General features: G+C 37.8%; 3 protein-coding genes, 4 long non-coding RNA genes and 1 pseudogene across 7 annotated transcripts; 4 read left to right on the forward strand and 4 right to left on the reverse strand.

The window, feature by feature from the left end:
- Positions 1–12,941: 12,941 nt before the first annotated feature.
- On the forward strand, positions 12,942–14,274 carry LOC141688894 (NAC domain-containing protein 6-like). The gene is made up of 3 exons (XM_074493038.1): positions 12,942–13,233; positions 13,344–13,612; positions 13,729–14,274. Exons 1-3 carry the CDS (start codon positions 13,065–13,067, stop codon positions 14,167–14,169), a joined length of 879 nt encoding a protein of 292 aa, XP_074349139.1. The 5' UTR covers positions 12,942–13,064; the 3' UTR covers positions 14,170–14,274.
- An 878-nt stretch (positions 14,275–15,152) lies between these two features.
- On the reverse strand, positions 15,153–17,434 carry LOC141688917 (uncharacterized). Its single transcript, XM_074493062.1, has one exon. The coding sequence runs from the start codon at positions 17,127–17,129 to the stop codon at positions 15,879–15,881; it is 1,251 nt and encodes a 416-aa protein (XP_074349163.1). The 5' UTR covers positions 17,130–17,434; the 3' UTR covers positions 15,153–15,878.
- Positions 17,435–18,029: 595 nt separating this feature from the next.
- LOC141688918 (uncharacterized) lies at positions 18,030–27,526 on the reverse strand. Its single transcript, XR_012562187.1, has 4 exons — positions 26,943–27,526; positions 26,744–26,821; positions 25,839–25,882; positions 18,030–24,042 (listed from the first exon to the last, which is right to left on the reverse strand). It is a non-coding gene; the product is annotated as an uncharacterized LOC141688918 (long non-coding RNA).
- Positions 27,527–29,668: 2,142 nt separating this feature from the next.
- LOC141689537 (uncharacterized) lies at positions 29,669–36,971 on the reverse strand. The gene is made up of 4 exons (XR_012562416.1): positions 36,507–36,971; positions 36,308–36,385; positions 35,403–35,446; positions 29,669–33,604 (listed from the first exon to the last, which is right to left on the reverse strand). It is a non-coding gene; the product is annotated as an uncharacterized LOC141689537 (long non-coding RNA).
- A 1,396-nt stretch (positions 36,972–38,367) lies between these two features.
- Positions 38,368–43,513, reverse strand: LOC141690185 (serine/threonine-protein kinase BSK1-like). Its single transcript, XM_074494861.1, has 9 exons — positions 42,908–43,513; positions 42,687–42,822; positions 41,575–41,708; positions 41,343–41,448; positions 40,955–41,040; positions 40,317–40,505; positions 39,527–39,691; positions 39,334–39,447; positions 38,368–38,962 (listed from the first exon to the last, which is right to left on the reverse strand). The coding sequence occupies exons 1-9, from the start codon at positions 43,226–43,228 to the stop codon at positions 38,708–38,710; spliced, it is 1,506 nt and encodes a 501-aa protein (XP_074350962.1). The 5' UTR covers positions 43,229–43,513; the 3' UTR covers positions 38,368–38,707.
- Positions 43,514–66,613: 23,100 nt separating this feature from the next.
- Positions 66,614–72,089, forward strand: part of LOC141690783 (26S proteasome regulatory subunit 7-like) — a 6,903-nt pseudogene continuing 1,427 nt past the window's right edge.
- LOC141693720 (uncharacterized) lies at positions 67,644–70,343 on the forward strand. Its single transcript, XR_012563223.1, has 5 exons — positions 67,644–67,829; positions 68,011–68,090; positions 69,804–69,879; positions 69,965–69,994; positions 70,167–70,343. It is a non-coding gene; the product is annotated as an uncharacterized LOC141693720 (long non-coding RNA).
- Positions 70,479–70,929, forward strand: LOC141693721 (uncharacterized). Its single transcript, XR_012563224.1, has 2 exons — positions 70,479–70,509; positions 70,589–70,929. It is a non-coding gene; the product is annotated as an uncharacterized LOC141693721 (long non-coding RNA).

Consider the following 72,089-nt stretch of genomic DNA (forward strand, 5'->3'; position numbering starts at 1 on the left):
GGTACCGAAAAGTTGTTTGAGATTGCAATACAGCCCGAATTATTGGAAAAGATCATATTGTGCCAAGAAAAAGTGATGAATGAAGGCAGAGAGCCAATAAATAGAGAAGAGATTAATACCGAGAAAGATGATAAGGGAATAATGAGGTATTCCTAAAGAATTTGGGTTCCAAATGTTCTAGAGCCTAAAGATGAAATCTTAGATGAAAGCTAGTTTGAGGAATAAGATTTAGAGCAAACCCTGAACGTGATAGTCAGGGAGGTCGCCATCAAGATAGAAGGAACCCATAATATAATGGGAACCCATAATATAATGAAGTGGAAAATGAGGATTGTAAATTAAAAGATGACCCCAATTATGGGGAGTCGGATGAAATATTTCATACTAAGGAAACAGAAAGTCGAGTAAGGAAAGGAGACCCGAGACGGTACTCCTATACGGCAATTCATGGACCTGTCTAGACATAACTTAGACTATTATCCCCAACCACCACCCTGAGGAAATAATGCGGTGAGAAATTCTTTCAGGACCTTTAAGTCTCTAAGCTCCCAGAGTTCCAAGGAACAGGTTGACCTAGTCGAGGCAAGAGCCTGGCTAAAGGAAATAGAGGAATCAATTGAGATTCTAAATGATTGACGAATCACAAAAGACTGTTTTTATCACTTACCCTCCTAAGAAAGAGACCACCCGCTGGTGAAAGACCAAGGAAGGCACGGAGCAAGAGATTATAATAAACTGATTTAAGTTCAGTCAATTGTTTTCGGGAAAGTAATTCCCAAAGATAAGGAGATAGTGTAAAAGCTTTAGAGCCAGAACAGAGGCAGACAAGTATGATAAATTATGAATCTAAGTTGTAAAAGTTGTCAAGATTCGTTCTGAGGACACGAATCCAGAATGACGGGATGTTTGAAATCAATGCTTATGTTGTGTTGGTTCATGAAATAATGATAAGAGAAAGGAAAATAAAAAGAAACTGAAGTGGAAGGGAATATAACGGCAATAGAGTTTGAGGAATGATAAGGGAGTTGGGTATGAGGAAACCCTAAAGACTCGTAGAAATAGAAATAGAAGAGTATGTAATCGTCAGGATGAGGGTGATTCACCATGAGTTAAAATTGATGGTTAAGGGCATAAGAGATACATATACTTTATCCCCTTTAAGTTGGGAGGATTCAAGGAAACCTTTAGATAGTTCGAAGGATAAATAATAAGGCGCGGATAGACTAAGGAGACAAGAAAGTAAGAAAGTAGGAAAATTGGATGAAGGAAGTGACCTTCAATAATGTGAAATGTAAGACCGGTGGCTCGATACTCAGAAAGGGAGACGCCAGGTATGAGAGGTATCCCAACATTGAGGTGACTGTTGAGATAAACAACAAAAGTAAATAAGGAATTATTAAGAAGAAGTTCACGTTGAACACGACCAATATCACCCAGAACATCCCTGTTGTCATTACCAAATTAGGCAAGCAAAGCGAAAAAAAACCGTTGTTATCTTTTGGAGGCCATATGGATTGACCTCAGTTTGAATAAGGATGTTATTGTGAAATTAAGTATAGACTATCGAAGTGAGAATGATTGAATAAGGTAATCTATCAAGTATATATGACTTGATTTATCCATGGAAGAGTGTAAGTATCTTTTAAAGGTGGAATTAAGGATAAAACCCCGATAACTTGAAATGAATCCTAGGGGAATGCATAAAGGTTGGCATTTCACCCTTAATAGGGACAACATGAGTTTTGACAGTATGAATTGGAAAGGATTAAGGTAACAAGAACCTTTAAGAATCAGTGGAGAAATTCTTCAGAAGTATATAGACAATGATTCTGGTATTAATAAATGGTATCTTGATATGCCCTGTATCCAGGGAATACAGGAGGAACGATTCAAGGATGACCCTAGAGGTTTTACAAGGAGAAAGGTAATATTCAAAATTTTCAAGAATAGAAATGTTGATAAAGGAAATATGACGTAATTATATTGATGCCAAGTGAGGCACGTGTTAAACCACGAGGAGGTATGGATCGAACCAGTAATGGTCGAAATTGTTCAGGGCAATTAGGACTTAAGATAAGATGTTCTAAGTATAAATTGAGAGTCAGTCGTGACAGTGATTAACCTCTAAAGACTGAGGCAATAACTTATGGAAAAATGGTGATATTTTTTTTATTTACTCATCAGATATTAAAGAAAAGCATTTTCACATAAGCTGTGATTGAAATAAGGTAGAAAATTTATTTGGAGGTGGTTAAAATGACATTGACTGTAAGGAAATTGTACTATCAGGAAAGGCCAAAGAGGTGGCCGACACTTTAAAGGTAAGAGGATAATTATAGGCGCTTGTGCCAAAAGAATACAGTGATGATGGTTAAAGCTATGAAGGTTGTATTATGGTTTGGAAGATTGACATTCCTTCTGATGACTGTGCAATACCCAACCGTAATAGTAGTTGGTAAAGGTTTAATTCGTGTAATCGCCATGAACGGGCTATCTATCTTAGAAGGTCCTATCTTGAGATAAGCCAGGACTATGTTTCAAAAAGGACTAAACAAACCTTTGAGATAAGTCTTCTATTGAAGGCATATGATTACGAATGGTATTAACCTGCTATCGTTGCTTTGAGCGAAACTCTTCTGCAATTTTATCTGCTTCATGTCATGTATGTATGTCAGAATCAGGAGTGTACTCCATGAATCATGAATGGTGATTATGTTACCTCCTTAGAAGGATTTGATACGACATGTATGGACTCCGTATGGTTAGATATTAAGACTTCATGGAAAATGAACGACTACAGTAGGTCAGTGGTGGACCATAGTAAGGCAGCAATGATTCTGCGAGTATTGAGCTGAATACAACCGTGAGAGTTGTATTGGAATGGGTGTTGAGATTGAGTACCACTAATCGGGTCGTGGTAGTGTATAAGTTATCATTGATAAACTAATTAAGTAGAGTATCTACCTAGTGAAATATTTATTCTTTCTTATCAATAGAGAGCCATATTATTATACGAGGAAGGTTGCGATGCAAGCATAGAATTCTAGTAACGATGATTACTAGAATGAGATCCCAGGTTCGATTTTCGATATCGAGGGAGTTTCAAAGGTAATTATGTATAAGCTAGAGGAAGTGCATGGGTCCATAGAATGATGGACGGAATAGCAAATATTTAAGCATGTGAAATGCGATGTGATAATACTCGATGTTGATATAAATACATATATGTTTTGTTCTCCTATGACAAACCTCTATAGTTCAGAGGTAGGTTCTAAGCCAGATATTTTGTGGCAGTATATTTTTTTTCATATATACAATTCTCTTCAATTCGTTCTTTTCTCTTCTTTTCATTTCATGTAAGCTGAGAAGAACAACCCTTCCAGAAAGGGGAGGTATTGCCGAATGACTATCTATCTGTGTGATAGAAGCCTAGTAGGATACCATCTATTGTTTAATTGCTTGTCAAGTACTAAAGGCTGGCCACCTTCTGTACTAACTATGCGATATAACAAGTGTTCATGATCATAGTGATCTCTCAATAAATTCTTTTACTTCTATATGAAGGATTAAGCTTTCGAAAATAGAAGCAACTGAAAAAGGATAATAAAGTTGTGGTAGTATTCGGAATGGAAACACATTCGTGATACTAAGGTTGACGTGGTTATTAAAAGGTTATAGAACGCTAACGAGCAAAAGTATAACCAGTATAATATTAGGAACGGAAGGTGATAGCGATTACGAACTGGAAAAGAATGGGTATTGAGAAGCAAAAGCTATAATGATTAGAAGCTATGATGAGAGTCTGTGTAATAGACTTGAAAGAATTTGGAATGATCACTTAACGCGGATTAAGTTATCTTACGACAATAGATCATATGTCAGTATTGAGTTATCGCCTTATGAGATCCTTGAGGGAAGACAATGTCGATTTCCCTTATGTTAGGATGAAGTTGTAGAGCGCAAGATGCTCGGACCCGCAGTAGTCCAAAGGACCAGGGATATAATAGATCTAATCAGAGGACGACTGGTAGTAGCCAGGAAGGACATAAGAAGTATGTCGATTTGACACGAAAGGACAAAGAATAGGAAGGAGGCAACCTTGTATTGTTAAAAGTATTCCCTTGAAAAGAATTAATGAGATTCGGAAAGAAAGGAAAGCTAAGTCCACCAATTGTTGGACCCTTGAATATATTAAGAAGTATTGGAAAGTTAGCATATGAGCTAGCCTTACCCCAGAACATGTAGCAGGTCGTAACGTGTCTCACGTATCAGTGTTAAGGAAGTGTAATTCAGATGTCAGATAAATAGGGGCATATGAGCGCATAGATATGCAACCCGACGTAACCTATATGGAGCAACCAGGAAGGGTTGTAGAGTGAAAAGGGAACAAGTGCTTAGGAGAAGGGTTATCAAACTATTCAGAGTTTGATGGAAGAACCACAATGTGGGAAAATTTATTTGAGAGTTAGAAAGTGTAATGCTAAGAAAGTATCCCAATTCATTTTCTATCTGATTCCGGGACGGAATCCTTTTAAGGAGGGGAGACTGTAATAACCCCAATTTTTGGGAAATTTTGAAACCCTTATGAATAGTGTTTTTGCTGAATGAGAAAACTTTTCATGCCACACTATGTAAGGGTTCTGATATGGATATTCTGGGATATTATTAGTACTCTATGTAGTATATAAGTGTATGTAAAGATCGTCAGAATCCAATTCCGAACACTTTGGTTTTTCCCGGAAATACCCTAGATGCGGAAAGAATTGAGTATAAGGTAACAGGATAAAAATGATTTAAATTAAAGGATTATAATAGAGGATCATAAAAAGGAATATAATGTACTGAGAAAGGTTAAGGGAACCTAAGTAATAAGATCCCGGGTATGATCCTTCAAACGATAAACGAGAACGAAAGTTAAGCGAACCGTATAACAGATCAGCGGTCATTAGGCAAACAATTAGGAAGTTAATCAAAGGGATTAGAGAGGATGATGTCACCCAACCAATGAGAAGAGGACAAGGAGGGGAGGATGACATCATGAGGATGACACAAGCATGACATGGGAAGGAAGGAGATGTGGTGGCTTTTTAACCACACAAAATCAAGGGCAACTAGGTAATTTACTAAAACAAACACAAAAATCAAACCAACCAAGCCAAGCAAATCATTTTTCATCAAAATCAAAAAGAAACCAAGGCATTGTTCTTCATGCTCTCGGCCAAAACAGAACCAGCACACTAAAACTGCTGTATCTCCTTCATGTTTCACTCAAATATTGTGTTCTATAGCTCATTGGAAAGGTATTGAGATGACCTACAACTCTTGTTCACAAGTCTCGTCCAAATAATCATGGTAAGACCCTCATTTTTACAGTTCTTTAAATCGGACTTTTAGAAACTTCAAAGCCTAACTTTGTGTTCTTGATTTCTTTGGAAAGATCAAGCTTGTAGGAGGCTCCCTAAGGCTTCCTAGCAACTTAACACCTCCCAAGGAAGGTATAAACTTCAAACCCTAGCCTTTACTTTATTTGTTAGTAAGTTTAATGGTTGGTTTTGTGAAATGAGAAGCATGGATTGTGATTATTAGTAGTTTAGTTTGATTTGGAAGTGTTTTAGTAATTGAAGCTTGATTATAGTTCATAGGTCTTGATTGTGGTTGTTTGAGTTGAAAACCTTGGAGATTATGGACTGATGTGGTATGGTTTCGGTGAAGTTTTGTTGTATTGATGGTTATGAGTTGGTTGGTGGTTAATTGGAGTAGTTTAAACATTGGTAATCGCGTAAACATAGCCGTCGTAACGTCCGATTTTCTTTAGACTGTTTTTGTGCATAACATTAGGACCCGAGGACCCCCTGCTAGATTATTACCACTGCCATGTTTAGATAGCTCATGTTACGAGCTTCGTTTTGATATGTAGTTCGTTCGATTCCGATGCACAGTTTAGGAGAAACGACCGTTTTAAGTAACGGCATTTCGCGAACGAAACATTTCCCCTCGCCTTACTTTGAAACCTTGGTTAAGGACCTTAAATGACTAATTGGGGTAAGAAACATTTATGGTAAGTGTGTTAGGCAGTTGGTAAGACACTCGCAAAGGAATCGCTTTAAAACTCGTAAAGGTTAAATTATTAAAAATGGTGGAGCCGAGGCTACTCGAGTGACTTAAGCGAGTCAGTAAGCGCAAAACAAGCGTTAGAGTCTAAGTTAGTTAAAGTATAGATTTACAAGTGACTTTGGTTTAATTCCAACTTACTTGTTGTTTATAGATTACCAGACTCGTCCCGAGCCATTCGTAACCCCCAGTCGCTCAGGCAAGTTTTCTACCCGTTATACTGTTGTTGTGATGTATATATGTATATGCATTATCTTGTGATAGATGCATGTTGGTTAATTAGCAAATTTTGCGATATATTGAAGCATGCTGATATGGTATATATATGCATGCCTGTTTCGTGTTCTTGTCATATATATCTGTTGGTTCAGTTGATAATACCTATGCTAGAGAATAGCGGTAATTTGCATATACCCTTAGTATAGGGACCCAAAGGTGAAAACATTTTCTAAAACCGGGAGTCGAGGATCCCGAGTAGATTTTATATATATATATTTATATATATATGGTTATAGTTTTCAAAACTATTAATCGAATAAGGTTTATTCGATAACTTTATTTTATTAATGAATATTATCTTGAATATTCATTCGAGGACTTATGACTCCTTTATATTATTTATTAAATATTACTTGGATATTCATTTGAGGATGTATGACTCCTTTATTTTATTTAATTAATATTACTTATAATATTCATTCGAGGTATTATGACTCAGCTTATTATTTAATGAATATTATTTCGAATATTCATTCGAGGGCTTATGACTCAGCTTATTTTATTTATTGAATATTGTTTGAATATTCATTTGAGGATCTATGACTCCGATTATTTGCTGAGATATATTCTTTATTTTATTAAAGAATAAGGTGTCGATAATCAAACTCACTTTTGATTATTCAAATAAAGATAGTACTTTCGTATAGGTATATCTTTGGATATTTAATATTCATTTCAAGTATAAGTTTCAAAACTTCTACTTCAATTATTTTTATAAAGATTATTCTTTATGGAAATATTATTTAAATAATAATATTCAGATATTTTCTAATATATTGGGACTGATTTATTTTGTTAAATCAGCATTACTCCAAACATTCTTAAAAATGTTTTGCGAGTCTTCAAAATAATTTTTAAAAGTTAGAGCGGATCCCAAAACTCATTTTTATATTTAAGATCCTCCTTTCGAAGGGGATTTAAATACTCGCTCAAAACCTGAGGGATCCGGCTCTGTGGTGTGTTTTATATTCGCAACAAGGTTGTTGTTTTGATAAATGAATTGATTACTTACCCAACACTCGGGAAGTAAAATTCTTGGAACAAGTTAATCCATTAACAGGCATCGCCTGGGAAATATCGGTGAGTTCTTCTTTCCAAATAGATACGACTTCTTGGTGGAGCCGTATCAACAAGTTTCTACTTGGGGAAAGTGGGGACGAGCTTTACGTTTCAGAGTCATGGATTTCATCTGAACTAGGAGTGGCGTAAGTGGCCGAGTAGCGCCGGCCCAGCCTTATTATATTGGCCCAAATGGCCTGGAAGTTCCGCTAAGGCGGTCCATTCCTTAGGAGTTCAGTGTTCGGTTGACAAGTAAATCCGACAGGTTCTCCTCTACATGTAGAAAATGGTGGGGTTGCACTACTACGACTGATCATCGTAAGTGGTCTTCCTGGCGCGGCAAACTCCCGTAATGAGTTCATCATCCAATTGGATATTTCTGCAACACTACCCAGAGCACTTCGATAGAAAGGCTACGGTTGGGCGATTGTTGAGTGTTGGCAGGGTCAAGTTTTCAAAATGATGTTTGCATCAAATGAAGTATCTCATAACTTCATTTTATTTTGATGATATTTTAAAGGTTGAATCTATTCAAGTATTATCTTGTAGTCTCATCTATGTGATGAACTTTTGAACTAATTATAACTTGAACGGTGGTAGTTCAAGTAGTATTTGGAAAGGATATAAGTATATTGGAGTATCTTATAACTTCATCTTTTAAACTTATATCTAGTAAATGATTATCTTATGCATGGCAAAGATTTTCAGAAAAACGTTGAGACAAGGTTAGATATATGAGATCACCTTGCAACGATATTTTTTTATACAGTTATACACTGGGACTTTGTGTATATTATGCATGGAAGAGGACTTCCAATATTTTGAAAAGTATATATGTATATATACTGAATATTTTGTGACTTCATCGCATTAAGATATCAAACTTGGTTCATTTCTTTTGACCAAGACTTTCATGAGTATTATGAGTAGGCTCATATATTGTTAATCATTATACATATTATTTTGGTGGGCTTGATGTTCACCCTTGCTTTCTTCTTTCATCACACAACATCAGATAGATAAGATGAACAGGACCAAGCTCCCAATTCGCAAGCGGATAGGAAACGTTCCGCAGCTTTCTGGAAGCATTCAGGCCGCTGTAGCTGAGGTAGAAATTACCAATAGGCTAAGTTTTCAACTAGTAATGTACCAGACTTATGTATATTATGAATTGTAATAATGGCAAAGAAATGTAAATTTATTCAGAAACCTTTTTAAGGTGTATTGACTTAATTGTGGAATAAAACGACTTGTGATTATTTTTGGATATTCATCTCTGAGACTATAACTTGTGGTGTGTGTGTGTATATTGTGGGGTCACAGTAAAGAGTAGTTGATTGTTTAATAAGATTGGGTGTTGTAAGGGAAGTGGAACTCGTGACAACCCGGATCCCCGACCCCGGATTTGGGGGTGTTACACTTTCCATGGGGTGAAAGGGCCATTCTTGAGAATCTGAACATATAATGGATTGTCCATCTTTATAAACAGCATTTTTTCCATAATGTGTAGTTAGATATGTCAAAGGCAGGAATCTTGATATTGCTAATTTTCTGTGTATTCATTATTCCAAGATCTTTAATCTGTTTGCTTTCAGATTTTGCTCTGATATCATCTGTTAGGTAATGAATACAATACAGGGGGTGAATGTGTTTTAGACAATTTTAAAGGCTTTTTGATATTTTTTTAACTTGGTGATCAACAATACTTTAAAACTCACTTGATTTTGTATTAAAATCAAGCTAGTATTTTGCAACAAATTCTGGGTTCTTTTGAAGTAAAGAACTCAGCTTCTTCCATGAGAGAGTTACAAAAAATTCTAGATATGTTTGATTACTGTTAAAAGTAAAGGACCAATGTTTACTTTATAGATTAGTAAACACAGGTTTACACAACATGCAATAGAATGTACTAAACCCTACTTTAAGTTATCTCTAAAACTTTCCATTTCTGGCTTAGTGTATCTTTGCGAATTCTGTGAATCTGTGACTTCCCTTTGTCAGTTAATATTGACCTTTGATCTTTCACTCTTCAAACTGCTTTTGTAGACTTTTCAATCTAAGTGATTAGATCATTTGTTGATTGATAATCTTGAATATTTAACTTGTCCGCATTCTGTACTTGAGCTTCATATCGAGATCTCCAGTGTGAACCTTAGAGAACTGACATCTCGATAAGTATAATGGCTTATCGAGATATCATAGTTCTCTATAAGTGTTTTAACTTGTCGAGGTCTCTGAGTTTTCTATAAGTGAACTTGGCTTGTCGAGGTCTCCCAATTTCTGCATGTAGAAATGACTTGTCGATATCTCTGAGATCTCTATAAGCATTTTGACTTGTCGATATCTCTGAGATCTCTAATGAGAATTTGACTTATTGATATCTCCAATCTTCGTGTTTTCATTTGGCTTTTCGATATCTCTGAGTTCTCTAATGCAGAAATGACATGTCGATATCTCAGAGATCTCTATATACATTTTGACTTGTAGATATATCTAAGATCTCTAATGATAATTTGACTTGTCGATATCTCCAATCTTCATGTCTTCATTTGACTTGTAGATATCTCTGAGACTTCTCTATGAGCTATTCTGGACTTCTCGATAAGTCATTCTGGAGTTCTCGAATGACTTCTCTATATGACTTGATATGCGACTTATAGATATCTTGACTTAGAATATTTTTTCCAATACAGATTTATTCAACTCCAAGCTTCTTCACAATTTCTCTGAGGCATGATCTTCTTGATCTTCTTACAGAGTTTATTCTTAGGCTTGAGACTGTTTATAGAAAAATACTCCAGTCTAATCTTTGACATTTTATGGACTCAAGTAAGACAGTACAAAACACAAATTTAGATTATCATACAACTAATTCTTAGGGCTGTCAATTTGACTTGGTCTTGTTATAGTACAAACATGTCTTGCACAACACAAAGACGCCTTCGATTGAAAAAAAAACAAATTCCTGAAAATTCATCAAGGGATGAGCTGGATGACTCCAATTCGAAATTACCCGGGGAACGGGATTTTGCCCCTCGACCGAAAGGACGCTTAGAAAATTAAGTACCCAGTGGTGAGCTACATTATTATCGGTGAAAAACTATACTGCTGATCTGCTACTCAACCATTGTTAAGATATCTAGATTCAGAAGAACAACTAATGGCTCTAGAAGCAGTGCATGAAGAGATATGTGGAGAACATCTTTCCAGTAGATTTCCCGCCTTCGCCTAGATGGAAATCAATGGCCTAGTGGAGACAGTTGAACTCCAATCATGGGTATCCGCGATGGGATAGTTGTCCGCTTTAATGGGTCCTAGTTCCCCATGACGCTGCCACGTATCCAGCCGATTCAAGGCCAAGACAGAAGGAACGTCCTAGGGTTTTCACCCCAAAATGGGCCATGATTTATTTCTATCGACCGACCGATGGGCCGACCGAAAAATAGGGACATGTTAGCAATAGGCCCAATAAGGCCCAACGAACGAATACCCAATGATCAAAAAGACCATTGGGCCGAAGGCCCATCAAGCTGCAGGCTCGAAGGTCCAACGAGCCAACCAACCGTTGGAAGGTGATGTAAAACCATAACGTCTTCACCTTTTCCTCCTCAATCATTATTCCGTATCTTTATCATAACGGACAAACATTAATTATACAGGTTTGATGGGTATAAATAGAGGATTGAAGTAAAAAACTATGTACACTCTTTACACACTCAAATACTCTACCACTTTCTTGTATTCTCAAACCTAATTTACACTCAGATAACTATTCTCACAATAGATATGAATTAGGGGACAATCCCTCGAATTTTCTTCCTTTTCAGGTTTAAACTGAAGGGAATTCTAAGACGAACGAAGGATATTCTTGCATCCGCAAAAATCAGAAATCTAGGCGTAACAGTATTTTTACAAAAATAAAACATAGAAAAAATATAACTCACAAATTAACATGAATGTAACAATAAAAAAAATAAACCATACATTTACACAAATTAAAAATAAGTTGTGACCTTTTTAAGGACAGCCTTAAAATTAGTATATTTTGTGGAGCATTTTTCTAAAATGGTATTTTCTAAGTTTTTTTTGAATAACTAAGTTTATACGCCTTTAAAATAAGTATATGTTCTCAGAAAGGGAGCAATAATGGAAGGCAAAATCCGGAAAAAAGGAATTCTTATCCCTTGATTATCTCGTAATGCTGTCATAAGATTACTATTTAATAAACAAATTTTCTATTAGGTGCTCATGAATATATAATAAAAACTTAAATATCAAATTTTTATCTATTAATGACAATGTGCCCTACATAAAAATCATCATCAATAATAAATAAATACCAAATCAAAATTTATATGAAAGTAAATGTATTTGTTTATGACCACACACTAGATAAAATAAAAGTTGGTTGGAGTATTTTTTTTAAAATATTGGAGTAAGTCTAATCATGTGGTGTTGATATATATATATATCTGTATATTATAGAGCATGATGTATAAAATAATATATTTTATAATATTTTTATGTAATATTTTACTTGTAAAACATGAGTGCTCTCAAACTTTTAAAAAATGGTGTTATAGTACACAACTCATATTTGATTAATTCACTTTGTAATGGTATCGACATATTAATAGAAGATAATTATAAAATGTACGATTAAGAATAATACTATGACCATTTCAACGGAATAACAATGAGATTGATGAAGAACAAAGACATTTGAATGGAAAATATGTGAGTGGGCAATTGATTGATAGATAGGATAGGAATTTCCAGGTAAAAGTCCAAAAACAAGTATAGTAAATCAAAGAGTCAAGACAAATCAAGACCAGACTCACAGATGCTTGGGTGCCTCCTCAGTCATCAACACAAAACTTCTAGTCCTTAAACCGCGTGGTTCCACTGCTAATGACTCCTCTTTCACATCACTAGAAGATGACCAATTTGGCCTTCTTCTCTTTTTACGACCGTTAGATCAAATATATCCAATTATATCGGAGGAATTCGAGAGCATAATAGCCTGAATTCCCGACTAATTCATTATACCTAACGTTAAATTTCTTACTAATAGCGCCAACTGTGTTAGAAAATCGAGTGTATTTCTCTAACTATATATTTTACACCCGTATTAAATATATCCGATCACATTAGAGGAATTCGAGAGTAAGTTAACCTGAAATCCTAACTGATTTATTATAGCAAACGGTAGATTTTTACTAATAGCCTCGCATGTGTTAGAAAATCGAGTGTATTTTTAAATTATGTATTTACACCCGGTCCTTAAAAATTCGGGTTTGTCATCAAGACCGATTAAACTAACCAGGATTCCAGAATCCAAATGCACATATTTACACAGTAACTTCAGGCAAAGACTTCATTTTTCCAGGTCTTCTCTGATCTCTGGAGTCTGGAGCCATAACTCATGAGTGTGGGGACATGAGTCAATGTCACCAACAATTTTCTTCATATAAAATCTTGGTATTTGCTGCCAACTATTAGAATTTATAACACATAGGCATAGCAGAAACAGGAGTAACATACAACAAGTAGCAAAAAAAAAAATTAAGTAAACAGATAATACTAACACACCTAGACTTGGCTCCTTTGTGCATATGGGTGAATCACCACCAACAAAGCTTGAATTACCCGGCTTTCGGTTCCATCCTACCGAGGAAGAGCTTATCGAATTCTACCTCAAAAACACCATTTACGGGAAGAAACTGCACTACGATGTCATTGGTGTACTCAATATCTACGGTTATGATCCTTGGCATTTGCCAGGTGTGTAAATGTCGATAATTTCTTCGTTCTGTAAAAAGTTAGTTAATTTTGGTTATGGTGGTTGAGGTATCTGTGACTGACTAAATTTGTAACTGAAATGCATATTACAGGGTTGGCAAAGATTGGGGAGAGGGAGTGGTATTTCTTTGTGCCAAGGGACACAAAGCATGGGAGTGGAGGGAGGCCTAACAGAACTACGGCAAATGGGTTCTGGAAGGCCACTGGTTCTGATCGCAAGATTGTTACTTTATCCGAACCTAAGAGGGTCATTGGACTAAAGAAGACTTTAGTTTTCTACAAAGGAAGAGCACCAAGGGGAACCAAAACTGATTGGGTCATGAATGAGTATCGGTTGCCTGCTTCATGCCCTCTGCACAAGGTAATCTTGGACAAATTTCGCATATCCTAGATAAAAGTTAAATGTCGATGAGGACTGATGTTATAACTTTTTCTTACTTTTTACTTATGTAATGATGCATGGATTTACAAATACAGGACATTGTGTTGTGCAAGATATATAGGAAGGCTACATCACTAAAGGTGTTGGAGCAAAGGGCAGCAATGGAAGAAGAAATAATGAAAACAAATGCCAATACCTGTTCTGATTCTCCATCTCCAGAAACAACATCACCGTTGATGGACACCACCGCCTCATTTTCAAGCAAAGACGAAGAATTGGCAGTAACGGGAGTAAGGGAATCGTTTATGAAGGAGGAAATCGTCGAAGAAGAAGAAACAATGCTATCTTTCATAGGTAATGAAGCTGGGGAGAATATTAAATGCTCAAGTCTACATTTGCCAACTGGTATGATGAACTTGGATCTCCAATTGCCAACATTTAGTACCCCAGACCCCTTTGTCACGCCATTATGTAGCCCTTGGCTTGACAACTGGTTCATCACATATGTAACCTCTCAAGAATTGTATAATGCTTGAAGTGATGAGTTCAGCACCGATTTCTTCTTTTTCGTTATCATCTATTTCATTTTTATTACTTTATAAATTGCTCAAGGTGCATGCATCATATTTTTAACTACATAACGCTTCTGCGTGCTTTAGGTTCTCAAGGACAATCTTCATTACCTAATTAACAACCGCAAAATATATAATCGTGAAATCTTGAAAAATTCGATGAACATCCATAAGAAGAGTTTGGCACATATCACTACATGCAAGAACAAGCACAAAAAATGAGTGGATAAAGATAAATATAACGCGAAATGTGGCTCATTACTAACACATGTCTAACACACAATTACATTTTATCTTATTACCCTCTATCTAAGAAACATCCAAACTGAAAATTGTAAGGATTTAATCTGCTAATCAAATTGCTCTGAAGATTTTCGGATCCTCTATTAACAATTAGTTACCTCTAATATATTGCATACATAGTTTACATACTGAACAAAGGAACATAGAATCATACATACTAATCATTCGTTCTGTGCAGTTGTATATCATAACTTTTGCAAGGCATACAAACGTTAAAACAAATATTGATCAATCACAATTTAGTCTTGTGATTGTTAGGTGCACGACCCATCTATACCCTACTCAAGTGATAATGTCTCTTACATGACTAAGTGGACTCTACCATTTGGATTAGTGATATGTTTCAATGTACTTGTCTTGTTTATTGTCTAGACAGCACATAATACTATAAGGGCTTACGGATTTCTCTGTAACAAGTCTGCATATAATAGATATAGAATAAACAAGACAAATACATGCTAAATCACTAATATTCTGACGAATAATATATATTGTAATATAAATGGTGAATTATTTATGACCATTTTAATATTATTTAGATGATTAACCATGACAAACTCTCAGCGTTATGAACTGTCTTACCAGTGAAACAGATGATGTCGCAAGAGATGTAACAATTGCTTTTTCGAATATCTTATAAAATTAATAATAAAACTGTTGTCTGTGATAATTGGTTATCCTATACCCACAGTTGGATACTTGGATTGTATAACTAGAAACCAATACTTTCAAGACTATAAAGATGAAGTTGATTGCCTAAGGCTGGGACTTGAAAGACTACCTGTCCACAGAAATATGCTCTTTCAGCAAACGCAGTGGTACACCACCGAATGTAAAAGACTAGAAATATGCTCATCCACCCGACTTCTACAGAAACACGGATACTGCAATTGTTATAAGTTGAGCAATTAGTTGTCTTCATGTTATATACAGCAAATAGTGTGGGATGACTGTCAACATATAGCTTAACTATTGATGTTTGATCATATACGCCTAGCTATTCCCAGTAATTTGACAGTAAAGTACAAATTCGGAGTATGAGGCTCAACTAATTGATTCTAAGACCTGCTGCAAGACGAAAAGAAAAGCCACAAACCAGAAATTCCAATCCGTCACGTCTCTAATATATTTGTAAACAACACCCCTTATTCTGCTCCTAAAAAGCCATGGAGCTATTCAAATTACGAATATAATTAATGTATAATGCAATTTTAGCAAATTAGCAAAGTATACATCACTAACATCAAAATATTTGTAATAATATAACCTTGAATTAAACTAGACTGAGAGTGTTTGTCTTAAGAATTCATTCTCTTCACCTCCCTTACAATGATATCGTTGATCAAATCTTCTCCTACCTGATCGGCTGATCATCTTTGCAAGCCTAATCTTCGTACCCACGGTCGTTTTGGTTGACCAAATCGTCTCCTTGCTGAATTGCTTTTATTCCCTAAAACTTCTTCTCTCTGGTCATCTTTGTTAGCCGAATCTTCTACTACTCCCTGAGCATCACAACTGTTAGCCAATTCATTCCCCCAATTTTCTTCTCTAGCTTGTCCTTGCTCCATGGCATTACTAGTGTCAATGGACTCCTTACACTTTGTATGTGTACTCTGATCTACATCATCTCCAAACATTTGACGCAATACATCAAAATTGATACTTGAACTCAGCTTCTTCTTACCACCGCATAAAACCTGGACATCGTCTTCTCTTGGAACAACAATACTGCATTTTTTCGCACTAGTGGAAGCATCCGATCCACTACTAAAGTAATCAGAAAGCTTCACAAACTTGTCATAACAAACATGACAAAGACAAAACTTTTCAGTGTTATGTGGACAAAGAAAATCCACATTCCCCATCATATATTGGCCATTTAGATCTTTATACTCCTCCACGACGCTTCTAAACTCATGAGCCAAGTAGGAAAACCCTAGTTTCCTACACTTAACCAAATTTTCACCCAAAATATCCTCAAAAGCAGGAACAAAATTATCAACATCCAACACGTCCAGCCGATTAAAATCAGCAGCCATATATACAGCCGCAGCACACAAGCCACCAAGTCTCTTCTGATTTCCTGCATAATTCGACTTAATAGCAGCTAAAATCCGCAACGCAGTCAAGGAAACATTGAAATTATTGTCCTTGAACAACGCAACCGTAAATCGATGAATAAAGAAAACAGGATCAACAATGCTAGGTGGCCTAAAGCCACGAATTTCATCGATCAAAAAGTCGTAGACATCTAAAAACAAAAGGGCAACATAATGCACACTGACATGCATATGCATTGACAAGTCGAAGAGCATAATTGGAACATCGTTGGCACGACAACCAATGAATAAGCAAATAGCTGCAACTGCAACTATATCACGACATTCAAAATAAGCAGAAGCTTTTTGGTAACATAGCATAGCATCCTGAATAGCGTAGTCGTCGTAAATACCTAGATTCGGCGCACAAGTGTGCACCGGGTGTTGTTCCCGCGGGGATTCGGGAGCCAAGTCATCTATACGTAAGATCAGACCGCACACTTTACAGCCTAAGTAGTACCTTGACAAGTACGAAAGTTTGCGATTTGTTTCACATATACGGCACCAAAACACCTCCTCCATTGATTTTGATGCTGCTATTTGCGCTCTTGCACAATCCTATTATAAAACCTACACTTTGTTCACATATATAAAATACGGGCCTGTAATGTAAGTTATAACCCACGGGCTTCCTTTAGGATTTTTTATATTTTCTAATATATTTATACAGCTCTATATATAATAATGTTAATCATCAAATACTTTCTTTCAAAAAAGAAAAGTCCATCATATATACTCAAATTATTTAGTTTTAATTTGTTATTAGCAGGGATAACTAAAAAAATAACCAAAATTACAAATTATATAATAATACGGTTATAATAATGTAGTATAGATCTATATTGTACAACTTTTATGGGACATAAACGGGATATAATTCATAATTTGGTAAACTATAAACTAAATCAATATATAATTAAATTGTTTACTTTTAATATATCATTATGTATAAATTAAGTTGTTATATCACTAAATTATTTCATTTTAATGGGAATCTCCCTGTTGGTTATGGTTGCGGTTATTCGATGAAGATTTATGGCCGCTTTAATTACATGATAAATGATGTTTAGAGTTAGTACTTTTATCTGTTTAATTTGTGTGCTTAATTTTTTTATTTTTATGAACAAAGTAGCATTTCTCGCAACTTTTATACGTGGTTTGAACTTCTTATATGTCGAAGAGCGGGAAGGGGGAAACTTAGGTTTTTGTTGCCGGACCGAAAAGAAAACTAAGTTGAAATATCTTTGTTCTGTTATAATGTTTGTTAGGGGTATACGCAGTTAGGGTTTTACGCAGTTAGGTTTAGTGCAGTTGTGGTTAATCACAATTTTTTCAACCGCGGATTTGTGGTTGGTGCGTGTGAATCTGCGGTTCAACCTCCAATTAAATTTTTATAAAAATTATATCAAAAAAACTTAAAACTTGAAGTAAAATAAAAAATTAATAATACATAAATAAATTTGAACAAACATTTTTGCAACAAAAGTAAAAAAGTTCAACTAAATAATACTAAGAATGCAACAGTTGACCAATTCCTCTGCCAGAGGGCCGAGCTTCGACCAATGCTCAATAAAAACTTGCAGAAAGCACAAGAAATGATGTGCCTTTATGTCAATAAAACATCGTTCCGGAGAGGAATTTTGCCGAAGGAGATGCAGTCTTTCTTAAAGGACAGGCCTTTCGTCAAATTTCTCTTAAACACAACAAAGACCACAAATTTTCAGTTCGTTACTTTGGTCCCTTCAAGATTCTTAAAAATATAGGAACTGTTGCTTATCAACTGGAACTTCCCCCAACTGCAAAGATCCATAGCACCTTCTATGTCTCTCTCTTCAAGAAACAAGCTGGCCAGAATACCCTCATTTCCCCAGATTTACCGCCCACTGCTGCTGTTGATACTGCCTCTTTACTACCGGAATCAATTCTTGATCGCCGGCTTCTAAAAAAAAATAATAACACAGCTGGAGTTGCAGGTTAAATGGAAAGATTTTTTGCCAGAGGATGGTACCTGGGAGGATTTGGATGAAATAAGGGCAAAGTTTCCTGATTTTCTCGGTGAGGTCGCCGCTCTTCAAGAAAGAGGCAATTGTCAAGATGAGACGGGGGAAGATACTAATCGCTTCTGATTTATCCTTTGACGTTACGGTGTCGTTTTGATGAAGATGGATCCCTGGTTTTTGTTGTTTAAGAGAAATTAAAGGAAAGTGTTAGTATTAGTTGAGACGACGTAGTTTAAGTACTCTTTATTTCCTTCATTTTAATATATTGTAAGTGGACAATGAGTGGTGACTCTTAGCATATAAAGAGGGGATTGTACCAGACTTGATGGTTAAGCAATGAAATGAACAATTTTATTTTCTTTAATTTCTCTTTCTTCTCTGTTCTACAAGTGAAATCATTTTCTCACGTATCAAATTGGTATTAGAGCCATGGCTGGGTCATCGCTCCAAAAACATGAAAACGGTATTAAAGTCATCGAAGCACAGCTCGAAGAAACTCAAACAAAATGTTCCCAGAAACATGAAGAAATAATGCAATAACTTGCGAAATTGGCTACACAGCTTGCGAAAATGGGGGCTCTGGTCCAGGGGGTTGCTACCCAGATGCAGGTGGACAGTGATCTCATGTCCAAGCAAATTCAAGGGTTGTCTGATCAGTATCAAACCCAAGAAGCATGTATCCAACCTCTTATGCAATAATACAACACCAATAAGACATCTACCTCTCATAACTCTACTACTACTCAAATTAATTCCAATTCTGCTCTTAAATTTGGTCATATTGTTCCTCCACCTTCACCAGCACCAAACTTACAAGCTAAGAACAATACCTCTAATTCTGCAACTAAACTATCACCAAAAATCCATAAATATGTTCCGCTTATACCCACCACACCACTAATTAACCCTCTCATAACTCCGGTAATTACTCATCAGCCTAACCCTTATATAAACAGCCACACCACTTGGAAGAATATTGGAGAACCGCCGTATTTCCGATCTACCCAACCACACTACAAGTTTCCCAAGGTTGATTTTCCACGTTTTGATGGAAAAAACGTGCGGGGATGGATCAACAAAGCAGAAAAATTCTTCATGTTCAACCCTGTGTTAGATTCGCCCACCAAGGTTATTTATGCAGCCTTGTATCTTGATGATGAAGCCGACTATTGGTACCAAACCATACAAGCTGAATACCCCAATCTTAACTGGCAAAACTTTGTTCTCCAGTTGTTACGTCAGTTTTCCACAGGTAGCCAAGGCAATCTCATCGAAAAATTTAATAAGCTTACTCAAACAGAGTCTGTTGACAACTATATTTCCCAGTTCGAAGAGTTATGAGGGTATATGATGAGCACTTACACTCTATAAATAGATGAGTTATATCTCTCTAGTTTTCTCAGTGGGCTTCGACCTGATATCCATCAAGCCCTCTACATCTATAAATCGTCCACTCTGTATGAAGCAATTGACAAATTTAAGGAGTAAGAAATTTTCATCGATATGATTGAGAAACGTATAAAGGGTACTGCAAAATCTTATTCAGCGGGGTTCAAACCTGCACTGGACAACAATGCCAATAAGCTTTATAAAAATCCTAATCACGGCCTCTCATTCTCTTCTCAGGGTCTAGAGCTGGAACCCAGTAAAACATCAGGACCCGCTACCAATCGTGCTCCATTTATCCGCAAGATATCACCTGCAGAGTGGGCAAAAAGGCGTGAGAAAGGACAATATTATAATTGCGATGATGTTTTTATTTCGGGGCATAAATGTGCACGTCCCCAGCTTTATTTGATGGTAGGAGAGGAGGAATCAGATTCACAAGGGGAATACATACTGGAGTTACCCGAGCCTAAGCTTGAAACCACCATAGAGCCGGATTGTGGTGTTTCAATTCACGCCAATAGAGGAACACAAGGACTCCGCACTTTAAAGTTAGCTGGATAACTTAATGGGAAGTCAATTCAACTACTAGTGGATACGGGGTCAACACACAATTTCATTTCACAGGCTTTAACCAAGGAGCTCGGCTTAAAATCCTCGACATGTTCAACAATAAAAGTACAGTTAGCTGATGGCACCATAACTCACTGTCATAAAAAGGTTGAGAATCTATAATGGCTTATGGGTGCAAAGTAATTTACTTCTGATTTCTACTCCATTCCTCTGGGCAGTTATGATGTTATTCTCGGTGTTCAGTGGCTAACTCAAGTGAGCCTAGTTAGTTTTGATTTCTTTAAACATGAAACTTCAATACGTTGGCAAGGAGTTAAATTGACACTTCAAGAAGCAAGTGCGGCGAATGTTGAATACAAAGTTTCATCCAACCAGAAAAATTTATTAAAATCTAAGGATTAAGCTTGTTTTTTAGTGCAGCTACTGCGGTTGAATCTCATCCCAATCATAAAGACAATGAGGTGAAAGTACCCCCCCCCCCCCACCATACAATCAGTCATTGATTCTTACTCTGATATTTTTCAGAATCCAACATCCCTCCCACCATCTCGGAAAGAAGACCATTTAATTTCAATTCTGGAAGGAAGCAAGCCAGTTAATCTTAACCCTTACAAAAACCCTTTTCTTCAGCGGGTTGAGATTGAATGTATGGTCAAAGAAATGCTCGACGGTGGAATAATACGGCATAACCAATCTCCATATGTTTCCCCAGTTTTGTTGGTTAAGAAATGGGACAACACTTGGCGCTTTCTCGTATATTATTGTGTCTTAAATGCTATAACAGTTAAAAATCGCTTCCCCATCCCTTTAATTGAAGAGATGCTCGACGAGCTCTATGGCAGCACCATTTTTAGTAAGCTGGACTTACGCAGTGGTTACCATCAAATAAGAGTCAATGAACAAGACATACATAAGACGGCGTTTAAAACACAATTAGGCCACTACGAGTTTGTAGTGATGCCTTTCGGGCTTATAAATGCCCCAACCACATTTCAAGGGGTTATGAATGAAATTTTCAGAGACTATATTGACAAATTTACCCTGGTATTTTTGATGATATACTGATATATAGCTCGACCCTGGAGAATCATAGTCAACACCTACGGCTAGTCTTTCAACGGCTTTGTGACAACAAACTGTATGTCAAGCTTAGTAAATGTGTATTTGCTCAAGAACCATTGAGTACTTGGGATACATTATAAGTAGCAAAGGAGTAGGGACAGATCAGTCCAAAATTGAAGCAATGCAGAATTGGCCTAGTCCAAAAAACCTCAAGTCACTACGAGGATTCTTAGGCCTTACAGGCTACTACCGTCGATTTGTTCATAACTATGACGCTCTCATCCGCCCACTCACAAACCTGCTCAAAAAAGGAGCATTCTCCTGGTCACCTCAAGCAGAGCAAGCTTTTACACAACTCAAAAAGGATATATGCACGACTCCAGTGATTGGCTTACCCGATTTCTCAAAGAATTTGTTGTTAAGTCTGATGCGTGCAAAACAGGCGTTGGGGCCGTCTTAATGCAGGAGGGGAAACCACTCGCATTTTTTAGCAAAGCTATATCACAACATGGCAAGAGGCTATCCACCTACAAAAAGGAACTTTTAGCCATAGTACTTGCTGTATAGAGGTGGCGTGGTTATCTGTTGGGTAAGCGGTTCACTATTCGCACAGACCAGGAGGCACTGAAGCATTTAATATCCCAGAAAATTACCACACTCATTCAACAGAAATGGTTAACGAAACTTCTTGGCTTTGATTATGTAATCGAGTACAAAGGGGGCCGCGATAATATAGTTGTTGATCCTCTATCGCGCCTCCATGAAGCTATGACACCTGAAGAATCTACTGAATTGCAGGCCATAACGGTGGTACTTCCTAAGTGGAAAATTGATCTCCAAAACTCATGGGAATAGGACCCAGAATATAGACTATTCTTGCTCAATTAGTTGTAGACCCAGCTACAGTTCCTGATTAGTCTCTCCAACAGGGTGAACTTCGACGCCAAGATAAATTATATGTGGGCCAAGTGGGCGATTTGAGAGACTCTATTATAGTAAACCTACACGGCGGTAAAGAAGGAGGCCACTCGGGGATAAACGCCACCATCAAATGAGTTGGCACCTTATTTTGTTGGCCAACACTTGTCAAAGATGTTACGTCTTTCGTACAAGCCTGCGATACATGTCAACACTTTAAACTGAGCAAGTACAATATCCTGGCCTTCTACATCCCATTCCCATTCCAGAGCAGTCACGGGAAACAGTAACCATGGATTTTATAGAAAGCTTACCTAAATCCCATGGTTACGACACTATTATGGTGGTAATTGACAATTACACCAAGTTATGCCACTTGATACCTCTTCAGCACCCCTTCACATCTACACAAGTAGCCCAACAATTCTTGGATCAAATTGTGAAGCTTTATGGACACCCAAAATTTTTTATTTTCGATCGAGATAAAATCGTTTCTGGTCTGAGCTATTTTCTGCCCTTGAAACCGCTTATCATCTCACTACGGCATACCATCCTCGGTCGGATGGCCAGAGTGAACGCCTGAATCAATGCGTCGAAATGTATCTTCACTGTCTTTCTCACCATAAATCAAAAGACTGGTCCAATTGCTTAATCATGGTTGTTTGGTGGTACAACACTTCACATCACTCTGTCGTTAATATGAAGCCGCACCAAGCTCTCTACGGCAAAGTACCCCTAGCATCAAGTACCATCAGGCCCAGAATACTAAGAATGCAATAGTTGACCAATTCCTCCGCAAGAGGGCCGAGTTTCAACCAATGTTTAAGAAAAATCTACAGAAAGCACAAGAAATGATGCGCCTTTATGCCAATAAACACCGTTCTGGGAGGAATTATGTTGAAGGAGATGCAGTCTTTCTTAAAGGACGGGCCTTTCGTCAAATTTTCCTTAAGCACAACAAAGACCACAAATTTTCAGCTCGTTACTTTGGTCCCTTCAAGATTCTTAAAAATATAGGAATTGTTTCTTACCAACTGGAACTTCCCCCAACTGCAAATATCCATAACACCTTCTATGTCTCTCTTCTCAAGAAACAAGTTAGCCATAATATCCTCAATTCCCCAGATTTACCGCCCACTGCTGTTGATACTGTCTCTTTACTACCCGAATCAATTCTCGATCGCCGGCTTCTCAAAAAAATAATAACACGGCTGGAGTTGCAGGTTAAATGGAAAGGTTGTGTAACACCCCCAAATCCAAGGTCGTGAATTCGGGTTGTTACGATCACTTATTAATTAAATAATTCTCTTTTCACAATATTACTCGACCTTTTATTCAGACTCACACACACACAGGTTATATGCTTGGAAACATTATTAAATAAATCATTTCCACTTATCTACCTGACGGGGCTGGCGCACAAAAAGCCTACGGAACTCACGAGCGTTCCTTACCCGCCTAAGGACAACAGTCCTGGTCTGATCCATGCTGGTAGTCTGTTGTGATATGATATATAAAAGCAAGGGTGAGCATTAAAGCTCAGCAAGGTATATATCCCCATAATTAAGTATGTAAGGATAAATAAAACCAATAATTATACTTTGTATCTCCAAAGCGTTCTGAAAGTTTATATGCTTATCAAATTTATAAAATTCTCAAAATCAACTACAATAGTATATCCACTGAATACTTGTATTCATCTCCTTCTCAAAATCATTTTATACTCGTACTCATTTTATTTCAAAATCTCAAGATGTTACTCGAACCAAGATTCTCATATAGGTGTGATATATATTCGTCAACATCCCAATTTAAAACTCAGCCTTATCGGCAGATTTCTCAAATGGATTTGATATATAATCATCAACATCCTTATTTAAAACTCAGCCTTATCGGCTCTCTGTTGTATATTTCACAACAGTTTTTCCAAAATGGAAGAAAGGGACTATACTGGAATAAACCACGTATCGGTGATCAGCCGAATACGAAATTTTCTCTACTAGTAGAAGGAATACAAACCTAGCCGCCTTTGGGCTCATCAAGACACTACACGGTGGTTGCCCATTGCCGTGCAAGTCCGAAAGTCAATGGTCACATAGACCATATAACCGTACAATGCGCCACTCCGCGCTTGCATAATGCGCCACTCCGCGCCTGGTCACTGCCCGATACCACTCCGTGCCGGGCAGGCCACATTCCAGTCCCAAAACAGTTATATCTTTTGCTCAAAATCCTTTTTCGAAGGAATAGGTCGTTAAAAGTTGACCTGTAAATAAGATGTTTTATTCATCACTTTTAACTGAATTGATCTTTTGGAGTTGTCGGAGTTTTGAATTTAAAATCATTTTCAAATCCCTATCTGTAGTAGGGTGACACATATATTACTCACTTGTTCTTTATTGAACGAGGAAGCAAAACTCTTATGCTTCTAGACTAAGTTCCCTAAGGTTTTGATAGGTTTCAAATGATTAATCTCTTTCAAGAGTTTTGAATAATTTAGAAAGTACCCTTGGGAACTATGTCTATTTTTAAATAAGTTTTTAGAAGTCCAAAGATATTAAATATCTAAGGTCTCATAATAATCTAATAGGGATTCAATGAATTGATAAAATCTTATAAATAAAATATATCTGTATAAGGTTCAATGAATTGATAAAATCTTAAGTACAAAGTATTTCTAATTAAGGTTCAATGAATTAATAAAAAACCTTAAATACAAAATATTTCTGAATAAGGTCCAACGAATGGAGACACCTTAATCAAATAATCAAAACAAGATTTGGTATCCTATAATTGCTCTTTGAATAGTTAAATCTTTATTAAATAACGTGAAATGATTTATAAACTATTCAGTATATTTTTAAATACTTTCTTTATATTTAATAATCTCTTAAGTATCGCTTTATAAAATAATCAATCAAGTAAGGGTGTCCCTTAAATGAATAAACCAATATTTCTCGAAGTTTAAGTCAAAATCTCAATCGTTCGCTTGATATATATATTACGCGAACGTACTTTGTTTATCGAAATAGAAATCTTTCGCGTTCGGCTCTCTCCGGAATTAAATCGTTATTAAAATATTTCCGACTCCCATTATCCTATATTATATTTGAAATACGTTTCAATTTCTCATACTCGTGTAAAATGAAATTTGTTTTCGTAAACAACCGCATAATTCGTATGCATTGATATCATAGACAAGCATATATACTTGAACTGTAAATCATGACATCAATATCACAACAGTATATATATAGCATGGATAGTATGAGATAGGGTTTTGAAAACTTGCCTCGAGTAATCGAAGTGGTATGGTCTCTGGTGTTTGGTTGGGATCTATAAACAAGAACCAATGGTCTAAGTTAGTACGCGATTAACGTCTCACTTTTATTAAGCAACTTTCGTAACTACTCAAGTATAACGAATCTCCGATCGTCATATTCTCAACACTTATATTCTCACTTTATAACATGGTCGAGTTTTGAAATCGATCGTTCGCTTTAGAAAGTCCATTTCGAGTTTTAAGCTCGAACGTGAGAAAACGCGCGTCAAAACTAGGTTTTTATGCGTTTCTCGCTTACGCTCTCTTTACCAAAACATTTTTATAAAATCGAAAAATTAATATTTTCTCAAAATTCTTTTTGGACATTCTTCTCTACTGTCATATCCATTTTTTATAATTTTTCCAGAATCTCGAAATTATTTTAAGTCCTTCAAAATCACCATGCAAGTGGACTTAAGTGCAGTTGGCTAATCGCAGAAATGTTTTACACTAAAACGACCATAACTCCTAAACCGTAAATCTCCTCATGATGATCTACACATGCATAGAAACTATAAAACAATCTCTATCTATTCATGGTCAGTGGTTTTCAAATTTTAATAATTTTCATGGCCGAATATCCTGCAGAAAACAGATCAAGTGCAAGAATGCCCAAACTCAATTTCTACTACTTGATCTTAACACAATCACTACCTATAACCATCATAAACACAAGTACTTCTCAAGATCCACCCACATGAACCTTATATGCTCTATATAGTACCACATACATGGATTACAACTCAACATCTCAAGTCTTTAGCAAGAACATAATCAATACAAACTCAAACAAACACAATCCTTTGGATCTTAACACTACAACAAACATAACTCTTAAATTCAACCATAAAACCTTAAAAGGTTGAAAGTTATACCTTCTTGGATACTAGGAAGGTTAGTGCTAGGATGATTGAGGCTTGGTTTGCTTAGAAAACACTTAGAAGGGCTAGATCCTTAAGAAACAAAACAAAGAAACAAGTTAAAATTTCGGAGTTACCTTTCAGCACCTCATTCAAACATTTTTATAAAATTGAAAACAAATAATTTGAGGCTGAAATTTGGTACGAAGCTTACCCATGATATAGAAAATCTATGGTAAAAATTTCATGATATTTGAATGAGTATATTTTGAGTTATGAATTTTTCTTTCTCCCTTGCTCAGAAAATCCGAACTGCTGGAATGAAAAATGGGAGAGCTTTAAGTGAGGGAAAAGGGGTTGTTTTCTTTTGTGGCTAAAGTGTGGGAGTGTATAATGAATATATGGGATGTATGCAGCAGATTTGACAATAATTTGGCAAAGGTATGGGTTGGTTTGATTGTGTGGTGAAGTGAGAAAAGGGAGAAGTATGGCTTGTGTACTTGTTTGTCTCCCATCACTATTCAACACTATTACACTAACTATTCTAGTTAGCTTCTAATCATCTAGTTACACTCCTAACTACTAGTTAGGACTTGGTTATGCATGGCCAACTTGCATGGGATTTAATTTCTCATTCGTTTATTTATCGTAAACGCAATCGTCGTTCCATTCCGATAGTTTCCACGTATAACGACTTGTTTCGTAGCGATTTCTTTTATCGCTTATAATCCTATAACCAATTCCATTCCTTCTCTTGATCATAGAAATACCTTGATATATTATTTATTTCACGTAGTATTCCCGGTTCTACGCCATTCTTTACGGATACGAAAACACGTAGTATAATTGTGAATCTTCGAATTCCGTCGGCTTTTACATTCACTTATTTTCCTCGATAAACAAGAATATGATCTCGGATTCTCAAAATTCCACTATTCATTTAATGATGATCCCCATACGTATTACTTAATTAGCTCAAGTTACTATTCACAGAAGTTTTAAAATATTACAAAAATCAGGGTTCTTACAGTCTCCCCCCCTTAAAAGGATTCCGTCCCGGAATCAACTCACAAATAGATGGGGGTACCTTTCTCGCAGGTGGCTCTCTAATTCCCAAGTCGACTCCTCGACCTTGGGATGTCTCAATAAGACTCTGAATAGCTTGACACTCTTGTCCCTGAGTACTTGCTCTTTTCAACCAATGATATCAACTGGTTGCTCAATGTAGGACATATATAGTACTTACTCATGTTTCACTATATTCTTGGTATCCGCATTATACTTTCTCAACATTGGCACATGAAAAACACTATGAACCTGTTGAAGGTTTGGAGGTAAAGCCAATTCGTATGCCACGGTTCTATTTGTCACAAAATCTCAAAGGACCCATATATCGGGAACTCAACTTCCCTTTCTTTCCAAATCTCATCAGTCCTTCCCATGGTGACACTTTCAAAAATACCTGGTCACCCACTTCATACTCTCTGTCTTTTCGTGCTAAGTCGGCATATTTACGTTGTCGGTCTTGGGCTGCCGCTAAGCATCCTCTGATCAACTCAACTATGTCCCTCGTTCTTTACACCAAGTCGGGACCTAGTAACTTTCTTTCACCAACTTCATCCCAGTACAAGGGTGAATGGCACCTCCGACCATACAGCGCCTCATGTGGGGGCATTTCTATACTCGCATGATAACTATGATTGTAGGCAAACTCTATCAAAGATAGGTGTTCATCTCAATAACCTTAAAAATCAATTACAAAATTTCTCAACATGTACTCCATTGTCTGAATGATTCACTCACTTTGTCCATCGGTTTGGGGATGGTATGCAATACTCACATTCAGTTTGGTTCATAAGCATTCCTGAAAGCTCCTCAAAAAAATCTGGAGTTGAATCGGGGATCTCTGTCAGATACGATAGCTACAGAGACTCCATGTCTTATCACAATTTCCTTGATGTATAGCTCTGCTAATCTATCCACCATGTAGGTTTTCTTGATTGGAAGAAAGTATGCTGACTTGGTCAGTCGATATATAATTACTCATATTGCATCACGGTTAGCCTTAGCTCGGGGAAATCCTACCACAGAATCCATGGCTATTTGTTCCCACTTTCACATCGGAATTCCTAAGGGTTGTAGGAGTCCCCTCGGTCGCTGATGTTCCACCTTCACTCTTTAACAGGTCAAACACTTACTGACCCAATTGGCCACGTCTCTTTTCATGTTGGGTCATCAATAATATTCCTTTGGATCTCGGTACATCTTGGTACCTCCAGGATGAATTGAATATCTAGAATTATGTCCTTCGCGTAAAATTTCATCTTTTAATTCTCGAACATTCGGAATCCAAATCCGGTTCGCATACCTCATAATTCCCTTCTCATCTTTCTCATATTTGACTTCTTCTCAGTCAAAGATTCTCGCTCTTCATTCGTCTTCTCTTCCTGATAATGTCCCATCTTTTCTAACAATTCCAGTTCTAATTTGATCTCAATTAGTCCATCAGTCCCTTTACCAGTGACTTCACCTCTATCTCCATCTCCTCGAGTTCTCTCACTAGTTCCTCCGGCGTTGTCAACATCTTGAGTCTCTCTTTACTACTAAGGGCATCGGCCACCACATTGGCCTTCCCTGGGTGATATAAAATCTCACCGACATAGTCTTTCATTAACTCTAACCATCTCCTCTGTCTCCTGTTGAGTTCTTTCTGAGTAAATATATACTTAAGGCTCTTATGGTCAGTGTAGATCTCACAATTTTCTCTGTATGGATATTGTCTCCAATTTTTCAAAGCAAAACTATTACTGCTAATTCTAATTCATGAGTAGGGTATCTTACTTCATATTCCTTCAGCTGCCGTGAGGCATAAGCAACCATTTTCCCATGCCACATGAGCATGCATCATAATCCTTTATGTGATGCATCACTATAGATCACAAAATCACCCTTTCCATCGGGCAATGCCAGCACGAGGGCTGATACCAAACTTCTTTTCAATTCCTGAAAACTTTCCTCACATTTTTCATTCCACACAACCTTTTCCGTTTTGCAAGTAGGCCTAATCAAAGGTCCTGATATCTTAGCAAAATCTCGTACGAACCTCTCATAAAACTGGTTAATTCCCAAAAAGTTCCTACTTCCGTAGGTGTGGTTATTCTTTCTCATTGGAATACTGCCTCAACATTGGTAGGGTCAACTAACACTCCTTCACTGCTCATCAATTGTCCTAAGATCTGAACTTCATTTTGCCAGAATTTGTACCTTGAGAATTTGGCAAACAACTTTTCTCTTCTCAATGCTTCTACCACTATCCTCAGATATTCCGCATGTTCTTCTTCCATTTTAGAATAGACTAAAATATTATCAATAAAAAAATAATGACGCACACGTCCAAATACTTTTTAAACACTCGATTCACAAAGTCCATGAAAGCTACTGGGGCATTCTTTAGCCCGAACGACGTCACCAAGAACTCATAATGTCCATACCTCGTGCGAAATACGGTATTTGTCCCCTGTTTTAATCTTCAGTTGGTGATATCCCATTCTTAGATCGATTTTCAAAAAGTGTACCACTCCTTCAAGTTGGTCAAACGAATCGTCAATTCTAGAGAGAGGGTATCTGTTCTTAATAGTCAGCTTATTCAGTTCCCTATACTATGTGCACAATCGCATACTACCGTCCTTCTTTTTGACAAACAACATTGGTGTGCCTCATGGTGACACATTAGGTCTCATCATTCCTTTATTCAACAGTTCTTGCAACTGTGAAGTCAATTCTTTCATTTCAACCGGGGCTAGCCTATATGGGGCTTTTTGAAACTGATGTCGTTCCTGATGCTAATTCGATAGCGAACTCTATCTCTCGGTCAGGTGATAATCCTGAAAGGTCTTTAGAAAACACATCCTCAAACTCGTGAACTACTGGTATGTCACATACATCGGGGCTTCTCTCTTGGTACCCGCCACGTATGCTAAATACGCTTTGCTATCTTTCCTTAATAATTTCTTTGCTTGAGCAATATTAAAAAATTTCTGGGTCTGACGCTGACCCTTAATCACAATTTTCTTGCCGTTAGGCATTCAGATTTTAACTTTCTTTCCTTTATAATCAATCTGAGCACCATTGCTCGACAACCAATCCATTTTTAAGACCACACCAAATTCTCTCAGCCTGAAAGGAATTAAGTCCAACTTAAAGTCCTTCCCTCCTAGTTCCCACTTGCAGATTAGATGAATCTCATTAATTGGAACAACCTCTCGATTCACTATTTCTATTCGCAATAATTCTCGCGTTGGAATCACATTAAGTTTTAACTTGGCCAAAAATCTCGCAATATAAAATACTTAGTTGCTTCAGAATTAAACAGAATATTTGCAGTAACCAAATTGAGTAAAAGGTTACCTGCTATCACGCCCTAGCTGGGTCGGGGCAGTTGCTAGAATAATGTCCTAGTTGGTTGCAATTAAAGCACCTTAGTAGCTATTTTCCCAATTACATACCTCGGGATGTTTCTCCCCACATGACTTATGATCCGGTAGGGGTGACCGAAACTGGTTATGAAACGTAGTCTTATATTGACCACCTCCCTGGGCGATACTCTTGCTTACCGGTTCGCTAAAGCTATTTCCGCCAGCTACGGTAGTGGCGAACCTGGTACCCACTGCGGGTTGGGACACCACTCCCCTCTCAGTCCTAATCGGAAACTTCTGTTTATCACTCTGCCGCATTGGCTTCCGAACTCCTCTTCTTGCTCTCTTCCTCTTTTTGACTTTGCTCACTCTCTGCCTCTACAATCGAGGCCTTTTTGCACATAGTCTGTTATCTCAAGTAATGACACTCGATCCTGAATCCATTGTTTCAGCCCTTGCTGAAATCTCCTCGCCTTTTTCTCTTTCGTGTTCACAAACTCCGGCACGAATCTCGACAGTTCAATAAATTTGGCTTTGTACACAGCCACTGACATCTTATCTTACTTAATCTCTAGAAACTTCAACTCCATCTGAGCCTCCATAAACCTGGGAAATACTTTTCCCCATGTGATAATCACATCAGTCTCCAGGGTTCCTTTAGGTTCCCACTAATAATTTGCTTCTCCTTTTAACACATAACTGGTGAACACAGTCTTTTGCGTCCCTTCTATGGGCACTATCTCAAAGCTCTTTTCCATTTCTTTCAGCCAAGCTCTGGACTTAATAGGTTAGCAGTCCCTTGAAATTTCTGGGGGTTTTAACCACTTAAAGGCCTTAAAGACATTAGTAACTGGAACATGATCCACCTGGGTTGAGGGTGACAATTTAAATTCTCTCGAAGAAGATTCATAATTTGGTCCATGGGGTTTCCTCTCTGGCCTTCCCCCTCGTTAGTATCCATAGTTTCTTCTTCATTGTAATCCTCTAAGCCGAATTCATTATATTCGACTTCCTCGTGTTCTTGGTTATTTTGGTTTACCAATTCAGCAGGGTTTGCTCTAGTTTCCCAATATGTCGGGTGGCATCGTTATGCTATTATAAAAGATCACCAATATAACATTATTCGCATCTCTACTCATTATGTTAAAGTCGCTTAATAACTCACTTTGTCACAAATACATTCTTCATTCCTCTTTAGTTACTCGCAACGTTGTGCCCACGCACCTGATTTGATGCGTTAACAAAAGACGACATCCTGCCGAGAATATACACGTAGCTCCTAGTGACATCCCACTCTTGGAATTCTGCGTCAGACTTATTGGTCTTCTCCTCCAGTAGTTCGGAGCTTGCTGCGTTGATTGCAGGAGCATGAAACTTTTCAGAAATTATTCTGTCGATTCTCGCTTTCCGTGTCGAACCATAATGGCTTAACGGACGAAATGATTTCGTATTATCGCATAGCATTCTCATCTTGGGACACGCTAAAATCTTCCTTATAGGACATAGATTCCTCAATGGTATAGCGAATACCCTTCTTGGTAGAATCGCTGTTCATCATGTATTGAACCCTTATTATCGGAACAATACTTTCAACCAATTCAGGTAACGTAATAACCTTAATAGTAAAAGAATTAAGCATCTTGATTCTTGCCTAATATGTCTCCTCAAGGACACTCTATAAAGAGCTATGAGTGGCAAGACTCGGGTTTTCCAATCAACCTATGGTATTGGGGTATCGTCTTCATCCCGCTTTCTCCGGAGACTTAGCTCCACTTCTATATCAACATTATAAAAAAAATCATGTACAATTTTCTCCTTTCCTCATTATGTCGATCTTAAACGATTCCATCAATTTCCGTATAACACTTCACATAAACACTTCAACATAACTCCTGGTAGTCCATCAACAAACTCTATTGGCTCAACCAATGGACTCTCTTTCGCATATAACTCTTAGCAATCTTTTCTCTGAGTGCTACAACTCATTCTCTTCCCTTAATGTTGGCTTTTCAATCGACTGTTAATAACTCAACCAATGCCTCAACTCTTAAGGCTAAGGTCCCCTTGGGTACTACCGTCGTGACTACTCCATAGTAATCCGACTACGAACTCGATGAGAGTTCTTGTTAACTTTTAGATCCCCAGTCTACCCATTTTACTCTTACTGCTTCCAAAACTTATAACCTTTGGCTCTGATACCATTTCTGTAACACCCCCAAATCCAAGGTCGTGAATTCGGGTTGTTACGATCACTTATTAATTAAATAATTCTCTTTTCACAATATTACTCGACCTTTTATTCAGACTCACACACACACAGGTTATATGCTTGGAAACATTATTAAATAAATCATTTCCACTTATCTACCTGACGGGGCTGGCGCACAAAAAGCCTACGGAACTCACGAGCGTTCCTTACCCGCCTAAGGACAACAGTCCTGGTCTGATCCATGCTGGTAGTCTGTTGTGATATGATATATAAAAGCAAGGGTGAGCATTAAAGCTCAGCAAGGTATATATCCCCATAATTAAGTATGTAAGGATAAATAAAACCAATAATTATACTTTGTATCTCCAAAGCGTTCTGAAAGTTTATATGCTTATCAAATTTATAAAATTCTCAAAATCAACTACAATAGTATATCCACTGAATACTTGTATTCATCTCCTTCTCAAAATCATTTTATACTCGTACTCATTTTATTTCAAAATCTCAAGATGTTACTCGAACCAAGATTCTCATATAGGTGTGATATATATATTCGTCAACATCCCAATTTAAAACTCAGCCTTATCGGCAGATTTCTCAAATGGATTTGATATATAATCATCAACATCCTTATTTAAAACTCAGCCTTATCGGCTCTCTGTTGTATATTTCACAACAGTTTTTCCAAAATGGAAGAAAGGGACTATACTGGAATAAACCACGTATCGGTGATCAGCCGAATACGAAATTTTCTCTACTAGTAGAAGGAATACAAACCTAGCCGCCTTTGGGCTCATCAAGACACTACACGGTGGTTGCCCATTGCCGTGCAAGTCCGAAAGTCAATGGTCACATAGACCATATAACCGTACAATGCGCCACTCCGCGCTTGCATAATGCGCCACTCCGCGCCTGGTCACTGCCCGATACCACTCCGTGCCGGGCAGGCCACATTCCGGTCCCAAAACAGTTATATCTTTTGCTCAAAATCCTTTTTCGAAGGAATAGGTCGTTAAAAGTTGACCTGTAAATAAGATGTTTTATTCATCACTTTTAACTGAATTGATCTTTTGGAGTTGTCGGAGTTTTGAATTTAAAATCATTTTCAAATCCCTATCTGTAGTAGGGTGACACATATATTACTCACTTGTTCTTTATTGAACGAGGAAGCAAAACTCTTATGCTTCTAGACTAAGTTCCCTAAGGTTTTGATAGGTTTCAAATGATTAATCTCTTTCAAGAGTTTTGAATAATTTAGAAAGTACCCTTGGGAACTATGTCTATTTTTAAATAAGTTTTTAGAAGTCCAAAGATATTAAATATCTAAGGTCTCATAATAATCTAATAGGGATTCAATGAATTGATAAAATCTTATAAATAAAATATATCTGTATAAGGTTCAATGAATTGATAAAATCTTAAGTACAAAGTATTTCTAATTAAGGTTCAATGAATTAATAAAAAACCTTAAATACAAAATATTTCTGAATAAGGTCCAACGAATGGAGACACCTTAATCAAATAATCAAAACAAGATTTGGTATCCTATAATTGCTCTTTGAATAGTTAAATCTTTATTAAATAACGTGAAATGATTTATAAACTATTCAGTATATTTTTAAATACTTTCTTTATATTTAATAATCTCTTAAGTATCGCTTTATAAAATAATCAATCAAGTAAGGGTGTCCCTTAAATGAATAAACCAATATTTCTCGAAGTTTAAGTCAAAATCTCAATCGTTCGCTTGATATATATATTACGCGAACGTACTTTGTTTATCGAAATAGAAATCTTTCGCGTTCGGCTCTCTCCGGAATTAAATCGTTATTAAAATATTTCCGACTCCCATTATCCTATATTATATTTGAAATACGTTTCAATTTCTCATACTCGTGTAAAATGAAATTTGTTTTCGTAAACAACCGCATAATTCGTATGCATTGATATCATAGACAAGCATATATACTTGAACTGTAAATCATGACATCAATATCACAACAGTATATATATAGCATGGATAGTATGAGATAGGGTTTTGAAAACTTGCCTCGAGTAATCGAAGTGGTATGGTCTCTGGTGTTTGGTTGGGATCTATAAACAAGAACCAATGGTCTAAGTTAGTACGCGATTAACGTCTCACTTTTATTAAGCAACTTTCGTAACTACTCAAGTATAACGAATCTCCGATCGTCATATTCTCAACACTTATATTCTCACTTTATAACATGGTCGAGTTTTGAAATCGATCGTTCGCTTTAGAAAGTCCATTTCGAGTTTTAAGCTCGAACGTGAGAAAACGCGCGTCAAAACTAGGTTTTTATGCGTTTCTCGCTTACGCTCTCTTTACCAAAACATTTTTATAAAATCGAAAAATTAATATTTTCTCAAAATTCTTTTTGGACATTCTTCTCTACTGTCATATCCATTTTTTATAATTTTTCCAGAATCTCGAAATTATTTTAAGTCCTTCAAAATCACCATGCAAGTGGACTTAAGTGCAGTTGGCTAATCGCAGAAATGTTTTACACTAAAACGACCATAACTCCTAAACCGTAAATCTCCTCATGATGATCTACACATGCATAGAAACTATAAAACAATCTCTATCTATTCATGGTCAGTGGTTTTCAAATTTTAATAATTTTCATGGCCGAATATCCTGCAGAAAACAGATCAAGTGCAAGAATGCCCAAACTCAATTTCTACTACTTGATCTTAACACAATCACTACCTATAACCATCATAAACACAAGTACTTCTCAAGATCCACCCACATGAACCTTATATGCTCTATATAGTACCACATACATGGATTACAACTCAACATCTCAAGTCTTTAGCAAGAACATAATCAATACAAACTCAAACAAACACAATCCTTTGGATCTTAACACTACAACAAACATAACTCTTAAATTCAACCATAAAACCTTAAAAGGTTGAAAGTTATACCTTCTTGGATACTAGGAAGGTTAGTGCTAGGATGATTGAGGCTTGGTTTGCTTAGAAAACACTTAGAAGGGCTAGATCCTTAAGAAACAAAACAAAGAAACAAGTTAAAATTTCGGAGTTACCTTTCAGCACCTCATTCAAACATTTTTATAAAATTGAAAACAAATAATTTGAGGCTGAAATTTGGTACGAAGCTTACCCATGATATAGAAAATCTATGGTAAAAATTTCATGATATTTGAATGAGTATATTTTGAGTTATGAATTTTTCTTTCTCCCTTGCTCAGAAAATCCGAACTGCTGGAATGAAAAATGGGAGAGCTTTAAGTGAGGGAAAAGGGGTTGTTTTCTTTTGTGGCTAAAGTGTGGGAGTGTATAATGAATATATGGGATGTATGCAGCAGATTTGACAATAATTTGGCAAAGGTATGGGTTGGTTTGATTGTGTGGTGAAGTGAGAAAAGGGAGAAGTATGGCTTGTGTACTTGTTTGTCTCCCATCACTATTCAACACTATTACACTAACTATTCTAGTTAGCTTCTAATCATCTAGTTACACTCCTAACTACTAGTTAGGACTTGGTTATGCATGGCCAACTTGCATGGGATTTAATTTCTCATTCGTTTATTTATCGTAAACGCAATCGTCGTTCCATTCCGATAGTTTCCACGTATAACGACTTGTTTCGTAGCGATTTCTTTTATCGCTTATAATCCTATAACCAATTCCATTCCTTCTCTTGATCATAGAAATACCTTGATATATTATTTATTTCACGTAGTATTCCCGGTTCTACGCCATTCTTTACGGATACGAAAACACGTAGTATAATTGTGAATCTTCGAATTCCGTCGGCTTTTACATTCACTTATTTTCCTCGATAAACAAGAATATGATCTCGGATTCTCAAAATTCCACTATTCATTTAATGATGATCCCCATACGTATTACTTAATTAGCTCAAGTTACTATTCACAGAAGTTTTAAAATATTACAAAAATCAGGGTTCTTACAGGTTGTTTGCCAGAGAATGCTACCTGGGATGATTTGGATGAAATAAGGGCAAAGTTTCCTGATTTTCTCGGCGAGGTCGCGGCTCTTCAAAAAAGAGGCAATTAACGAGATGAGACGGGGAAAGATACTAATCGCTTCTGATTTATGCTTTGACGTTACGGTGTCGTTTTGATGAAGATTACGGTGTCGTTTTGATGAAGATAGGTCCCTGTTGTTTAGGAGTAATTAAAGGAAAGTTGTAGTATTAGCTGAGACGACGTAAATTTAAATACTCTTTATTTCCTTCATTTTAATATGTTGTAAGGGGACAATTAGTTGTGATTCTTAACATATAAAAAGGACTATATCAGACTTGGTGGGTAAGCAATAAAATAAACAAATTTTTTTTTCTAATTTCTCTTTCTTCTTTGTTCTACAAACAAGTAAAATCTTTTTCTCACGTGACAAACTTTGTAAAACAGAAGCTTGTAAACAGAGCAGTTGTTTTTTGTCTCGATACCCATATGTATTATATACCCTATAATCTATACCCTCGTTTGGAATTACAGTTTGCAATGAATTACAGTTTTTTATTTTTTATTTTAAATTTAAATATATCACTTGTAATTTATGATAATAAAAAGTGGGTCATTGTAACTTTAAATTTATTTTAAAAGCAGTGCTATGTAACCGGCAAATTCGTTCCCAAAACTTGTCCCGAATGATGTGACGAGACATTTATTCTATTTTAATTTGTGGACACATGAAAATACGAATTGTTACCAAATATTTACCTTCCATATTCGAATTTGAGAACAATTTTGGGACTAAGAGCATTTTTCTTGAACATCTCAAAGCCCGCAGCACTACCTAATATTCTACTTCCTGCGTGGGACGCATTTAGTATGCTTGATTCAAAATTCTGATAACATTGTCCCAACTAATAACGGTTGTCGTTTATTCTATAGTGCAATTGTGTGTGTAAATAATTTTGATATGAATTATGAAAAGAACTTCCCAATACACATTGCAATGATATTATAGCAGATAGATAGCAGTACCCTCCATTCCCAAACATCTTCACCTCTTAGTTTATTGATTTACCGGTTATCCTATACCCGCAGTTGGATCGTACAACAAGAAACCAGTCTTCTCTCTCTCTTTCTGTACATACTTTACAGACTATAAAGACTCCATTTAACACGAGGTTCATTGCCTAAGGCTGGGACTTGAAAAACTGCCTTTCCACAACCATTGGCAATGTGCAACTAGCTTGTGAAGAGTGCAACATAGTGCTATAATGACAATGTAAAAACTTGATGACCATAACAGAGATCTCCTTTGTACTTCATCAGGGAGATATAACAAAAGAATCTGATGATTTAATTAGCTATTAACAATTTGGTTTTATGATCTTCTTCCACTTTTTTGCCTCTTCTCTTCAAGTCCCGCGCCTTCGTTTAACATATCAACAGCATCCTGATGCATGTCTAACTTGGCAAGGGCAACTGACTGCATATAAAAAGCCGTTGGCCAGTCTGGATAGACACATTGTGCTTGCATTGCATCTCGGAGGGCAGCATCAGGCTGATCACATAGGAGATTGCACAAACTTCTACGTGCAAAGACAGTCGGGGACACCATGGTTCCTACATCTATGAACTGCAAAGGAGATTCAAATTAACAGCATAAGATTGGCACATCTTTGGTTGTTCTAATAATTTGTTGTATTGATGAATAAGTGAAATTACGGACATAATAATGGGTAAATGCATTCCGATTCTGTTAAATTTAACCTAATTATGTGCGTACCTGCCCACTAAATTAACACTTCTGTTTAAGTCATCTACCAGTGGACAATTACTTGGGAGAGTAAGCACAGAGATACAGGAATACATGATTGTTAAGCAAAAGATTTAAGTGTAAACCATTAATGACCGTGCATGTTGGCAATTTGTATTTAGAGACATATAACAGCATGTTTCCAGCAAAAGTGAAGAACATTTGAAACACAAAATAAACATAAAACAGACCTGGGAATAACAATCAATTGCAGTTTTGAAATCTTTATCACGGAAAGCAAAATCACCGCGCTTTCTTGCCTCGAGCATATCTCTCATTTGTTGAGTCCATTCTTGGAATGATAACTAGAACAAAGAGACAATTGTAATTAGTACAAGTGCAACGACAGAATATATCAAATACTATCACCTATCACCCGAGTACCTCATTAGTTCCTTCATCATCGCGGTAGTGTGTCATAACTAAGATCTGATGAATTGCTGTTAGGTCCTTCCGTGAGCATGCCTCGCCAAGTGGTGAAAGGGGACGCTGAGGGGTAGGTGGGGCATCTGTGTGCTTTGAGATACCAAGCATGACATAGGATGGAACCTGTAACCCATAATGGTAATTGTATTCTTGAGATTCCAACATTTATTATAGCTTTGCTACATTCTAAATTTTGATATAAAGGAAAGGGACAGGAAAGGAATTGTGTTGCTGCACTCGGAAGAGCATTACCGATAAAAAAAATTATAAATGAGTTCATGCAAGAAGCAGTTAACTTTTCTTATCAACCTCTCCAGATGACTTCAAACAGAAAACAACTCTCGAAATTCAACAACAAAGCATGGCGGTACATTAACCATCAAAACACTAATTATTTACTTTTCTGTTCATTTGCAGCTTTTAGGTATATTATAACTGCCCATACATATTGTAGATCTCCTATCAAAATTAATAGAGTTGACGGTAAGATAAAGTTTATATCCCTTTTCCCATAAGGTTATATAGAACCTCTTGAGCTTTCAATAATCTTTATTTAAGTTAACTCGATACTTATTTGAGCAATGACAAAATTTGTTTGCTAAGTTTTTAACAATGTCGCTTTGCTTGAAGATATTTATACTGGTTTAATGGGACATCATTAACTGATTGCGGATGATAATATATATATATATATATAAAAATTCAGAAAACATGTACAGATTCTGCCAAAAAAACAGAAGTTTCTTACATCCATTCCCGTTTGAAGAGGCAGAAGTGTTGCCAATAGGTCCTTTGCAGTAGGCCGATCCTTAGGTTCATATTGCAAACATTTAGAGGCAATATCAACTACTATTGTAGCTTCCTCCATTGAAAACTTCCCTTCCAAATGTGAATCGATAAGAAGAAGAATATTTTTACTTCGTATCATATCAAGGGCCTGCATGTAATTAGCTTATCTATCAAAATCAGAAACAGTTTAAAGCTATTCATAATTTCGAACTATCACCAGTCATCATTTAAAATTGCACCATAAGCAAACCTAATCCAAATATTTTGAAACTTGCGAGGAAAAAATCTTTTAGATTTTAAACATGTGTTTGTGTGTGCATGCGAATGTGTGTGCCTGTGCACACGTGTGTGACCACACACACAACATGCACAGGAACACAAATGTACAAGTGTTTCCATATATTACATATATCCAACTATATGATGGACCAGTGGTATCAATACAACCATCAACAAGACACTGACACTGGCATAAAGCTAGTGCCTCATCAGGCTGAGAACTATAAATCAACAAAATTTAAAAAAAAAAATCTCAGCTTATAAACAAAAAATATACTTTCACCTGAATAGACATTTAAGTAACAGCTTACGCCTTACATGATTTGGAGGGATGTGCTTTCCACTTAACAGGTCCAAGAGAATGGTTCCGAAGCTGAATATGACACTTTCAGGTGTGACTCTTCCTACAAAGAAAGTATATTTGAAAAAAAAATATTACAGCATGACCAAAGCTAATGCGAAAATACATATAGTCATTTCTATATTATGACACTATGAATCGGTTCTACAGCTAAAGTAGAGAACCAAATCTAGAAAACACCACTCCAATGCATATTTATAGTTGAATGGAAAAATGCATAGATGTTAGATGGAATATCGTTCAAGAAAGTTGAACATCTATTTATCTCCTAATTTCCTTTTTTAAGTGACTAGAACCAAAAACTAAAAAGATTAGTTTTAGTGCTTATCACAGAGAAGTATTCACCGTTTCTCAAGTACTCTGGAGGTGTGTATGCTAAGTTTGTGCTATAGCTTTTCCCATCCCTACTATTTCTCATCAGACCAAAACATGAGAGTCGAGGATCTCCATCCTAAAAGATACGCAAAACTATTAGCCGTTATTAAATAAAAAGGAGGAAGTAGAAGATTAAACTGTGCAGATGCCCAAATGTTAATACTAAAACTTGATGCTTTGATATGTAGACAACCAAACAAACCTGATCAAAAAGAACCCTATAAGCATTCAAGTCATGATAGAGTGAATGACCTTCATTGCGACAATAATCTAAGGCTTCAGCAATATAAAATGCAACCCTTAAGCGCATGGCCCATTCAATGGTTTGATTTTCCCCTGTCATAAATATAAAATTCGTCAAACAATTTGAAGGAAAAAGTTTCAATTAGAGAGGAGCATGTATGAAAGTAGAAGATGGTACAAAAAAGCTCGACTGAAATATATGACACTACAAGTAAGAAAATTCACTGATTTCCAAATCGTGTCCACTGTCTAGTCCACTGCACATAAATTAATTATGTAATTTAAAATCTGGTAATAAGAGAATATTGGATTGAGCCTACACAGTATTTATATATAGAACAAATTCTTACAATCTGTCCTTGCAAGTTAATAAATTATACTTCATAAAACAATGGACTAATTTACAGTTTAATGTTGTGAAATTGTGTTTGGTTAAGATGATTAAAATGGGAGGGAATGGAATGAGATTTTAAGTATAAAATGGGTAAATATTCAAAATTTTCATTCTGTCTTCCATTTTTTTTTGACTAATTTGGCTTATATGCCTTACAATTGAGTATCTGTTCTAACAAATCTCGGGGGTGAGCGAGAATCGAAGTAACCACTTGAGCTATCTCATCGCGCTCTTCTATCTTCCATTTCATTCATAACAACCTACACTAAAAATTCAAGCACCCTAATTTCAGAAGGTATGTTCCCTTCCTCCCATTTTCTTCACAATTTTTATCATAACAAATTTGCACTCCCCATTTTTTTCCAAATCTGCCCCCCAATCTTCATTAGTTTACTTCAATTTTATTCCATTCCAGTCCATTCACCCCAATCAAACACAGCATAATATAGAACCTGCTTAGTACATTTTTTTAAACCTGGACCTGCTTATTACATTGTCCAATAAAAATGCGCAAATAGAGAGTTTCCACCTAATGCATGGTACATTTGCATATTTTCTAAACCAAACATTTGATAGGTAAAGGCACACAGAAATATGCTTAACTTGATATATGAAGAGAATAAACAAAGCCATTTATGCAAAAATAATCTTTAGAGAGCTATTAATCAAATACATACAGTGAAACAAATGCATAGCAAGGGTGTCATTAGGCATGTACTCAGCAACAAGTAATCTCTCATCTCCATCACAGCAATAACCAATCAAATTAGCAAGCCTCCGAAACCGCAACTTTCCAACACCCTTTGCTTCCTCCTAAACACACAATCAATCCAATCATACCATCAAACACAATTCACAAAAAAAAATCACAATTCACTAAATTATAAACATTACATACAGCAAATTGCTTAGGATCAGGCCAAGCCACTTTAGAGAACTTCTTAACAGCAATCCAACGACTATCTTGAAGTTGACCTTTATAAACAAGATTAGGGGCTTTTTCACCACTCTCAGATACTATAAACTCAGAGCTAAAATTCTTAGTAGCAGCTTTAAGGTCTAAAAATGAAAACTTTGAAAAGGGTGGGACTCCGGTGGCCGGAACCACCGTTTCTCCGCCGGAAAATGGTGGATTCCGGTGATGGGGTTGCTGATTATGAATCTTTTGATCTTTTTCTTGATGGGTTTCAGCTGACAAAGATGATTGCCAGCAACCCATGATAAAAAGTCACTTTTTTTTCTTGAAAACTATTACAAAATTGACTAATTTGAGCAGAAAAAAGAGGAATTAGCAAATGGGTATGACCAAAATTAGATCTTTTTGGGATTTATATACTTACATAAGTTGTATGTATGCGTATGATTTACTTGCAGGGATAAATGGTAGCTAGTTGTTGGTGGGCTAACTGTATTTACTATTTATATAGAAAATAATATAGACTTACAATTAGTTTATTGTTAGTGGTGTGTCATGAAAATTTTATAGTTATTTAAAGGGTGATAGATAAATTATTCAAAGCTTTTTTAATTTCTGCATTTGAAGTTTCCTACGTTCAGATTTTAGCATCTTTGTGAAGTGGTTTGGTAGGCGGAAAACAATGGAATGTAAAGATAACATAGCCACAACATTCTTCACTTATTTTATTCAGACTTATCATTTTAGTTATTAAAACAAACAAAACATGATCAATGCAATTTCTTTAACGTGCATAACATAATTTCATGTTTGACAACAATATGTTTTAATTATACTCGTAAGAATTTGAAAAAATAAGTTGTTTTTGCGATGATTTGAATAAAATATATTGTGCATAATATGATTTCATAACAAAATATACGTGAATATTTTATTTTACTCGTGATAATTTGAAAAGAGAGATTATTTTTGCGATGACTCGAATTTAAAAATATAAATTATTTTTGCGATGATTTGGATAAAAAATAATGTGCATAATAATATTCGAGAAAAAAATATATGTGAATTTTGATTGTACTCAATAAAAATTTGAGAACAGATATTATTTTTATAATGACTCGAATTTAAAATTTGAGAAAAGAAGTAAGAACATATACAGTATAAAATTATTGTAATGTGAGGCGACTATGATGTGCCCAACATGGGCATAAAATTGGGTTGTAACTTTATTTATTTTATGTTAATTTTAACCTAACCTGAGTTGGAACTTAGAAGGTTGTATTGAAAGCTTTTGTAGGTGAAATGCTTAATTTTAGATACATTTTCCAGAGCAATATTCGTCTTGGTGATTTGACAGATAAGACATGTTGTGCAATGTTTGAACAGATGTCAATCCTACTAATCACTGAGTAATCTTAAGGGAGTCAATTTGATTCATGTTATATTGTTATGTCCACAAGTTGTAACCATTTTCAAGAATTTTTATATTCTCTACCCTTGCTGGATCTCAGTGTAATATAATCCCAATTTAACTATAATATTAACATTTCCCCACCTGCTATTTTGTTCTATGCTAAAAATTCTCTAAGACTACGTTAATTATAAAACAAACATATAACTGTCAATTGGCTGATAACTCCGGGTAGCGGGGCTGCTCCTTCGACGACGCTCTGATCCTTCGCCGCAGTAGAGGTGTAGTTGTGGTTGGGTTCCTACAAAACAACACCGGAAGGTGGGTTGGAGTCCCGCGGCGCCTCCGGCGTGAGAGTAAGAACTAGTTTCTGAGGAAGATGAAGATAGATATGAATGTAAGGTGGCTGTGTGTGTATATGAGTGTGAAAGAATGATTAACCCCAAAACCTCACCTCCTTGGGCTATTTATAGGCCAAGGGTAGGGTTTTGGGGTTAGTACCTTTAGATCATAGCCATCGGTTCTGGGAGCGGAGGACACCTGGCTGGAGTAGATGCTTTACACGTGTCAGCGCGGGATTGGCCGAGAAATGTTCTGGGGATCCTCTGACACGTGCCCTGATTATTCCCATGATTGATGTGTGACAGTTATCCCCATCACGTGCCTGGGCCAACGTCTCACATGTTGGGATTTACCAAGGTTAGGTTTGCGGGACTGCGCCGGTTAGGAGCTGTAGTGTTCGGGACTACTCCTCCTAGGAGCTGCGTGGAGTTAGGAGCTTAGGAGTAGTCCTCCCAGGAGCTGTATGGAGTTGAAGGCCTAGGAGTAGTCCTCCCAGGAGCTATATGGAGTTAGGAGCTTAGGAGTAGTACTCCCAGGAGCTGTATGGAATTGAAGGCCTATGAGTAGCCTTCCCGGGAGCTATATGTACTATCATGTGCCCCCCACTCCCTTATGCAGATTTTCTGGATAGAGGAGTGAATTTGGGTATGTTTGTAGAACATGAGCTTTTGATTGTTTTGTTGAAAGAACTTGAGTTTTTCCTGCCCCCCAGTCCGGATTGCGCTGAGTTCGGCGAATCAGGAATAAGGTGGTTGTCTTTAGCAGGAGTTGAGCTTTTCTTGCCCCCAGTCCGGATTGCGTTGAGTTCGGCGAATCAGGACTAGGGTGGTTGTCCTTAGCAGGAGTTGAGCTTTTCTTGCCCCCAGTCCGGATTGCGCTGAGTTCGGCGAATCAGGACTAAGGTGGTTGTCCTTAGCAGGAGTTGAGCTTTTCTTACCCCCAGTCCGGAGTGCGCTGAGTTCAGCGAATCAGGACTAGGGTGGTTGTCCGTAGCAGGAGTTGACCTTTTCTTGCCCCCCAGTCCGGATTGCGCTGAGTTCGGCGAATCAGGACTAAGGTGGTTGTCCTTAGCAGGAGTTGAGCTTTTCTTGCCCCCCCGAGTCCGGATTGCGCTGAGTTCGGCGAATCAGGACTAGGGTGGTTGTCCTTAGCAGGAGTTGAGCTTTTCTTGCCCCCAGTCCGGATTGCGCTGAGTTCGGCGAATCAGGACTAAGGTGGTTGTCCTTAGCAGGAGTTGAGCTTTTCTTGCCCCCAGTCCGAATTGCGATGAGTTCAGCGAATCAGGACTAAGGTGGTTGTCCTTAGCAGGAGTTGAGGTTTTCTTGCCCCAAGTCCGGAGTGCGCTGAGTTCGGCGAATCAGGACTAAGGTGGTTGTCCTTAGCAGGAGTTGAGCTTTTCTTGCCCCTAGTACGGATTGCGATGAGTTCGGCGAATCAGGACTAAGGTGGTTGTCCTTAGTAGGAGTTGAGGTTTTCTTGCCCCCAGTCCGGATTGCGCTGAGTTCGGCGAATCAGGACTAAGGTGGTTGTCCTTAGCAGGAGTTGAGCTTTTATTGCCCCCAGTCCGGATTGATATGAGCGAAGGAGTCCGGACTTGGAGGTCGAAACGGTTTTGGGGAGTTTCCCCCCAATTATTTGAATTATTACAGCTGTTATAGATGTGGAGAGACGTGCCGTAATTATGATAAGCATTAAATACTGCGAGGGATGAGTGGTTGGGATTATGCCACGTGGCGTGGCGATTAGGTTTTTTACCATGCCTATAAAAGGCAGTCCCTCCCCTCTTTCTTGTTTTTTATCTTCTTTATCTTTTCTCTTGCTCTTGCTTCCCTTTTCTTCTCCATTTCTTTTTCCGGCGGTGGTTCTCGGAGAAGCTCCAGGTTCTCTTGCTGTTTGCTTGGCCGTCCTCAACTTCTCCGTTATCTCTACTTTATAAGCTTTTTCCCCTGCTTTTCTGCTTTTTGTTCCATTCTTTGAGTTTGCTGCTCTATTGAATTCTTTCTTTGTGCTATTGTGGTCAGTTTTTATTGGATGTTCTTGTATGTATATGTATATATGTGTGTTTTTGTCTATATTTTGGTGTTTGATTCTGTTTTGATAGTGTTTCTGGAATTTGGGTTTTATGTTAGGGTCCGGAATTTGATACCTAGTCCGGACTAATAGGCTAGGTTTTGGAGTTTGTAATTGGTTGCTGTCTTTGTGTTACTGTGTCGTCTGAGTTCGGAATAATAGGCTAGGTTTGGTTGTTTAGCTTCGGGGTTTTTGCAGTCCGGAGCACCTGTTTAGTGCTATATTTTTGATTGGGTCTCCGGACTGTTGCTTTTAACTTGTAATAAAAATGAATCATAGGGTAGTCCGGACCATGTAGCTTTCAAGATAAATAACCTGTAGGATTTTAGACTAACCTTTGTCGCTTGTTTTAGGTTTATGGTTCGGACTAAAGCTCTTGCCAAGGCCTATATAACTTGCTATCCGGGGCCGTCTAGTTCGGATTCTGAGTCTTCTTGTTATTCTGAACGAGTTGAGATGGGGAAGAAAGCTTCTACTTCGGACTCCGAGGCCATAACGAAGCTTTCGGTTGCTAAGATCTCTTCCAGGAAGGTACCATGTAGTCCGGAGGGGCTCTGGGTTGAGAATCTCGGATATTTTGTGACGAAGAGTGAGGAGATTGAGGATAGCTTTTATTATAGGAGCATTAGGTCCGGCTATGCTAGGCAGCAAAATGCTGGTCCGGGGCCCTACGATAGGGAAGCGTTTGATAGGAAGTTTGCGAATAGCATAGTGACTAAGGAGCACTATGAGCTAAAGGATGAATATGCTGGGTTAGAGTTTGAAGCTCAGGATTCTGCGGTCCGGGCTGCTTTTCAGTTGGATCGCCGGATTGAGTGGAGGTGGCCGACTCCGGATGAGAGGGCTCATCACAGGCCGGCTGATGGCTTCGTTCCAGTGTGGCTTGAGCATCTCCGGTCTGGATGGAATCCACAATGGCATCTGTTTCTAAAACATTTGTGCAAGTACGTATACAAGATTTCTCCGATGCAGATAACGCCTAATGGTATAAAGTGGATGATTTGGTTCATTGCTACTTGCAATGAATTTAAAGTTCAGCCCACGTTTAAGCTATGGCATCACATCTTTCACTTGGTCCGGTCCAGCCAATTCCCTTTGTACGAACTTCGGTTTCGGGCTCCGGAGTGCGGCTACGGTGGTTCTTACAGGCCTGTTATTCAGCAATCTTCGCTGAAGTATTGGAATGGGGAGTTGATCATGCTCCGGGGCTTGGATTTATACTATCTCCCCCATATGGCTTCCGAAGGGGTCTGGACTCGTTTCCGCAGGGATGTGCTCCGGGGTGATGCCATCCGGTTAATTTTTGCCTTTTGTGAATCTCTGGGTTTCCAAATGACCCGAGATACTTTTATGAATCACAGAAGTTTGCATAGGCTAGGCTGTAAGTAGTTTTGCTTCCTGTCCGGACCTTTCATATGTTTCTTATCTGCTTCCATTTGCTTTTGTTTGTTGTTTTTGACTTGTGTTTTTTCTTTATTTCTTGCAAGTTTGCCACACTACAATCCGGACATGTCTTCCTCTGCATACAGTGATGCTTTGAAAGGTCTGGGCAAGGCCTTCAAGTTGCCCAAGAAGAATGCTGCTGCTGGGTCCGGATCTAATACCTCGGCGGAGGAGGGATCCCAGAGCAATGCGGTTCCAAATCTGGAACCTGAAGTTGCTGTGAATCCTGCTGGTCCGGAGCTGGATGCTGAAGTTGAGTTTGGGGATGAGTTTGCTAACCTGGAGGACCTTGGTCCTTTAGGCGAGGCTCCGGGTGGAGAATCTGTGAAGAAGAGAAAGAGGCTCCATACCCTTGGGAGTAAGCCTCCCCGGGCCGAAAACTTTGAAGCTGGTTCCGGGTCCGGTGCTGGCAAGGGGAAGAATGTTGAAGGAGAGAGTCCGGATGAAGGTGGTCCGGGGCTGGAGGAAAAAGTAGCTCGCTTCATGGCTGGAATTCCTACTCAAACTGAGTGGAGGAGGATGAATGAGTCCGGATTCGATGCGACTATGAAGGAGTGTTCCCGGCTCTGGGGTCAGGTACTCCTGCTTTCTGTTATTGCTTGTTGCTTTGATTTGCTTTAGATTTTTTTTTTATGTTTCTCTGTTTTTTGCAGCTTGGTGGGTATATGGCCGGTTCAGCCTCTCTTGCCTATAATGAGCTCAAAGGATTCCGGACTGCTGTTGCCGATAAGGATGCTGAGATTAGCCGGCTCCGCGATCAGATAATTGTGAAAGACAATTCTCTATCCGGACTGAACAAGCACCTGAATGAAGTAACCATCCGGGCCGAAAATGCTGAAAAGGAGGTTTCTGACTTGAAATCTGAGTTAGCTGAGCTCCGGAGACAGATGTCCGCTGTGCGTCCGGAGTCTGAAGTTATAGCTGAATTTAAAAGATCTGAGGAGTACGATAGGGCCCTTGCCAAAGCTGGTGCTCCGGAGATAGCTCGCTGCTGGCTGGTGGCTGAACGACATATCAAGACCAATCCGGAGGCCGATTGGGATAGCTTTGTTACTGAATTCATCAAGGCGAAAGAGGACTTTGAGCTGGGGCTAGGGGATCCGGAGCCGTTTGACGGGCCCTGCCCTAGCTTCCTACCTCGTAGTGCTCCGGAGTCTTGAATTTGTAATTTTGATTTATAACTCTGCTGCTGATTTGAGACTTGATAAATTTGGTGTTTGTAATATGTACTTTGCTCCGGGGTCGTTTGGGTCCGGCAACTCTTGATTTTTTGCTATTGTTTAGCTTTATTTTTGTTGCTTGTTTTTTGCCTTAGAATATTTTTCCAAGTAAAATTTATTGCACTAGTCCTGACTAATAGCTTGTCTGGACTAATGTTTTCTTTTAGCTAGAAAATTCAATCCAGGTAAAATTGGTTGCTCTAGTCCTGACTAGTAGATTGTCCGGACTAGTGGTGGCTTTTAGTTAGAAAATTAATTCTAAGTAAAAATGGTTGCTCTAGTCCTGACTAGCAGCTTGTCCGGACTAGTGGTTGCTTAGAAATTAATTCTAAGTAAAAAATGTTTGCTCTAGTCCTGACTAGTAGCCTGTCCGGACTAGTGGTGGCTTAGGAATTAATTCTAAGTAAAAAATGTTTGCTCTAGTCCTGACTAGTAGCTTGTCCGGACTAGTGGTGGCTTAGAAGATTAATTCTAAGTAAAGATTGGTTGCTCTAGTCCTGACTAATAGCTTGTCCGGACTAGTGGCTGCTTTTAGTTAGAAAATTAATTCTAAGTAAAGATTGGTTGCTCTAGTCCTGACTAATAGCTTGTCCGGACTAGTGGCTGCTTTTAGTTAGAAAATTAATTCTAAGTAAAGATTGGTTGCTCTAGTCCTGACTAATAGCTTGTCCGGACTAGTGGCTGCTTTTAGTTAGAAAATTAATTCTAAGTAAAGATTGGTTGCTCTAGTCCTGACCAATAGCTTGTCCGGACTAGTGGTTGCTTTTCGAAAAATATGCAGAGTAAAGAAAAAGCTTTTCATTGATCATTCATACAAGATAGAAGGAGAAACAGATTGGTTGCTTGCCATATTGGCTACAAGTTGTTTGGTTGCTTTGTTTGTTTTACTACTGGTAGAATTTCCTTAGCCTTATTCCATGCCAAGTGTTTGGGACTTCTGAGCCGTCCATGTTCAGGAGCTTGTAGGTTCCTGGCCTGAGGACTTCTTTGATCTTGTATGGTCCTTCCCATTGGGCATTAGCTTTCCGGTGTTTGTGGGATCTGATGCTTCCGTGTCTCGAAGAACTAAGTCTCCAACTTGGAAGTTTTTGACTCTTGACTTTTTGCTGAAGTGCTCTCTTGTTTTCTCCTTGTATTTTTCTATCATTTCCACAGCTTGGTCACAGACCTCATCAATTAGCTCCATATTTGTTCTGAGTCCTTCTTCATTTGCTTCTTCTTCAAAGTTTATTACTCTGTGAGAAGGAGAGCCCACTTCAACAGGAAGCATTGCTTTTGTTCCATAAGCTAGTTTGAATGGAGTTTCTCCGGTGCTTGTCCTTGGGCTTGTCCTATAGGACCAAAGTACGCTTGGTAGTTCTTCTGGCCACTTGCTTTTGCTTTCTTTGAGTCTTTTCTCGATACCTCGGAGCAGGATTCTGTTGGTTACTTCTACTTGGCCATTTCCTTGGGGATATGCCACTGATGATTTTTTGTGCTTGATCCCGCGCTCTTGGAGGTAGGACTCGAACTCTGATCCAATGAATTGGGGCCCATTGTCTGATACTAGGACTCGCGGTATTCCGAACCTCATCAAAATGGTGTCCATAAATTTTATGTAGTCTTGCTGATTGATTGTCCTCATTGCTTTTGCTTCAACCCATTTTGTCATGTAGTCAATAGAGACTAGTAGGTACCTGAGATCTCCTTTTGCTCGAGGGAAGGGTCCCATAATATCAATACCCCAAACAGTGAAGAGGATAGGTGACAGGACTGACGATGGTAGAACTGGGCTTATCCTTGACACATTGCTGAAGAACTGGCATTCCTTGCACTTCTTGACGAATTATATTGCATCCTGATGAATGGTTGGCCAGTAGTAGCCTTGTCTTATAATCTTATGAGCTAGGGCCTTCGCAGACATGTGGTCTCCGCATATCCCTTCATGCACTTCTGCCAAACAGTACTTTGCTTCTTCTGGGCCAATGTATTTCAGGATAGGAGATGAGAAGGTCCTGCGGTAGAGTATCCCTTCTTCGATGAAGAACTTGGCTACCTTTGCTTTCAATCTTTGAGCTTTTCCTTTGTCTTCTGGGAGCTCATCTTTGTCCAAGTAGTTTATGAAGGGGGTCATCCAATTTTGAGTGCTTTCTATTTTCAAGACCTCTCCGGATTCAATGGATGGTTTGTGGAGTTCTTCGAAGTAGACTGAGCAGTCTAGATCTGACGAATTCCGGACTAATTTGGATAGGATATCCGCTTCTTTATTTTCTTCTCGGCATATCTGAAGGACTTGGTGGCTTGGAATTGAAGCTAAGTAGCTCTGAACCAGTGCTTGGTACTTCGCCAGAGTAGGGTCCTTTGCTATGTATTCACCATTTGTCTACTTGACCACTATCTGGGAGTCGCTGTAGATTTTTAAGTCCTGGACCCTTAGAGTCCGGGAGAGCTTTAGTTCTGCGATCAACGCCTCATATTCTGCTTGATTGTTTGTTGCTGGGAAGCTGAAAGATATAGCTGTCTGAATCTTGAATCCTTCTGGACTCTTGAGTATGAGTCCGGCTCCTGACCTCTCGCTTGTTGAAGAACCATCTACCTTTAAGGTCCAGGCTCCCGGACTCATTTTCTTTTTTGGCACCTGATCCATGTCCATTGGTTCTGAGTCTTCTTCTGGGAAGTTGCATTCGATTATGAAATCTGCAAGAGCTTGAGCTTTGATTGCAGTCCTGGGAATGAAGCTTAGGTTGAACTGGTTCAATTCCACAGCCCAATTGACAAGTCTTCCCGAGATATCTGGCTTGTGGATTATTTTCCTTAGTGGTTGATTTATTACTACTCTGATTTTCCTCCCTTGGAAGTAGTACCTGAGTTTCCTTGAGGTTGTAACCAAAGCAAAGGCAAACTTCTCCAATCTTGGGTATCTTGTTTCTGCATCTTTTAAGACTTGGCTTACATAGTAGACTGGTTGCTGTGTTCCGTTCTCCTCCCTGATTAGTGCAGCTCCTACTGTTTGTGCTCCTGCTGACAAGTATAAGTAGAGAGGCTCTCCTGGCTTAGCTTTAGTTAGGACTGGTGGCTGAGAGAGGTAGGACTTAATTTCCTCGAATGCTTTTTGGCACTCTGGGTTCCAGTTTACCTCTTTCTTGTTTGTTGCTCCTTTGAGTAAATCAAAGAAAGGTAGGCACCTCTCTTCTAGTTTTGAGACAAATCTCCTAAGTGCTGCTAGTGATCCTGCTAGCTTCTGTACATCTTTTTGGGTCCTGGGAGCTTTCATCTCCTGGATTGCTTTTATTTTCTCCGGAGTGGCTTCTATGCCTCTGTTGCTGATCATGAATCCTAGGAACTTGCCTGCTCCTACTCCGAAGGTGCATTTCTCCGGATTTAGCTTGAGCTGGTTCTTCCCTAGGTTTTCAAAGCATTCCTTCAGATCTTTCACATGCCCTGGTATAGTTGTTGATTTGGAAATCATGTCATCGACAACACTCCAAATTCCTCCCAATCTGGGACGTGAATATCTTGTTCATTGCTCTTTGGTAAGTGGATCCTGCGCTGGTAAGCCCGAAAGGTAGCATCACATAAGCGTAGACTGCTTTGTGAGTTATGAATGCTGTTTTAGGAATGTCCTTCGGGTTCATCTTTATATGGTTGTATCCGGAGAAGACATCCATGAAATTTAGCATGACATGTCCTGAGGTGGCATCTATCAGTTGATAAATGTTTGGAAGAGGATACGGGTCCTTCGGGCATGCGTCATTTAGGTCAGTGTAGTCCACACACATTCTCCATTTGTCGTTGGACTTCTTAACCATGACCACATTAGCTAGCCACTCCGGATATTTGATTTCTTTGATGATTCCTGCTTTGAGTAGCTTTTCTACTTCTTCGTCAATGGCTTTTTGCCTCTCCGGAGCAAAGTTTCTTCTCTTCTATTTTACTGGTTTCCTGTTGGGGTTGACATCCAAGCTGTGCATTGCTATGGACTCATGTAGTCCTGGCATATCCCTTGGACTCCAGGCAAAAACATCTCTGTACTCCCGGAGCAGGGATACTAATCTCTCCTTGAAGGACTCCTCGAGTCCTGACCCAACCTTCACTTTTTTGCTAGAATTGTGTTCATCTACTTCGACTTCTTCTGTTTCGACTGCGGCCTCGATTTTTGCTTGTTCTTTGTTTGAAACCATTTGATGAATTCGGGCTTCAGAGTTCTTCTTCATATAGGTGTTTGCTTGTTCAGGTTCTTTGGTTGCTTGCATGGTAGAACGAGTTTGGTCTAGGACTCGACTTGTCTTGTCCAGTACCATGACTTGGTTGCTTGCCAGTTCTTCTGGACTTATTTTATTTGCTTCTTCCCTTGTTCGGAGTCGGTGCTTCTTCATGCTTTGTTGCTTGCGAAGGACCGTAGCCTTCCTCTTGTTATCTTGATGGGTTTTTGCCATAACTAACCCCTGGTTGTAGCATGTTTCAACAACTCCATAATCTCCTTTAATCTCTCCGACTCCTGTCGGGGTTGGGAATTTGATCTTGAGATGGGAGATTGAAGTTATTGCTTGCATCATGGTTAGAGCTGATCTGCCAATGATTCCGTTGTGTGAAGAAGGAGCGTTGATCACATAAAATTTAATGACATGAGTCACTTGGTTAGGAGCAGATCCAAAAATGACTGGCAGATATAAAGTTCCTTGGATCGGGACTAAGTTATGGCCGAAGCCATAGAGTGGGTCCTCCCGACATTCATTTGAGCGGACGCTCCCTAATTGCATTCTATCCACTGTGTGCTTGAAGAGAATATTTACTGAGGAACCATTGTCAATGAGCATTCTTCTCACTTCATTGTCAAAGATGTCCAGAGTGACAACCAAAGCTGCATTGTGATGAGGGTTGACTCCTTCGCAGTCCTTACTACTGAAGGATATCACCAGGTCTAGGAGTGATTGGATTGAGAGCACTTCTTCACCGAAGTCCGGGCTCCTGGGTGGGGAGTAGGATCCGCCTAGGACCACATTGACTATATTCTTTCCTTTCTTCTGCGCTTCCCCTCTGCTGTTGTCCCGGACTAAGTACTTGTTCATATTCCCCTTTTTCACTTGATCCTCGATGAAGTACTTGAGTGATAAGCAGTTCTCGGTCTTGTGGCCGTGGGTCTCATGATAATCACACTGCCTATTGTAGGGCCTGCTCTCCGGAGGAGTTTGTATTGGCTTCGGAAGATAATAGAAAGGCTTATTTTTTACCTCTTTCAAGATTTCCTCCCGGGTCATGTTGAGAGGAGTCCAGTCCGGCTCCTGCTTCAGCTCCCGAGCTTGCTTCACGGGTCCTGGGTCGCTGTTCGACTCCTGCTTAGGACCAAGTCTTTGGAAAACCGGGTTGGCTTGTCTTTCTTTGCTTTGATTGCTTTGCTTGAATTTCTTGTCTTGATGGTAACCCCCTTTCGGTCGGTCATCAGTGTTTTTACTCCTGGACCCCCCATTTCGGGTCATCCTCATTGCCTGGAGCACATCTGTTTCCTTAATGAATCTGGCAGCCATGGAATAAGCTGCTGCCAGACTTTGCGGCTCCTTATTGATTAGCTCCACAATGTACCTCTCATTGTGCTCTGGGTCCAGGTTTCTTCTGAAAATGCTTAAAGCTTCCCTCTCATCCAGATTTGAAACTTTATTAATTGCTTCCTGGAACCGGCGTGTATGCAGAGAGGGACTCATTGTCATGCTGCCGGATCATCTCCAGGTGACACATGTGCATTTCGTGCGTTTTGTTTGCCCAAAATCTCCGAAGGAAGGAGGCTCGAAATTCCTTCTAAGAGTGGATGCTTAGTAGTATATCTGCGCTATCTGCTCAAAGTAGTTCAGGTGCTCCTCCGGGTCTCCTAGACCATCAAAGGAGTCAAAGTTGTAATGTTTCAAGTCCCGCTGCCGGGGGATAGCTTCTAAGGAGTGGCTGAAAGGAGTGAGTGTTTCTCCAATCTCCACTCCTGAGTCTCTGTCCATCTTCCTCTGCAATTCATAGACCATGTCCTTGAGGTCCTTCTGCTTCTCTTCTTCTTCATCATCAGAAATCAGCTCCGGAGTAGGGTCTCTCCGGGTTCTTTTGCTCTTAGAGTTGGCCAATAGCTTCTCTTCTTCTAATTGCATTCTCTTTTGGATCTTTAGCTCGAGCTTTGCTTCCTCTTCTCTCCTGATTTGCTCCCGGACTTCTTCCAACTTTTTCTGTTTAGTAGCTTCTGCTTCTTTCTTGCCTTGATCTTTTTTGCTCTTCTTTCCCTTCGCTCCAATGCAGTCGAACACAGACCTCTTTGATTGTTGGGAGTCCCCGGACTCCTCCGGCTCCTCCTCTAGTTCTGCCTCTTCTTGGAGCCCGGTCTGCTCCTGTCTGTATAGTCTGATTGCTTCTGCTAGTTCATCGCTTGTAAGGTTGGCCATGTGCTCTTTGGCTACCGGGACATTGGTGTACTTGTACTGATTGAGCTCTATGAGGGTCCTGGCATCCCTGGTGTTTATAATTCTTTCCATTATGGGAGTGTGTAGTGGTTGCTCCTGGAACGTTTCTCTCTCAGCTCCCGGGTCAAGGGCCTGGGAGTGGTCCGACTCTTGGACCTGAGCACTAGCAGATGGTCTTCCAGAGGTATTCTTTCCTGGTCTTGCCATTTCTCAACAATACCAACAATAAATAACAACAATAAGCCACAGAGAATATCGGTCTATGGTTGCTTTATGAAATTTGCAAAAACTACCCAGAATAACAACAAAAACTAACAAGTAGCTTCCTGGGAGCAGTTCAAACAATTTTATGGGACTATTCAACGATGAAGTACAACGCAAATACAATACTCAAACTAGAGCAATAATGATTAAAACTAACGATAGCTCACATAAACGTGACTTAACTAAACAAACTGGGCTCACACGAACGTGGCCTAAAATAACAAGCACACACAAACGTGGCTGAAATAAACAATATTCATGCTTATGGAAAAGGTTGGTTGCTTGGGGTTCTTATAAGTTTGAATAAATGGACTCTTTGAAGAGTTTGTTGATGAAGGTGAATCCAGGGGCACCGAGACCCAATGATGGAGCAACCCCTCCTTCTAGCGCCAAATGATAACTCCTGGTGGCGGGGCTGCTCCTTCGACGACGTCCTGGATCCTTCACCGCTGTAGAGGTGTAGCTGTTGTTGGGTTCCTACAAAACAACACCGGAAGGGGGGTTGGAGTCCCGCGGCGCCTCCGGCCTGAGAGTAAGAACTAGCTTTTGGGGAAGATGAAGATAGATATGAATGTAAGGTGGCTATGTATGTATATGAGTGTGAAAGAATGATTAACCCCAAAACCTCACCTCCTTGGGCTATTTATAGGCCAAGGGTAGGGTTTTGGGGTTAGTACCTTTAGATCATAGCCATCGGTTCTGGGAGCGGAGGACACCTGGCTAGAGTGGATGCTTTACACGTGTCAGCACGGGATTGGCCGAGAAATGTTCTGGGGATCCTCTGACACGTGCCCTGATTATTCTCATGATTGATGTGTGACAGTTGTCCCCATCACGTGCCTGGGCCAACGTCTCACGTGCTGGGATTTACCAATGTTAGGTTTGCGGGACTGCGCCGGTTAGGAGCAGTAGTGTTCGAGACTACTCCTCGTAGGAGCTGCGTGGAGTTAGGAGCTTAGGAGCAGTCCTCCCAGGAGCTGTATAGAGTTGAAGGCCTAGGAGTAGTCCTCCCAGAACCTATATGGAGTTAGGAGCTTAGGCGTAGTCCTCCCAAGAGCTGTATGGAATTGAAGGCCTAGGAGTAGCCTTCCCAGGAGCTATATGTACTATCACCTTTTATTTATATCCGTTTTTTTTCTGCCAATTTAGTTCTTGGGAAATTTTTCTTGAAAATATTTACAATGATCATGTTATGTGGTGATGCAAGTTTAAACTTAATCTACTTAATGCAGGGTAATATTCCTTTTGGATGCTTCTACGAATTTAGTTTTTATCTTCATATTAACTTTTTGTGCAATATACTTGTCTGGTAATGGTGTTTTAGGACAAAGATCATATATTTCGTACGATTGGAGAGATTGAGCCGGGAATGAATGGACTATTACTACTAATACATGTGTTGTTTTTCAGACTCAAATTATCTGGGGCTAGACAATTCAATGGCCTGGACATTAATCACTATCGAGCCGTCGGTGAGGTCCGAAAATCGCTCCGATGAGCAGTTGTTGTGTTCTGTATTTGCTCGACTCCACTCTCTGTGATGTTTCCCATCTTTCTACTAGTCCGTCACCTTCAAACATTCGTAACACTTCAGACATTTTCGGCTAGCTAGCTGCTCGTTTAACAGTTTTTTCATTAACTGTAACAGATTAACACTAAAACTGATGCTTTATGGCTACTGTATTTGTTTTTGCAAAAGGGTGTATTAATCTTTTTAATTATGGATATCAATCATTATTGATTTATAAATATTGGATCTCGTATCTTTTATTTACGTATTTTTTCTATTTAAACTGCAATTTTTTTTGTATAAAAGTTCGGTTTTTCTTTAGCCGGACTGAAAAACCGAAGTGTTTCGGTTCGGTTTGAAAGACAAGTTCGGTTCGATTTTTAAAAGTATGAAAGTTTGGTTTTAGGTTATTTCGGTTTGATTTTTAACCGAACCGACTGTTTTCTCAACCCTAGTCTTTCTCAGAGGCTTTGAATAATAAAATTTACTGATATATCATTATCAGCAGCTAGTATTTCAAAAATACAATTTATTAGTAGATGAGAGCTGTTGGGTTGGATCAATTATGTTATTTTCTATTTTGGTACTCACAGTTGCCACAGTTGACAGCTTGATTTCAGATTGGTATGTCATTTTAGTAATGCTAAAAATTGCAGAGAGCTCTAATGTATTCTTATGCATGTAACAAAATTTCTCAATTTTTTTCCTAGGTGAAATACCCGAGAATGGGTATTGCCCCTATGTACATGCCATGTCCCAAACCATTAGTACATGATCAAGGAAACAGGTAAAAAATATTGCTGCCCATTTAAAATACTTGCCAGCTTCACGTTCCATTTGCATGGTTCTTTTATATTAAATATGTTGCAAGTATTTTATAAGCATTTCCCTGTCCCTATTGTATGTTGGACAACATAAATATGATCACAGAGTGCCAAATAATCCCTATTATAGCGTGGTGCCCATCTAATTATAGCATACAGAGCATTCATGTGATAATTGATTCAAAAACAGGTTTACCAGGACTTACCATCTGCCTTGTCAGCATGCACAAAGAAACTTGCAACAACAATTAGATAGCTCAGAATAAGCATCAAACCTTTAAAATAGTTGGATGTCCCATCCCGCATCAATCAATCGACAATGATTAAGTTGTCTATATTTCATGTATAGTAAAATGCATACCAAGTGCAAGTCTATCCATTACAAATGCCAAGTTAACCTATTTTGTGCAATAGCTGATGTGAAAAAAACTAAACGTTGACATAAGGTCATCATATGCCATATCATTAGGAGCGCAATCAAATGAATAATCTAGTGTATGTAGCACTGCATGCGCTGGATATATACTCCCAATTGAGAATTGGGTTGGGAAAATAGAAAACACAGGAAAAAACTGTGTGTTTATGGGTGTGTGGGTGTGTTAGAGGGGGGAGGGAGAGATAGATAGAGAGAGAGAGAGGGAGGGGAGACCTGCAACATAAATGCCAGAACTAGCACTGTGATGAAGAGCGTAGCAGTCTCAAAAAGTTGAAAATTCAAGTCCCATATTGAACCAGCCGACAACCACACAAAATAGAATCTGCATCCATCAAGAGAACAATCTTAAATATAACAAATATTACTTTTATCAATAAGCTGCCTCACTGTAATTGATAAATGAAATCATGGTAGAGAAAGATGGAAGCCTCTTGCATTATAAGTACATTAGTTGCTAGTGACTCCCAGTGTTATGTCCTATAAGAGGTTTAAGGTTAATATACTACATTGAACTAATAAGACATATTTCACTAATTTCAGGCACTCACAAGTTTGTCCTTCATAGAAAACATGATTGCACTTGCATGTTCTGCAGCATTTCCAACAACAGGAAGCAAATGATGCTATACAGGCATATTCCATGAGTCAGATGCTCTCTGAAGAGACAAAGAATGCAATTAGACTATCAAGTTCTCACAAACTTTCCACCTGTTATCTTAAATGTAAGCTTGTGAGCAAATGGTAGGACCCGAGGCATAGAATACAGTAAAATATAGTCATGTACATATTCAAACCAAACTTAAGTTATAGTGAGCGATATTTCACATTTTATAGTTCCATATTAGCTTCAAAGAATCCCTGAATATAAATCCATTTAGTCATTTTTCTTGTTACATTTCCCTCCTAAAGAAAAAGAGATATATACAAACTGAACCACTTTTAAAAATAATTAAACAAATATTAAACTCGATACTAAACAAATATAATTCATTCATTCATTTATTTATTTTATTGATTTTTTTAAAAACCCGTGCTTTGGAACCCGAATAATTTTAGTGGATAAGGTGGAGTGGGGCTGTTTGATTCCCAAATCCGGTCGGCCCAAACAAAACTCCCAAACACCCATATATATATATACATCATCTACTCTCTCCATCATCTAACAAATTTAGGGCTTAAAATTGCAGATTATTGGGGTTAAAGCATACATATCATGGTGGTAACAAGAGGGATTAAGGAAGCTGATACCAAGTAATTTTTTTCTCCCCTTCAACTTTGTTGGTTTTAACGCATAAACGATAAATCTCAACTGACAAGTATTTTTCTTTTAATTTTCGCTAGGAAAAATGGAAAAGCCAATAAGGTCTGTTTATATCGAATTTGCTTTCCAGGGTTATTTTCCATTTTCCAAATTGCTAATTTATTTATATGTTGTTGTTTAAACAGACCGTGGCAACCACATCCATGAAAAAACCAAGAAGAAAAACTCTATTGGTGAGAGAGATGGACGCTTACTCTATGTTCATGTAACTTTTAACCTCCTCTTTTTTTTATTCAAGAAAAGGTGTTCACCAAATGTTTTGATTTTATTCTGTTATCTTGTTTGATTATAGGATTACCGACTTTCTGAAACGGTATTACCAGAATCATTGTCAGAATATATGCTTACATGTTTTAATAATGAAGAAGAAGATAAAATGTGTGTATATTTCAGATCTAAAAAAAGTTGTTACAGAATGAGCTGAGAAGCTCTATTTATAGACTTGACTAACTACTACATTTTTACTAACCAACACCTATTGCCACTACTTTGTATTTGACAGCTGTTGATAATCTGCCACATCACTCTCTTTACTAACATCCCCCCTCAAGTTGGAAGGAGAAAAGAAATTTGAGACACCCAACTTGGATAAGAGATAAGACAATTGTCTAGATGATAGAGCCTTAGTGAGAAAATCTGCAGGCTGCTCAGAGGAACCAATATGAAACGTTGCAATGAACCCTTGCTGCAGTTTCTGATGGACAAAATGACAATCTATTTCAATATGTTTGGTGCATTTATGGAACACCGGGTTCGAGGCTATATACAGAGCTGACTTGTTGTCACAGTGAAGAGCAATAGGAGAAGTAACAGGTTTCCCCAATGTGTTGAGAACAGATGAAATCCATAACAATTCACAGGTGGTATCTCCCAAAGCACGATATTCAGCTTCACTGGAAGATTTAGAAACTGTGATTTTCTTTTTACACTTCCAAGAAACTAAATACGATCCAAGAATAATACAATAGCCAGTTAACGAGCATCGAGTGTTTAAGTCGCCACCCCAGTCAGCATCGCAATAAGCCCGGGGTACCAAGTCATTAGAAGCAGGAAAGAATAAGCCCTGACCTGGAGATTGTTTCAAATAATGAACAACTCGATATGCAGCATCCAAGTGATCTTGTAGAGGATTAGCTATAAATTGAGCCAAAATGTGAACAGCATATCTGAGATCAGGTCGAGTAATCGTTAAATAAATGAGACGACCGACCATCCGATGAAATACTCGAACATTACTAGGACACAGAGGAGATTACTTAGATTGTTGCAGAGTGTGATTCTGTTCAATAGGGATAATAGAAGGTTTAGTTGCCTCAAGGCCAGTATCATTCAAAATATCTAGGCAATATTTGCGTTGGTGAAGATAGATGCCAGAGTCAGACCGAGCAATCTCCAAGCCCAAGAAGTAGTGCATATGACCCAGGTCCTTAATATTGAATTTGGTTTGCAGAAAAGATTGAACTTGAGAAATAAGCTCAGGAGATGATCCAGTAATCATTAGATCATCAACATAAACGAGTATGGAAACAAACTTACCATCTCTATGAATGGTAAAGAGACTATGATCAACAGGGCACTGCTGAAGACCAAATGCAGACAAAGCATTAGCCAATTTAAGATACCACATACGAGGAGATTGCTTAAGACCATATAACGACTTAAGGAGTTTGCAAACCCAAGTAGTAGTGGTATCATCAGGATAATCCTTAGCAGTAAATCTGGAAAGTCCAGGTGGTAACCGCATATAAACATCTTCAAGGAGGTCACCGTGTAGAAAAGCATTGGTGACATCCATTTGATGAAGAGGTCAATTATAAGCAGCAGCAAAAGTAAGAAGTATGCGAACAGTAGACATTTTAACCACCGGTGTGAAAGTTTCAAAGTAATCAAGACCCTCAGTTTGAGTAAAGCCTTTGGCTACCAGACGGGCCTTGTAACGTTCAACCTCCCCTGTAGCTTTATACTTAATTTTATACAGCCATTTACAGTCTACAATATTTGTATTTGCGGGCATAGGAACAAGTTCCCAAGTACCATTGTCCTCCAGAGTTTGATTTCGTCTCTCATAGCTTGACACCATACTTCTTGTTTAACAGCTTGAGAATATAGATAGGGCACAAGACCAGTAGTAGTAGCAGTCAGAAATTTGGCATACTGTGGGTTAAAAACATGATAAGACAAGTAGGATTGTAAAGGATAAGTAAAATGACTTGCAGTATGAGAATGCCCGTGCAGAAACGAAGGTAGACCAGTGTAATCTACAAATTTAGTAGGAACACGAAAAGTACGAGTATGTCTAGGAACAGATATAATAGATGTAGGTGTAGGTACCAGGTCAGACTGACTAACTGCTGGAACTAAAGGAGGAGAAGAAGTATTATCATGAATTAAAGTTGATGCAGGTGTAATGGAAGTTACAGTTGGTACATGTAACTCAAGAAATGGAAACTTATCTTCAACAAAATAGACATCTCGAGTAATATAAGTCTTACGAGTATTCAAATCCATCACACGATATCCCTTTTGGCCAAAAGGATACCCGAGAAAAATACAAGAAACTGATTTAGCAGCAAATTTGTCTTTGGGAGGAGAAACTTTTGTCATATAACAGAGACACCCAAACACTCGTAGATCATCATATTTGGGAGGCATGTGAAAGAGCAACTCATGAGGAGACTTGAACTGTAATAACCGAGAAAGAGTGATGTTAATTAGATGAGTAGCTGTAAGAATGCAATCACCCCAAAATGAATCAGGTAGATGAGCCTGTAACTTAAGAGATCTGGCCACATTAAGGAGATGCTGATGCTTCCTCTCAGCAACCCCATTTTGCTGAGGGGTATAAGGACATGATGTTTGTTGAACAATACCCAATGAGAGAAGATGATTACAAAGTTCATTGTTAGTAAATTCAGTACCGTTATCCGAACGAATCACTTTAATTGTAGTATGAAATTGATTTTGAACATAAGCAATGAATTGTTTCAGTAACAACAATACTTGAGTTTTATCCATAATCAAAAACACCCAAGTACTCTTAGAGAAATCCTCAACAATTGTTAGAAACATACTACATTTGCCATGAGTACAGGTTTTGTAAGGACCCCAAAGGTCACAATGAACTAGAGAAAAAAGAGAATTACTTGAGGATGTACTAACAGGAAAAACCAGCCTATTTTGCTTTGCCTGATGACATACAGTACAGTCCCTAAACTGAGACAAATCACCAATAGAACATCCAGGTAAATGTTGAAGAACAAAGGTTGAGGGATGACCCATGCGAGCATGCCATAGTTGAGCTGTGTGAGTAGTAAAAGATTGAACATTCATAGACTGAGAAGGAGCACTAGCAGGAATAATAGTATGCAACAATTTGTATAAGCCTCCATGAAGTTTACCAATCTCTATCTCCATCCTCGAGTGAGGGTCCTGCATAAGGCATTTAGAATCGGAGAAACTAACAATACAATTAGCATTTGTTGTCATCTTTGGAATAGAGATCAGATTACACTTGAACTGAGGAACACACAACACTTGTTGTAATGTAATGTTATTAGTTAACTGGAGTGTACCATAATGTGTAATAGGTGTACTAGTACCATCTGGTAAATATAAATGAGCTTGCATTGGAACAGGATTAAGAAGCAGATGTAATTGACAAATAATATGATCAGTAGCCCCAGAGTCTAAGATCCAATCAAAAGAATGTGCAAGTGTAGTAGACTGTAATGTGTGAACAGATGACATAGAACAGAACACCTTACCTTGCAAATGAGAAGTAGACATGCCTGCAAGAGGAGTGCTAGACACATGATGGCTTTGCCAAGGAGTAAGAGATTTAAGGCTGGCCTGAATCATTGAAGCTATTTGCTGACACTGAGAATCAGTGAAACCAGAAGTACCAGAGTCACAAGAAGATGCAGAGGAAACAGATTGGGAAGACACCTGAGCAACCTGTTTACCATAATTGGTAGTATCTTTAGAATTAGATTCCTTGTGAGCAGTAGAAGAAGATCAAGGTTTAGGTTTAGGATGCCCAAACAAGCGGTGCCAGTCAAGATATCCGTGTAAACAGAAACATTTGTCACGAGTGTGACCATTGAGATGACAAAAATCACAAACCAGAACTGAATCAGTTGCAGATGCAGATTTGCGAGTAGCAGACACAGAGTTGTTACGAGACTTAGTATTGGTACTGTATTTGACATGCATAACAACATTTTCAGTTGGAACACCTTGAGTATGATAGCCTCCTTGTACCTCTTCTTGTAGCAAGAGTGAATAAGCCTAACTAAGAATTGGTAGAGGTTTCATCATCTACAATTGTCCACGCACAGCAGTGAAATGATCACCGAGTCCCATAAGAAGCTGACTTAGCTTATGAACTTGCTCATATTCCTCCAATTTGATGAGAAAAGCACATTGACAAGATGTAGACACGCATGTACATCGAGGCATAGAGGAGAGATCATCCATTTCATCAGTCAGAGAACGAAACTTAGTAAAATAAGCAGTTATTGACATAGATCCTTGAGACAAAGACATAACTCATTTTTCAATTGAAAAACCCTAGGTAAATTGCTCTGTGCAAATCTAATAGCCAAATCATCCCAAATAGCCTTTGCCGTAGTCAAGTACACAACACTATTACGAATGTCAGGCGTAATTGAATTCAACAACCAAGACACAACCATATCATTGCAACATTTCCACAAAGCATACATAGCAGAAGACTTATCAGGTATTAAAATTGAACCATCAATTAGACCTAACTTTAGTTTGGCAGATAAAGCAAGAGTAGCAGCACGACTCCATTGAGCGTAGTTATGTTCGGTAAGTAGTTGAGAAACAATCGCATTACCTGGATTGTCTCCGTTTTGAAGAAAGAAAGGATGATTAACATCAATAGTCGTAGATGACGAAGTTGTAGTGTGTGACGACAATGACGCCATGGTATTTGATGAATTTGCAGATGTAGAATCAGTATGAACAAGATGTGAACTAGCAACAGCGGAATAAGATCGACGAGGCATGAGAAGAGGAGTATGTGAACCCTAGAAGATCGAGATGAAGCTCTGATACCATCTCAGAATATATGCTTACATGTTTTAATAATGAAGAAGAAGAGAAAATGTGTGTATATTTCAGATCTAAAAAAAGTTGTTATAGAATGAGCTGAGAAGCTCTATTTATAGACTTGACTAACTACTACATTTTTACTAACCAACACCTATTGACACTACTTTGTATTTGACATCTGTTGATAATCTGCCACATCACTCTCTTTACGAACAATCATCCACTGGATTGGTAACATCTCTACTTTTTATCCAACTTTTTTATACCACTGGATTGGTAACATCTCTACTTTTTTTCTCTTTTTTTCATCAAAGATTCCAGATGATGCCGAAAAATCTGGATTTAATGAATGGATTAACATGATTGCATCTGTAAGTTTCTTTTGTTCAAATTAAATATTAGATATGCTGCAAGTTTGTTATCATCTCAAATTTCCCCTATTTAATTATTTTCTCTGGAGAAAGCTTCGTGGATTGAAAATGTCAATAATATGAAGGCTGGAGGAAAAACCCTATTCCAGCTTCGCTGTGAATATTATTATCTTTATTGATCAGTGTCTATTGTATGTTGACTGATACAACACTAATTTGTTCGTAGTTACCTGAGACTTGATTAACTTTTTGTATTTGGATTTCAACAGTTGTAATTGTAATTTTGGATACTGGGGGTTTTTTTATCTATGACTCGGTTTGTGATTCGGATCGGTTTATCAAGTGGTTTCATGTGGGAAAAGTGACACTTATTACCGGCCGAAAAATTGAGCCATAGAAATGCGCAGCCTTAGCAGTTTGTTGGAACAATTTATATTATTTGTTTTTACTTATTATTCTATCTTGCGTGAATATGTAGATAGCTTTTGCTTATCATTAGTGCCAACTTATGAACTTTAAGTTTACTTGTTTTCCTTCTGATTTGCTATGACTCCGGCTTTTCTTTTTTTCTTTAGCTACTAGGTCGCCTCTATAGGAGTAGTTAACCATTTTACTTTAATTTTGATAATAACTATAACAATGTTATGATTCTGTGTAATTATTCATTTATTCATTGATGAACCTTGTTTTGTTGATGAACTCGTACCAATCGATCGAGTATTTACACATACGCATATCGATTGAATATGCAATTGATCAAATGCAACTCAAAAACTGATCCTATTGTTAAGAATCAAAATGCTTGCTCCCATTGTACATTTGTTCTTTGAAAAGTTATTTTACATGTATAGTTAGAGAATATATTTCATGTCTCTATATAAATAAAGTGTTATTCGAGGAGTGCGATAAGATAGTCTAGTGATAGACTAGTGGCATGAACATATTCTTTGGCTCAGAGCTACAGTTTATGGTGCAATAGTCATTATGTTAAAACTGGGAACCCCATTTCCCTTTCAAAGGCCAGCCAGGGAAGAGATTTTGGCATTTGGTGAGTTTAGGTTATAAAATGTCACTTGGAACTAAATCAGCTATCATTTGATTCCTGACAATAAAATTTTTGTGATGAGTGCAGGTGAATGGGGGCATGTAGATGTGGAAGAGGTTGTCAAGCAAGGAAACATCTTGGGATTGCCCCCAAATATGTCAGATGCACATACAATTAATGGCAAACCAGGGCCTCTCTTTCCTTGTTACGTGAAACATTAGTAGGATATGTTAATTAGGTGACACTGCTAAATGAGGAATTTCCAAAGTTACATATTAATCACTTTCCTGTTTGCAGTTACCCTTGCTATGGAGGTTGAAAATGGAAGACATATCTTTTAAGAATCATAAATACAACCCTCAATGATGAGCTTTTTTTTTGCAATTGCTGGTCACAATTTGACATTAGTTGAGATGGATGCAATGAACAGATTGAGAAAATTTGAGAGGTTTGTAATAATATCTTTTTTTATGTGAAAATTGATATCAGTTACATATTTGCATTCATGCACTACTAGAAAAAGTAGAATAGACATCGCCTCTTAAACATCGGTTGCTGTTGGCACCGATGTAAAAGGTGTTTTTTACATCGGTTTTATTCAATCGATATCTTTTTGTAAGATACGCATCGGTTTTTTAGACCAACCGATGTTATATGTCTGTTTTAAAAAATTTATCAAGCGCGCCTCCCCCTTTCCCCCCTTAACCAAATAATTCATTCCCTCTTAAAAATTTCCCCCTCATTTTTTCCTCAGAAAAATTTCAAGTCACAGATCCCCCTCTTTTCAATATAACATTAAAATAAAATTAAAAATTAAAATTCATAGACTTAAAACATAAAAACATAAAACCAAACAAATCCAAATCTCATCTCTTTCCTCTCTCACTTTTGTCGACTGAAGAACATCTCTCTCTCTCTCTCTCTCTCTCTCTCTCTCTCTCTCTCTGTCTCTCTCTCTCTCTCTCTTTTTGCTCGACTATGCTCTCCATCTCTCTCTCTCTCTCTCTCTCTCTCCTCTCTCTATACTCGAATAATCTATCTTTGTGCTCTCTGCTCTCTCTATCTCTCTACATGCTCTCGTCAAAATTTAAAGGGTCGTGGAAGGTTGTTCGAGTCTGAGTTTAAAGCTAAGTTGGTGGTTAAAACTTGAATTCGGTAAGCTGCAAACCCTAATTTTTTGAATTGGGGGTTTAAACTTGAAACCCAAATTTTGTATTTTTTTTATTAGTTTAGTGATTGCTCTAAATTGGGTAATTTTTTAATTATTTTATTGTTGTCTCAATCTCTCTTTGAATTTGAATGGAGAGTTAACAGCTTACTCTAAATTATGATTTAGTCAAGAAGTATGGTTTTGGCTGGTTATATCTTCGACGTTCCTATTCAACTCAGAGCAGAAATCGAATCCTGATTTAGATGGTAATATTTCTTTGTCCAGGCATAATTTACAGTATTACTCAACTTACCTGATTTGGATGGAAAAAATGTATATGTATGGTTAAGAAATGGGTATGCTCAACTTTCAGTCCTTTTTTCTTTTTACTTCTTCTTGCTCATTATTGATTTTTTTTTTGTAATTCTTGTTTGATATCAAGTTTGTTTTGTGCTAATTGAGTTTGGACTTGGAATAAGGGAGCTGGGGTTTTTGCTTACTTATTAGTTTACCTAATTTGGTTGGAAATTATGTTTCGGGTCTTCATTAGGTCTTATAGATGGTTTTTTTCTAGTCAGATCTTGTATTCTTTTTAATCCTCAGCACTAAATTACCCATTTTGGACTTACCAAGTTTAATGCTCTAGACCAGTTGTATAATCTGACCTATGACGACCTATTAAGTTCTTGCTCCTCTGATTTTTAGGTGTTAGTAGAGGGATTTATAGGAATCTATGTAGGTAAATTTGTAACTTAATGATTAATAAAATGTTAGCAATGAGTAATTATATAAGAAGAGGATATGCTACTTCGTCTTAGGGTAGGGATTGCACAGGCTAGTTTCAGGTTGTCGATGTGAAGTCCCTGTCAATAAGATTTTTAAATATAGTCTATTGTATTCACAAACAATCTGTAATAAGGTTTAATTATGTTTATGGTAAAATGATAACTTTCAAATAGTCTAGTATTTGGTACTCCCACTTCCCGTTTTGCGCCAAAGTCAGTGTATTTGTCTTGAATTGATTAAATTCTCATATTTCTTGTCCTCATTATTTTCTTCAGTCTTTATTTTTGTAGTATGCTTTAGACTTTAGTGTTAAATTTTATATTTAATGTTAAACAAACAACTAGCTCATTTGCTTAATGTTTTGATTATTTCTTTTTTCTGTTAGCCTGGTTGGATATGAGGGTTTGGAAGTTATAATTCCTGATGGAGGGACTGAAGATTCCTGGTTGGATATGAGCCTGGTTGGGGTTCAAGTCTGAGTTGGAGGTTAAAGCTTGAATGAATTAAGTAAGTTTTAAACCCTAATTTAGAATTGGGGGTTTCAATTTGAAAACCTAATTTTTTAATTTTTAATTAGTTGAGCGATTGTTCTTATTGTGCATAATACATTGAGCATGTTAATATAAGTTGTGCAATTTTTCATGTTTTTAATCATTTTCAGTAGTGTTCTACATTGGGTAATTTTTCAATATTTTAATTGTTTTTAATTTTCTTGAGCATTGTTATGAATTTGTTTCTTGTTATGGATTTCCAGACTGTTAATTTATCTACAAATACACCTCGCTTGTGATTCCGACAGAAGGAGGTCCTTGTAATTTTTCACTTCCAACAAACTATACAGTAATTCAATTTGTTGAGTTATATATGTTTGTGCAACATGCTTAACAAATAGAGACCTCAGAGATGTTAATATATGGCCATTGGTTTAGATTCAATGTGTTTGTTACATTGAATTGAAAGTATTTCAATATCTTTTCATTGGAATTTATTGGACTTACTATTCTTGTTTAATCAACAAGTCTTCTTGCTATATTGTTTTTAAAGATTTTATCTGTACCTATTTTGGGTTCAGTCAAACATAAGTAGGCATGAAATTATAGAAACACAAAAAATCACAATCGGACTCTGTTTTCTTAGTAATAGGTTTAATCACAATAGGTTTTGAAGTGGTTTAGAATACTTTTGCGTTTCAGGTTGCAGATTTAATTGGAAAGGACACAGATCTTATGGAAGGGTTCAAGGATTTTATGGAACTATGCGAAGGAACTGGTAATTTTTATGAAAAGAGTTGTTGAATTGTTCATTTTGCATCTATCTACACTTTTTTTTAATCTTTTGTAATCCACTTTTGCAGATGGATTCCTTGCTAGGGTAATGAGCAAAAGTATGTTTTTGATTTCTGGTTGTTATTATTATATGGCAGCACATTAGGTTTTACTTTTATGATTGCAGCATGTAGATGAATACCGGTTCAAATGCTAAATATTTTTCTTGATTAATGTAATGAGAATCCTGCTAAAGTCATTAAATGATTGATGAACATTTTTGGACTGAAGGATTTGCATCTAAAACACTGAAGGTAGAGGAGTTGTTGAAGAACTGCTGTGGTATATTAGTGGTTCAACGAATGCGAAGGTAATAATATCAATTTTGCAGGATGCAAAGTTTATCGTTTTGGTTATTAGTATTAAGTTCTGATTATATTTATTAAAGCTGCATACTTATGGTAATACTCTCACTGATATGTATGCTGACTACACTGGACAAGGATTTGATCAGTTGCTAGATGTTATTTCAAAGATAAAAAATAATCCTGATGACAGGAGGATTATCCTTTCAGCTTGGAATCCATCTGATCTCAAGCTAATGGCACTCCCACCTTGCCACATGTTTGCCCAGGTTATTGTTACGACAATTTCTAAATGTTATATTTTATACGGTCCTTTACATGTTTTGATTTTTATTTCTTTTCATTTAGTTCTATGTAGCAAATGGCGAGTTATCATGTCAAATGTATCAGCGCTCTGCTGATATGGGTCTTGGCATGCAGCATTAGTGACTGAAGTTAAAGAACTAAAGGAGAAAAGAAAGCGGGAGGATTAAGTTATTGCTTATGCTATGACTTAAAATGGTTGATTTTTGTTATAGGATGGAATCGGTGTTTTGAGTTTTATTGCTCGAGCAAAGTCTTTGTATAGACAGTAGTAGAATATATGGATGGATATGTGTAGTACTTGATATTTGGATTAGATGAATCTGTTATACCGGATGTTTGAATATTGGTTGTTAGATTTATAGATAACTGGTATTATGCAGCAATTGGTTTTGGTAGTTCATTGGTTTTTGGAATCTATATTTTTAAAATGTGCATTAATAAAACAGGTACAAACATCATTACAATGGAAAATGATGTTTGTTAAAGATTAATACATCAGTTCTAGTGGACCATTGACAGCAGTAAAAACGATGTTAAATACTACAGCAAAAAAATTCTTAAAACAAAAAACTGATGTTATTAAGTATTATAGACATCAGTTTGTTACAAATAGACATCAGTTACCAATTAAGAACCGATGTCAAAGGTATTGTTAACATCGGTTTTTGATGAAAACTGTTGTTACTAGTACTAGTAACATCAGTTTATTGGTTAAATTGAAAGATTTTGCTTAGCTCACATATATTTAAATTGATAAAAATACCATATTATGATGATATATGAAGATTAGATATGCATGAGAAATTTAATATCAAGATATAGAAATCGGTTTTAAATAAAGAACTGATGTTATATGATGTATTTAACATCATTTTAAAACCGATGTTAAATGGGGGGGTCTTTAACATCACCCACGAAGACATCGGATTTTTGCATTCATAGACATCGGTTTTTAGCCGATGTCTATTGACGTTTTTCTAGTAGTGATGTAAGTTTTAGTTATCAATGTTGTTTTTTACTTATTGGTATTACCTATTCAATTTTAGGTTGTTGAGTTACCTATGCTTCACCCTGAGAAGTTTGTTAAGCTTAGAATTGACCCTCCAAGGGGAGTTCTCTGTTATGGTCTTCCTGGAACGGGTAAAACACTTCTAGCTAGGGCTCTAGCCAATAGAACTGATGTGTGCTTTATTCGTTTGATTGGAAGTGAGCTTGTTCAGAAGTATGTTGGTGAGGGTGCTCGCATAATTCGCGAGTTGTTTCAGGTTACAAGATGTCAAGATGTTTAGTGTCCAAAATCTCTCGTACATGTTATTTAGAATACAACTAACACATTTTCTTTTTGGCAGATGGCACAATCAAAGAAGGCTTGCATAGTGTTTTTTGATGAGATAGATGCAATTGGAGGTGCACGATTTGACGATGGTGTGGCGGAGATAATGAGGTTAAGCGCACAATATTTGAGATCATAAATCAGCTTGATGGATTTGACGCTCGAGGAAATATTAAAGTTCTGATGATGACAAACAGGTTAAGATCGCAT

The sequence above is a fragment of the Apium graveolens genome, chromosome 10 (assembly GCF_009905375.1).
Source record: "Apium graveolens cultivar Ventura chromosome 10, ASM990537v1, whole genome shotgun sequence".
In the NCBI taxonomy this organism is placed as follows: domain Eukaryota; kingdom Viridiplantae; phylum Streptophyta; class Magnoliopsida; order Apiales; family Apiaceae; genus Apium; species Apium graveolens.

Coding starts and splice junctions, on each gene's coding strand:
- LOC141688917 (XM_074493062.1), bottom strand. CDS start 17,129: ATGGAGGAGGTGTTTTGGTGCCGTATATGTGAAACAAATCGCAAACTT.
- LOC141688894 (XM_074493038.1), top strand. CDS start 13,065: ATGGGTGAATCACCACCAACAAAGCTTGAATTACCCGGCTTTCGGTTC. Junction 13,234..13,343: donor TGATCCTTGGCATTTGCCAG/GTGTGTAAATGT, acceptor TGCATATTACAG/GGTTGGCAAAGATTGGGGAG. Junction 13,613..13,728: donor CTTCATGCCCTCTGCACAAG/GTAATCTTGGAC, acceptor TTACAAATACAG/GACATTGTGTTGTGCAAGAT.
- LOC141690185 (XM_074494861.1), bottom strand. CDS start 43,228: ATGGGTTGCTGGCAATCATCTTTGTCAGCTGAAACCCATCAAGAAAAA. Junction 40,506..40,954: donor AGCACATCCCTCCAAATCAT/GTAAGGCGTAAG, acceptor AATTACATGCAG/GCCCTTGATATGATACGAAG. Junction 39,448..39,526: donor ATGATGAAGGAACTAATGAG/GTACTCGGGTGA, acceptor TCTTTGTTCTAG/TTATCATTCCAAGAATGGAC.